At 35.6% G+C, this 53,716-nt stretch overlaps 2 protein-coding genes across 5 annotated transcripts; both read left to right on the forward strand.

The window, feature by feature from the left end:
* Window positions 1-1,104: 1,104 nt before the first annotated feature.
* Window positions 1,105-32,786, forward strand: LOC149805872 (uncharacterized). The gene is made up of 8 exons (XM_089950607.1): window positions 1,105-1,393; window positions 21,317-21,809; window positions 22,369-22,504; window positions 22,880-23,152; window positions 23,486-23,667; window positions 25,520-25,541; window positions 29,351-29,403; window positions 30,624-32,786. The coding sequence occupies exons 2-8, from the start codon at window positions 21,336-21,338 to the stop codon at window positions 30,738-30,740; spliced, it is 1,257 nt and encodes a 418-aa protein (XP_089806733.1). The 5' UTR covers window positions 1,105-1,393; window positions 21,317-21,335; the 3' UTR covers window positions 30,741-32,786.
* Window positions 30,645-51,857, forward strand: LOC149805873 (phosphoinositide 3-kinase adapter protein 1-like). Of its 4 annotated transcripts, none has more exons than XM_089950603.1 (13): window positions 30,645-30,783; window positions 39,674-40,170; window positions 40,757-40,892; window positions 41,431-41,703; window positions 41,994-42,175; window positions 44,801-44,822; window positions 45,545-45,586; window positions 46,413-46,462; window positions 46,841-46,925; window positions 47,132-47,175; window positions 47,810-47,836; window positions 48,248-48,283; window positions 49,194-51,857. In XM_089950603.1, the coding sequence occupies exons 1-13, from the start codon at window positions 30,768-30,770 to the stop codon at window positions 49,326-49,328; spliced, it is 1,545 nt and encodes a 514-aa protein (XP_089806729.1). In that variant the 5' UTR covers window positions 30,645-30,767; the 3' UTR covers window positions 49,329-51,857. The 4 variants fall into 4 exon arrangements, with proteins under 4 accessions (XP_089806729.1, XP_089806731.1, XP_089806730.1 ...); XM_089950604.1 differs by lacking the exon at window positions 30,645-30,783 and adding an exon at window positions 36,152-36,361; XM_089950605.1 differs by lacking the exon at window positions 45,545-45,586.
* The last annotated feature ends 1,859 nt before the right edge of the window (window positions 51,858-53,716 follow it).

Below are 53,716 nucleotides of genomic sequence, written 5' to 3' on the forward strand. Positions count from 1 at the left end.
GAACGATCTGGATTATATCATTGTGAATCAAATAAGACTAATGACAAATCAACTCATCCAAGGCTATTGGCACATCATCACATTCAACGCTGGAATTCATTCGGAGCACTCTATACTTTAGGACTTGTGATAGAATATTTAGGATTATTTGGGATTTCATTCACAATACTGTTAGTAACTTTTAAATTTTCACTTTATATTCAAGACAAATAAATTGTTTGTTGAACTTTATAAAAATTGTTGTATTTGCTTTCATTCTGTGATTTAATATTGGATCAAAGAATCGTAACACTTGGTTTGGGGTTTGTGAAACATAAGAAAATAGAACAAATGAATCAGTTTTTACATTTTCAATCGTCACAAGAAGGTGAACTTGGTACGAAATATTTGCTAGACGGACTTTTAATTTATTTTCACAACATCAACGCAGATATAGAATTTTCATGACACTAAATTTAAACACGTGTGTTTATCACATGAATACACCTGCTTTTTCTTCAAAATAAAAATCAAATGACACGGCGTTTAAGGACACTGTTATCGATGCATACCGCGTTCACCCTCCCCATGAACTTTATTGAAGATTATAAATTAAGTGTATTACAAGCGATAAATATAATAAATGTAGAGAATCTGAACAATGATTTCCATTGAATTTAATAATCGTTTTGGTATTTAAAGAGACAGAGCTGTCGAAATGTAGAAAACGAATGTCAGAACGTCGGCTTATTATACTGGTCTAACTGTATGACTTGGTCCTATTAAATGTCCTATTCATTGTTTACCTTCGTGAGGTCTCAAGGACTTACATATGAAAGCCAATTATATGGTATTTGCTTTGTCGTGCTTTCGATATAGTCATCAAGTAAACACTATAACCTGTCTTCATTATTGATAATCCTACATTTAGACACCTTTTCTAGCGAAATGTCTGGATCACCTCCACCCCCGCGCAACTTACTCCTACATTTCCACCAATGATGTGTTTTACGAAGGAATGCGTAAGAATAACTTATAACAGAAATGCATGCAGGAATAAAATATACAAAAAATTTCCATGCCCAATGAGTCTTGAAACAAAACAATGTGAGTTATGAAGACTGTACGTCCGCTACCAAACGCTTTCCCATAAACTAACAACATTTTAGAGAGGTAAGGTCGTCCTGGTTGAACAATGCCATCCTTGTAAAGGTGCCGGTCATATAACAACAACAACAACAGAGCTATACATTTTTAGCAGCATGTTAAAACGTATCTCATGTTTCACCACCTATATTATCCTTCGACTGCTGTAACAACGAAAGTATTCCAACTTGACTCTACTATTCAGTTTACTTGTCTAATGCAAGAAATAGTAACCTAGATTTGGACACGGATCGCACTATAAGCCAAGGTAAGTATCAGTCGTTTCTTATTCCTGCCTCCGCGTTATTTAGCTTTTTAATTATCATGAAGACTAAAATCACAAGAGTTTTTAACTATTTGTACATGTTTGAATGCACGTAAAGTCATATGAGAATAATTGCTATTTACTCAGATTATAAGAGCATATTAAAGTGTATAGCATATATCTGCCACCTATGCATGTTTCTTCATCTGTTCCAATACCAATTGCTTATTGAGGAGTATGCCAGTTCTATTTATTTTGACGAAAGAGACGAGATTATATCAGTTCTATTTATTTTGACGAAAGAGACGAGAATATATCAGTTCCAGGGCCGGCGCTACCATATAGGCAAATTAGGCAGCCGCCTAGGGCGCCGGTTTCAGGGGGGCGCATTTTTAATTTTTGTTGTTGTTGTTTATAAATTTGGAAATTGATATTTTCGGGGGGGGGGGCCAGAATCTAAACTTGCCTAGGGCGCCAGATAGTCTGGCCGTGTCTGGCGCCGGCCGTGATCAGTTCTATATATATTGACGAAAGAGACGAGATTATATCATGCTTACAAGCACATGAAGCTCGTCTCGAATAACAACAATTCATGCCTACCTCTAGTCGATGTATGTGATGCTAGAGGATATCTTGCTTTCATATTCGTTATCTGAGGCAAGAGAGTGGACCCATATTCAGGAGGTTAGATATAATTTGTCTTATTTAGAACAAATGCTAATTATTGAAAACTACATTACAATTACTGTAAACTAGCTAAAACTACTAATTATCCGAATGATGTTGTTGTTCTAGGGTTTAATGCCATTTTTCAGCACAGTATAGGCTATACATGGCGGCCAGTATAACTGGTGGAGGAAGAACCCTGGAAAACCCAGGGAAGAACCACCGACCCACGAGAAGCTACTGGCAGGCTTTCCCACGTACCCACGCTAGCCGAGCCTTGGACTCGAACCCACGCAGACAGAGGTGAGATGGCAGTGATCCGAAACGGTGAGCGCTTTAGACCACTCGGCCACTCGGGGCCCCATAATTATCCGAATGAGAAAATACAGTAAGATAATAATGATATGAGAAAAATTAGCAATAATCACAGCACCAGCATTAACAGCAACTTAATAATAATAATAATAATAATAATAATAATAATAATAATTATTATTATTATTATTATTATTATTATTATTATTATTATTATAGAATAGCAGAGTGAGTATATAGAATTAGTGATGATGTTGAATATGATGACTATCATTTTATATCCATTAGATGTTTTAGAAAAAAAAGTTTACTTCGTGTAAGTATATGATAGCTGTAATATTCGAAACAATGTCTCAAAGATAGCATCGTGTCATGTGTGCTGCTCAGTGAAGCCTGCACGTGTGTAAATAATGCCAAAGCGTCAATCTTCTAGGGCATTACAATCTCTCTCAAAGTCACGTAATAGTATTTAAAAGACACCACTTTGATATTTTTTATGTCAGTGTACTATGAAACATATGCAAGCCGTTGACATGTATTGATTTTAAAGTAGAATATCAGTTACAAGGAAGAAGGGTCTACTACTAGTTCTGTTCGGTCTTTACTTAGTCTTAATGCGAACATATTTACCTGGCGTTGTCAATTTCTTACTTCCCGAATGAAGGGGGAAAAATTGTTCAGTCCTCGTCTGGTTTCTAGGTCAGCCCATTGTCGGTAAAAACTGTGTCATGTGCATTCGTATTTGGAATGTCTAGTTTAAATATCTTTAATAAAAATTAATCGAACAAAATAAAAATGTGTAATTCTTGTATGCATCTGTTCAAAGGAACATGACTCCCAAAGTTACAGAAATGTAAGGAATTATTTAGAGCTTATCGAAGACATAGAACGAGCTTCATATATGTTATCTGAAGAAAACAAAAAAAATAGACTTGATCAGGCCAATATGGCGACCGTGTTAGTAAAGAAACTCCCGTGTGTTTAGAAGCGTGAACAAGATGAAGTGTTAGACACACACACACACACACGGCGTAGAGCAGGTTAGAAATATATAAACTGAGGAAATTAAATGGCTAAGTTTTGTGCATTTTTATGTCCTTGATGCTTTCGTTTCTAAAATTATTAGGGAGTACAAACTAACGGGAGGGAAAGCGATTACTATAACAAAGAGATGAAATGTTCATTTTTTTCCGGGTTTTTTTCCCCTCTAAATATGAAGGATGTATATAGAAGGAGACAAATGATCGTTTTCGACATCAGTAAGATAATGTTCTTCGATATGGAATTTTTTAGGTGTCGAGTTGTCTTAAGTAAAAATAAATAGTATGAGATCCATTGTAGATGTTCTTGACTTGCCATGACTACTGCTCGAAAAACCTTTTCTTTACGACAACCAAACACACATCAGTTTGTATCAGATGACGAGCCTTTTCCTCTTAACCTAATTTTCATACGTTTCTGAGACAACTAAAATAAATCTGATAGAAATTGAAAAAATTATTAAGTTGAAAAATATGATTCAACATCTCATTCTTTAAAAATTAAATGGCCAGGAAAAATGTAGAAAGTGGGTAAAAACCTGACAACAGAATCTGCATACAAGTCTAGGCCATGAAGTCCAACCGCATCTAGACTGTTTTTCTTTGTTTGTTGGTATGATGGTGCCAAGATTAATAAAGCAGTCTTCATGGTTAAAATTAAAATGCCAAATGTATTATAATTTGAAGGGATTTGTGTCAGTAAAGGATCATAGTCAGTTGAGACTGTTTAGCTGTGGAATCTAATGTCAGCTACTGATACACATTGACATGATCATCTTTGTTCAGCGAGCGCTTCGAAGTGGCACCTCGATGGTCAGTAAGCGATATGCAAAGGACAATAATCCCATATGTCCGGACTACGACATCATACAATCTAGCACGCAGATTGCCTCTCTAATGCCATGGATGGGCCATAATACGGAGCTTACCCACACTGAGCCAATTGACTTAAGTTGCATAGCCCAGATGTGCCCAAGGGCTACTCTCTTGAGGTGGATTTGGACAATCCAGAAGACCTGCAAGACCGTCACGATGACTACCCTTCAGCACCTGAATCTATGACTATTCCAAACGATTGGCTATCTCCCTACTAGCACGGTCTGGTGGACAAACTGGGAGGTCGAGGTCGTTATACCGTATGCACAAAGCTTGTACACAATCTGCTGATGAAGGAGCGACACGTCAATCACTACCGAGACCTACAACTTCACACTAGCCTTGGCATGCGGGTCAATAAGATTTACCAGATAGCTGGAGTTTAACCAGAATCCGTGGATGACACCCAACATCCAAAATATTCTGACCTGCAGGCTAAAACTACGAATGGTTTTGACAACGAATACTTCAAGCTGTTCAATATTTCCGTCTTCGGCAAGCCATTGCAAATCTGTGGGAGCTCATCCGCTTCGACCTGGTCTGGCCCGAGGGCCAAAGGGACATGCTGCGACGCCTGATCGCTGATCCAGCCTTTCAAACCGGTAAAATCTTTTAGGATAACCTGGTGGAGGTACATTCCTCCAAGCCAGACCCGATCTTAATAGTCTCATCTTCATTGGTCAATCTCTTCTCGATCTAACGAAATATTAAATGCTACTGTTTCCACATAAAGGAACGTTACACTTCCATGACTCAGCTCTTCTGCATATATAACGACAGACTTCTGCTGAAAGTGGAGTCGGGAGACATGGTTGAGAAGGCAACTTCTACGATACGACTGAGTCCTTAAAGACCATTCCCTCCATAGTGACGTTAACAAGATGTTGGCATGAAAATATAAGGATGTATAAAACGGAGTCCCTTCGCTGAGTTTGTGAGCCTACGTACGAATATATACTGTATCCTAAGAGTAAAGAGGGTCAAGTCGCAGAGGCTCAAGGGCGTTGTCAGATCAACGATCAAGACTTATCTACGGCATCAGCTAAACTTCGAGAACCTCACACAGTGAATGTGTTTACCCACACCACTGCAGACATACATAGCAATTAACCACCATATAGAGGTATATAGCAGGAACAATAACAAGACTGTTTTCACTGGACACGGAAAAAAATGGATCGCTCGCGTTGGAATTACAATCCGGGCATATAGCCACGTCCAAAATATTGCTGAAAGCCAAGAAAATCTTTGATGAGTTTAAAATCTTCCTAGACAACAGCTTTTATGAAGCCATTCAGCAGACGTTGCACCATCGTAGGAGGGAGGCTCTTATTCTTGATCCTCGTGCGGGTGTAAGTCCGCTATAACTGCAGCACACATAGTAGGGTTTTTCTGTCCATCCAAGCCATGTATTCCGGAAAGATCCCCTTATCTCATAGGTATCAAATCTCCGCTATCTGCTCGTTTGACAGGTGCTTTGAAGACAAAGCGTAAAGTTTGAGACATACAGTTTGACTCAGCACGCTTCGCGCTTGTTGAGAATACACTTGGAAGGTATACTGGTATCGTATTGCATGATCTGCAGGCGATGTCCGATGGAGACTACTGGCTTTGTGCCAGGAAACCTGGTCATCTCTTCATTCAGGTAAGACATCACGGTCAGCATTCACAAAGCCAATTCCACGCTGTGTGCCGTCATAACTTTCTTTAAAGAAAACACTTTCTGGCAAACTAGTGGCCTAACAGGTGCTTGGCCAAGGTTCGGTTAAATTGGGCCTTCAAACCCTGTGCCCGATGAATGAAAGCCTCTCCGCGTTACACGCGTAAGCCATACCGGTCCAGAAGTTGCAACGCGGCGTCCAAATACTCCCGCCTGGGGTCGACCTGCAGCTCTTTATGCCATGTTAGGGCGTCGGCAGTCTCGACAGTATCCTTGCTGAATAACGGATCAGTTTCCTTGTAGCGGCTGTCTACGTCTACCACGGTCCACGCGTACTTATCTGCACGCCTGTGAACTGTATCGTGCGGAAAAGCAATACGTCGACCCAGTAATCCTCGTTGAGAATCGACACGTTGAAACTGATTAGGGCAATTCGGCGCGACGCGGATCGGTAGATCTGTCACACAACCTGATTCTCATCCACAATGTCCAGTAACATTAGGGACTATCACAGACGAGTTCAACACGTTCCCCCATCTCTAAAACATATTAGGCCCATATTTTGGTGTCTGCACGACCATTAAGCGCCAACCTGGCCTTCATCCCGTTTCAAACGAGTATGTGCTCGCCAACGGCGACCATTAGGTCATGGTTTAGGTCCACGTCCGCCTCATGCTAGCTGCTCAAGTCGTTTCTGCGAGAGTACGATAGGTGATTCCTGTAGGAGTCGGTGTTCACAAGATTTGTGGACGCCTCACCTAGATTGTGGATGTTGGAGGCGTCCAGCCAGATGTCTCTCTGGGCTCTGGGCCCGCAGTAGTTGTAGTTCAGCATGTGCATTTCTACGTACTACGTATTATAGGGAGGCAGCCTTGGAAGCTTACTAAGGATAGCTGAGGTGTCGCAGACGCGCTTTCGGCCTGTAGTCCACCCAAGAACATGGCCTTCTTCGCATCGCACGCAACATTTCTTCTTATATTTAAGTCTCCATCACAGTAACGCTTTTACGTGTATTCATCAGTTTCTACGATAATAACCGCAGTTATTCGAATATATATACAGCTATTTATAGAACTCAAAAACGATGTCGCAATTTTTCAAAGAGGAAAATTTGACATTTTGTAAGGCCATATATTTTGCGTGAACTTTATGGGCCGGAAATTGTGTGCTTACATGGAGATTAATTTCCTGAAGTGCTTTTTTTAAAAATATGATGTTGTACTTTTCAAACGGGTCGATTGGAATAATTCCGTACTGTACGCCGAGCTACTGATCTTGGTTACGGCAAAAAAAAGACTTTTTTTTAGAACCAATGATGTCACATACATTCGGGCTGCAAAAACTAAACCAAAATCTCCGATTCATCCGTATGCAAAGCACTGTGTCAAAGAACATGTTCTACAGGCTCTACATCGTGATATAAATTACACCATATCAAGAAAAACTCAACATTAACAGTCCACGTTGCTCATTTATGTTTTATATACACTGAACTCAAAGTTCATCAAAGTTTGCGATTAAGATTTTATTTCCTACTGCTATCATAAATCGCAACCAAACTAAATTGCACTATAATCAGAGAATAAAGGAGTCATAATTCTGTTAGTTTTCTGAAATTTTGCCATCATTATCACTTTCTTATCGTAAATTTATATCTTCAAATTCTAAACGAAACATATCAAAGAAATAATCTATCAAAGTAATGACATTAAGCTCCCAGTCGGATTAGGATGATGTACATTTTTTTAGGGTATATATATATATATATATATATATATATATATATATATATATATATATATATATATATATATATATATATATATATATATACCACTCCAAGGCTATCACTACCACCAACTTACTCCTTTAACATATTTATATGGAACAGTTGTTTTTACTTTCGCCTCCTAGAATTGTTAATGACATAACTGAAGTCACTTACTTTCTTTTCAACTGTTCAAGGACTTAAGTACTTCGCCTGAAGAGGATTTTTCGGTACGGGCAAGAGAGCCAGAACTCTATCACCAGGCTTAAAACTCCGTTCCTTTATACCAATGTCGTTATACCGTAGTTTAACTTTTGCCTGAGTAGAGTGAAAATTAGTTCTTACTGCTTCATATGCTTTTAACAATTAATATTTGAAATTAGAAACATAGCCAAGAAGATTAATTTCTAAATCTTCAGTTGAAAGAAGTTTCTCTTTGAATAACTTCAATGGACCACACACAATATGTCCAAATATTGGTTCAAACGGACTGAATCCTAATGATTCTTGAAAAGATTCACAAACAGCAACCAAAAGCAAATGAACACCTTCATCCCAATCTTTTCCGGTCTACATTTTAACACAAAGACCCTGTAATGGTGCAAATTTCTGTCGATCTGTAAAGAGCACATTAATTTGGGCAAGAAAACAGTTAATTAGAATTATGGGGACAGTGTTTAATCGCTATACTGCAAATGATTTTTAATGTCTGTGTCGTGAGAAGAACTGATTCTTAATTAAGCCTTCGTTTATTTAACCGTTAAACAGTCTGGGAGGAAAGGGTTAACTTCGATCTTTGTATCGAACATGTCAGAGTCGAAATTGTCCAGGATAAGTTGTTTGGAGATTTAGAAGTCAGGCTGACCATAATTTTGGCGTCTAGTTATAAAATGCGGCAGATATATTTAATCCTGATTGGTTACGCTAAATGGCGGTGTGGGGTCCCACACGAAATGTCTTGGATTTAATCTGCTCCATCGAAAAATTTAGTCAGTCTACGTTTTCCTACAAGAAGAAAAAAATATAGGATACTCCGAGATTTAATTTAGAAGAAATTCTCTCGTAAAACATTTATCCGAGGGAACGAATGTCTAGAAAGTCGAAGAACACAATTCTGGCGGTCGAAGCGAGCAAAGCTTGAAAGCACAAGGTATCTGCGTCAATCTCATGTAATTCGTTGATACCAATATAATGATTTGCTTGAATTTATTTGCTTATATTTGCATGAACTTATTTGTTTTTATTTGAAGAACAATTTTCTTGATATGAGTATAGCTGTGTTTTTAGTTTATCTATCTGAATTCGTACAATGATCTTCGTTATGTAAGTTTAGCGAATTGTTTGAATTTGTCGTCTTGATTATTATAAGGAATCAGGTATTTTAAGAATTTCACGCATTGCTTTAGCTGATATGAGTTACGACAATCCGTGTGAATTCTCCGATCTTAGATGATTTCACGTATATAAAGACTTGAGTGCGTATTGACTGAAATTAACCTTGTTAAGCCATGAAGTAAAATTTCATGTATGCTAAAGACTTGAATGTGTGTATTTGCTGAAAATAACATAGTTAAACCATATAATGAATTCCATTCATTCATTTGTGTAATTGAGACGAGAATGGAACTGTTAAGTCTCGTGTGATGTTAATGTGAGTCAGTGATGACTCAGCAGTTAGGAAGTACATTAATCTTATGAAACTATGTTTGTTTATGAACTGCAATGTTTGGCTTGACCAGATAGCCATTGTTATATGTTTGAATTACGATAGGTTGATATCTGACATAACGAGAGAGGAGTAATGATCTATTATTCCCAGTAGGATATCTGACAGAAGATTTAGATCGCTTCTCTGTTTATTTTGAAAGGGGAAATAGCTCCACTGACGTATCCACGTACCTACTTACCCAAGTAGATACGTATCTACGTACTTTCGTATCCACCAAGCCACACAAACTTGAGGGCCGAAAGAGGCGAGACAACAGAGACTTTGGAGAAGAAAAACGCGAAAGGACCAAGAAGAACAGCCACAGTAAAGTTGGAGTGAACCAGAATTAAGCAGATTATAAAGTTGTACAAGGCAATGACTTCGAGTGTTCACTCGATTTTACGATGGACCAATTCTATCTTTTAAAACAGATCGGTTGTTTTCATAAGTACATTTGTGTTTGAAATTCGGTGAACGATTTATTTCAAAAGAGAAGTGTGTCTTCCTAATGTAATGTATTATCACAGTTGTTTATGTAATTGATCAGATTGTTGTATTTCATGTACGGGGATTCGTGTCACTCTGTTCTATATATCTGCTCAGATCTCTATTTATTCCATCCATAAGTTTCACACTTTATAATTTATTATATTAATATTTACTCGATTTGGGGAACAACACCGAGGGCGATCACCCTTTAGATAACGATGACTAAATAAAGCGGACACCTTGTAAGAAGGTACAATTCGCCAATCAACCCCACCAACCCAACACCAGCCAGCCCCCACAAACCCCATTTTGAAAAAATAACAAACAGGTACTTCTGTGCATTGAATTCGCTACAGACCCTCTGAAACACGCATGACATCCTAGTATCTTTTTCCTTTTCGACAATGAGTGATTGCCGTTTGTCACACCGATTAGAATAAAAAAATTAATAGTTAAACGAGGATCATTGTGATCAATACCTTTTGATAGATCCATACCAGGAAGAAAAGTGACCTCATCAAAAGGCTGATCAATAAATGTGTCAGCTAAAGAATAATTTTCTGATCAACATCATTCTCAAGAGCTTTCTTTGCCATAACTCTAGGAACTGCACAAATTGGGTATAAATCATTGATTTATTTTTCAGTTGAACCGATTTTCTGATCCAAACAAGGCTTGTCATTTACAAGTGGGTTAACCATAACTTTATCTCCAGCTACGTAATTGCCTAGTAATAAAAGAATACCCTCGTTCGGTACAGACATCACTGTTTCGACTGTCACGGGTCCTGAGACAGAGTATTATGACAAAATTTACACAATGAAGAGGAATATTAACAAAGTCTCACTACTCCCTTAATAAGATTTCCTTCATTAGAAGACACCGAGTAGCTCCTGCGTCTCTTAAAATTGTAATAGGAATAGATTTGGCAGACACACCCATAAGTAATATAGAACATTTAGAAATGAATGGTTCTTAATAAAATTAGGCTAAGGTTTCTTTGACCCAACAAATGTATTGCTCTCAATATATGTCTGTGTCCTTGGTCTCTTAGTAATAAGAAAATTTGGAATAGGTCTGTCTAATCCTGTTGGTTTTCTTAATTTGTAGCAATCAGAAACAATGTGCCCTTTTTTCTTGCAATAGATGTAGGTAGGAAGATATAAGGATTTTTATCAGTCCTATCAGAAACTTGATTTCTAAAAGTTGTGCCAGTTTGAGATTTGGAAGTGCTTTTATGAGACTACATTGTCTTTTATACCAAGTAACTGTTGTGAAGAAGACTTATTGACATGAGGATAAGTACACTTTGTAATGATAGAGTTCAATGCTCTCTTGGCCATTTAAAATTGTCAGCACTTTTTTCCAAATGACGAAAATGTTTGTATCCTTCTATTTCTTTAAAAGGGGATACCAACCTTTTTCCTGGAAACAATCGAAACCTGAATTGTATGCAAAATGGGTGCTTTCCACATGCCAGCTGTAATTCTTTTAATCTAAATTGAAACTCCCTTTCTTCCTTTTCTCTTTCTCTAAGTATCTGTATTTCCCTCTATGTTCTTCTCTTTGCACATGCATTTGCATTTGCTTATCTTCTCTTTCTCATTTTCTATTTTTCTTTTCTCTTTCTGCAGATGCTATTCTCTCTCATCTTTCCGTACCTGCATGTGTCTCCCTCATTCCACTTTCTTAAGCTGACGCTTTCTTGACTCTATTTCCATCTTGTTTTAATTCCACTTTTGTTACTTTCATTGCAGAGCAGATATAGATTAATTAATCAAACCCAAAGTTCTTTTATCCAAACAATTCTTTCCACTAAACATTGTACCAAAATGTTTTTTATTTCTTTCTTCGTTAAAGACGTTTTTGTCTCAGAAAAATCATATTGTATGGCAAGCTAGAGCAATGTATCCCTTTTCAAGGACTGTAACTCTTCCTGGGTAGGATTTAAAATAAAGTTCTCCACTTTAGATGACATTGTGAAGCTTGCTAGCTTCATTTAAATTTCTCAAATATGTGAAATAACACCTTAAAGTTAGCAAATGCCCCCACCCCTTGGCCAGCCCCAACCCCAACCAACGCCAGTGTGGTAATGAGTAGAAAGTTGATTTTTATTTTCAAATAAGACACTATTATCTCTAATCTAACTATACTTGTTTTGAGGACAAATGTTTGTAAATTGATTTTGTATCGCTGTCCGTCATTCTATCACTTTCCTTTGAAAACGCAGCAAATTTTTGTCAACTTTGTAATTCACTTATAGGATGTACATTTACAGCTCTGTCAACTTGTTATCTGGCTTATAGGGTGTATATTTACGGATCTCTTAACTTGGCATTTGACTTATAGGGTGTAGTTTTACACATTTGTCATCCTGCTATTTTGTCTTATAGGTGTATATTTAAGGGTCTGTCAACTTGGTATTTGACTTATTGCGTGTAGATTTACAGGAAGTGTTCACTGCGAGTCCGATGCCTTCCCACAGGGTTTCAGCAGCAGAGTAATGGAAGTAGTAGGGTTAGGGGGTCAGTGGCATCGAGGGTTCAAGTACTATGGCATACAAGCAAGGATATGAGATTTTAAGTTTTAGTTGTAAAGATAGACATATACTTACAAAACATGCAGTACATTATGTGTAACGGCAGTGAATTTGAGTAGTATTTCCATTTTCCAGCGATCTGGGTGGCCATGAATAGGGCCGTTGGATTTCTGCCACCAATCCTCGCCCTTAGTGGCAACACCTCCCGGGTTGTGCACCACAGGCCCACGTTGTTGCCCCATCTATTAGCTCCATACCAAAATGTTTTGGTAGAAACAATGAGACTAAAACTTGATTCATTGGCCTCCATCTTCCAACCCTTGTTTATGGTATCATATGTGGTTCTGGTTGTTGCTGCTGTTGCCGTGGTAGTTACTTATCAGGAATCCCATCTATATCCCCCTTTCCTCATCTTTTCTTGGATACTCATACAACTGGCATTCCGGCGCTAAAATTGACTCTCCCTGTTCAGGCGCTCCTTTTCCCTCTTTTCTTCCGCCCAGGCAGAATTAATTTGGTGATTTCGTCATCAATAACACTATCATATCTATTGCAAACTACTTGGTGACTTTTAGCGAGGCCACATCCCTCTTTACATGTCTCTTTGAGAGTAGGACTCCATTCCCTTCACCCTATCCAGGAGTTGCTCTATCCATTCCATCAAACCGACGGCTATCATTAATGTCCTCATATTTCAATGCTCTCTTGCCATTCTTCTTTCTTCTCCAGTGGATTAAAGATGAATAGTAAGCCTGTTCGTTTGTTCCATTCAATTATCGACGCTTTCGCCCAGTAGGACATGTGCTTCTATTTAGTTCCAGTACCGCTGGATATTTAGTTACTTGTACGGGTGGGAATTACTGTCACACTCCCGTATGCTTTAATGCATACACCGTATGCTTTTTATTTTTTTCCGACTCCGGGGCCATAATTAAGCCCCACGGGACATTACATGAGTGGGAACTGTAGCGCACATACTCATCTTACCACATTCTGCACTGCCTAATCAAATACCATGTCCGGACCTGGAAAAGATAGACCAGGGTCTGAGGAGCCAGATGGGCGCCACGCATAGTGTCCGTTTATCCATTTGTAATTTTTTCACCACCTTGTCCAAAATATAAATTGTGTCGTCCTGACGAAATTTTGAAATTAGACTCTCTGTGCCAATGAACATTATTATTGTGTGAATCAAAATGTGAGATTCGCCAGTGGGTTTTACTAAAACATAGTTATTTACATGGCTTATATCTTAAGTTTTAATTTGATTCAGTTATTATTATTACAGGGCCTGATGTTTTTGTGTTTAACCACCTGATATCTCTTTATTTATTGGACCAGGTTTCATAATAATTTACCAGTCCTGCCATGTTTAAGTGACAATATCCTATCCTATTTAGTCCGCATTGTGCGAGGGACCTAATGCTTTGGCTTATTGACCACCTTATGATTATTAATTTGGGTCCCTCTGTAATTAATGTCCCTGTTTTAAAGTGCCACCTTGTGTGGCTGGCCATATCAGTCTTGGGCTTAGACTGATTTATAATGCTTATTTGGGGATTTGTACTATATAGTGCTTATGATTAATCCATCGTGTTGTAGATGGTATACCAAGTCCTAATAGTTGTATAATGTCCAAATGTTTATGATACCCATTAGCGGTCAGTGGGAATTTGGTGTGTATTGTTCTGTCCTAGTCTATTTTCTACCTTATTACTTGATATTTAATATTATTAGTCATACTTATGTGCTATCTCCTAGTTCGTCACTACATGCATTGCTTGAGTTGGTGAGTGTCTTATTGCCTTGTTTACTGGTACTGAATAATATGAGGCATCTTACCATTGGCATTATTAAGTCGAGTGCCAAGAATCGCAGCATGGCACGGGGGGGGGGGGGGGTCAGGTCCATCTGTCTCGATCGTTATAGGGTCCGCCGTATGTGCACCGGCATAACACCACACCCTATGCGGCTGGTCTCCAGCTGTTCCTATAATTCTTGATTCATTTGTCCCGGCCAAGGCCCCTGCGCTGCATTCATAATTTAACCCTAGTCTATTATATTCTACCTTATTGCTTAATATTGTTGATAGACCCACCAATGGTAGCATATTTGTTATTAATAGGTGCGAGGAGTCAATACTTACCTTTAATGGATACGTATAAATGGAAAATACTAGTGGGAGGTGAAAATTCAGAATTTCACTTTTTCCTTTCTTTCCTATATCCAAGAGGAAACAAATGATGTCAAGATAAGGTAGCGTTGGGTTCTTGTTAGATGGTAACAAAAATTCCGGATATGTACTCGCGTCAGCTATTTTGTTTGTTTTTCCCAGAGCTTTTTCCTTTTGTGTTGCGTAGTACAAACATTCATTGAAGACATGGTTTAAGTCTTCTAATTTTGGACATTGGGGACAGTTAGTACCCCGTATGGCATTTATTTCAAGAAACCTCCCGAAACTGCCTACCAGAAGTGTCTTTCCTGTTTTTAAACAGTTGACGATTCTCATGTCTTGGCTGTTTAGGAATTATGTGTTAACTATATTGCGATTCTCATGATTTTGAATCATGTATAGGGTTCTCACCTTTCTGCTGGTGCTCCAAAAACTGTCATTTTGGCATAAATTTTTCTCCTGATTTGGCTGTATATTTCCTGTATACTGTATTTTATATCGGTTAGTCTTATTTCTTGTAACATAAATTTGGCCTACTTGTCTGCCTTTTCGTTTCCTAGAATGTCGATGTGGGTTGGGATCCACATGAATTCTACTACTTGCTGATTATCGTCAAGTTTTTTAAGTATCAGGTTTACTTATGTTAGAAAATTTGTTCTGATATGCGAGTCATTTGATTCAAGTGATTTTAGAAACTTAGCGAGTCACTGCGTATGACTGATTTTTCCGGTATGTTAACGACTATTCATTTAAGGTCGTCCATAATCGCCCAGAATTCAGCAGTATAGATTGAATAGTCGTTTGGTAGTCTCTTTCCAGGTACAACGTTCCTCTCTTTGATAAAGATTGCTCCCGCTGTTCTATTGGGTTCTTTTGATTTCGCTCCATCTGTGCATATTCTTGTAAATCCATAGTATGTATCTTCTATTTCTTTCATAATTTCCAATTTTAAAATCTGTGGTTCATCTGAATTTTCCACCATGTAGTTGCTCTAAAATTTATTGAGGGTGCTTTGGATTGCCACGATGTTGGATCAAGGTAAGCTATTTCTACTGCTTGGATATTGTCCAATCCTAATTCTTTTATAATGTTATTGATCCTTCTTCCTCCAGTTATTTGAGGCATCAGACGACGGCTAAAAGGGATTTTGCATCTTTCAATGATCTTCTTTGTTGTGTGCGCTCTTCCTTGCGTGGATATTCTTGTCGAGTATTTTATTGGTGGCCCCTCTCTACGTAGTTGCAGTAATGGTTCGCCTGCTAGGATTTGCAGTTTTTCTAAGAATGTATTTTTTAGTTTCAATGTGCAGGTTTTTATTAAGACTGGTGAATGTAGCGCTTTATATTCTTTAAGCACGGACGTGTAGGAAAACATCCGAAACGATATTGGTCAACCTTTGAACAGAACAACAGCCACGTATACTTTACGATGAGTGGATGTAAAAGCCATCACCATTACCTCTGGACACTGATCCAACATAAAAGATGATTTTATATTTCCAAGGACAGCTACCGAAGAGTTTTCTGATTATGCCAACCGTCATCAATGCGGCCCTTAGCGGAGCCATATCTCAAAATGATTTCGCGAACGTGTTCACGATAGAAGTCACTCGAGATGGCCAAACGTTGTACACCAGACCTTTTAAACCTAACTTTGCCAAGAAAAATTACTTGAGATCTTACTTGACACTGTCTGAAGTATAATGACAGTTAGGTACCAAAAGAAGCCAAAAGTATTTCGTACGAAGATTATAAAGTGAGGAGATACGTGGTGGGGATTTGATTTTACCCAGAACAAACAGTGGTGATGAATATCTCTACTCTGTACAATCAGGCCAACTTAGCTTTAAGATCATTTTACAGTGGCTCTGGAGAATACAGTGTACACCATCTGTATGCAGAAAACCATATAAATCAATTGTAGTCAATTCAGTGTCGTTGAAAGTGTCCAAAGTGTCACGTTTCCCTATCCTGGAGGCATCTATATGTGTTCTTGACTTCTGTTCTATACGTCTAGCGTTTCTCCAGGTAAGCTTGGTTGCTGCTGACTACTTTTGCAATAGAGGTACAAACCCAATTCACTGAACAACAAATGCATGAGAAATTGTTGAAGTGAGCCACTCCGGCATCGACGCATATGTTACAGTTACTCATTTTGAACTGTCGTTGAGATCCATGAGATCTTCGGATTTGTCCTTTGAGTTTAAATGCGATGGGTGCACAGGTGGTCCAAATCGACAAGGGATGAAATTCTACCCAATGGGTTTCTTGCATATTCTTCATCGTCGACTTGGACCATTCGCAACAACCTCGGTGCTTCAATATCCAATTAATAATCAGTAAAATGCACTTCTCTGGCAGCTTCTGTTCTTCTTTTCATCTTTATCTTAACATGTCTATCAGATATGAAGTGTTTTGACGTCTCCTTGTGCGTCGTCATTGCTGTGGCGTATAGCAAATATTACTGCCATGGCCAGACGTTTGAAGCGAGGTCCAAAAGATCTTTTCCAGTGAAGCAAGACATTTTTCCTGCTTCACGAAGGTTTCTTTATGACTTTGTTTCTTTGTCGATGAGTTTTGGAGAAATTCTTTCCTTGCGTCAAAACCACATCTTTTAAAGCTTGCAATCCTCGAATGACCATCGGTTTCAAGATGAGTGCTATCTTACGAAGAACTTTTCTGTAACATATCTTCTAAAATATGTCCTCGTTGTCGAGCGAATCCTTGAAACACAGGATACATATATTATAATTCAGTGGAAAATCGTTTTAGACAGCATAATATTAAGACTATATGTTAAACTAAGTAACAAAAAAGAGCGAAAACGAACAAGGTTTGTAAAATTGAAAACATAATTTATTTTCCTAAAGTGAAAAATTAACAATAACTTAAAGCATGGTAAATTAAAACTCAATTAGTCCTAAACGTTCGATCAGTTCCAGAGGAATCGAGTAATCCAAATGAGTTCCCGTGGTATTCCGATATAACTTTCACTATTGAACTGATGTACCAATAGTACTAACGAATCACGAATATATAATCAAAAAATGTCTTTAAATGAATTCATAGTTTCTGAAACATCTGTAATGTCCAAGTACGGTTTACTGACAGGAAAATAATAAGGACGCACATATTCTCCGTGAATATGATACGTGTTTCCTCCTTCATCCTAAGCAGCTATGGCAGGATCGACTTTGAAGAGAACGACTCTAGGCAACGGTGGTACTCATTTCTACGATTTGCGTGCTCGACGACAGCAGACTAAACAAATTTAGTTCCTTGTTAAAATCAATACGAAAGCAAAAAGACTTATAGAACCGATAATTGTTGTGAAAGTCTTTCATAAAAACGAGAGGGGTGTATCAACCCAGAATAGCAAACAAACCGTCGAAAATGTAATAGACATCGTTATGCAGTGATAAACATCGATTTTAAGACCATGGCAACAGGCATAGTATTCAATCTGTACACTTCGGAAACGTTTCTCGAGATCTTTGCCAAAATGATCGCTGAACATAGCTGAAATCCCATCGACGAGATGACCGTGATTGAATAATATCCTTCAAGAATTATCATGTTATAGTTTGTAAATCAAAGATTAGTTGAAGATACCTTGTGTATTCGTCATAGTCAGGATCGTTTTTGTCCAACTGTTCTTGAACTTGTTCGTTAAGGAAATCGACGATGAACGTGTTTTGACTTTCGTTGAAATTGATGATTTGAGTGGGAATAATGATTTCTACTAAGGCTACTTGCCAATGATATTCTTCATCCAATTGTACACCCAATTGACGTAATTTGACTGTGAAACACCATGACATGAGATATTATTGCTAAACACATGAAAATAACTGTCCTTAGGTAATGTTAAATACAATTGGTTATTCGTATATATGGTTCGATGTTTCTAGCCTTCGAGGAGTCACAAAATAAAAACTAATTTCCATATGTTCCAGAGGACCGCTGTTATTGTGATAGTGGTGTTGTCCTAACTGGTGATGGTGGCAATGTTACCATTGTTCTTGCTACTGTCGGTGTATTTTAACACCTAGGTTGAAGATAAACAATAAAACTTCTAATTAAAATAGTTCGGAGTTATTTTCTCCTTGTTGCAAACTCAAAGGTTCCGACGGCTGCTCCGATGATACAACACACCACAAAGGTGTGGCAGCAAAGGAAGATTTGATATTTAGGGACACGTCTTCCACATCACACCCAGTTCTTGAAGAGAGTAACGCTGAGAAGGAGAACTAGCTGGTGTGTTTATAACGGTATGTTGGTAACATCTATTTCTTTTCAGTCGATGAATTGTGAATCTGCAATCCATTATCAGCACTAGGTGGTAACCGTTTCAAACGAACTTTTACTTTTTGAAGTCGATGTTTTTCCACTTTACTTGTTCTTCGAGCGAGAATGATTTAGATATGGTACTCGTTTTCTTATTCATTAATCAATGATTATAAAGCAGGCAAGTGCTCGTTTTCTTATTCATTAACCAATAATTGAAACGTAGGCAAGTACTTGTTGTCGTATTCATTAATCAATGATTGTAACTCAGGCAAGTACTCGTTTTCTTATTCATTAATCAATGATAGTAACGCAGGCAAGTAAAAGGTTCCTTTTAACAATTCTCTGTTCATATTCTGATATGTATGGACAGGAGGATCATGTCCATGCACGTGTCCAGTGACATGAAGCAATTATGTCATTCAGTTGGGTAAATGACCTTTGGCAAAAGTCTGTTTTTGTTTTTTTCCAATTGCGAACTCTAAGGATTAACACTTCGTTTCCAGGTGTCACTTCTTGTACACATCAAATGCTACGATGATACGATTGATTGTAAGCTTTGGCTAGATGTGGTAACATTTCGATGTATTTGAGAGTACGTTGATGTGTAAATATTTCCACATACATTCCCTCAAAGTTCTCTGAACACGATCAGCGACATTAGCTTGTTTCGGTATATTCAGTGGTGACACAATAAATGTCTCTTTTTAGTTCTTTTGACACGCTTGAGTAAGAAATGCTGTGTCATCGTAGAGGATGTCGGCCATTTTGTTGTAAAACCAACTTTGAATCTCCTACTAAAGAGCCACTAGGTTTCAAATTGATCTGAGTTTTGGTTTGAATATCAATTGCCGGATCTGCCACTTGTGAAAAGTTACTTTATGGGGCTTTTTTTTAGGAATAACAACGTTTTGTCTGATGTGGTATGTGAATTATACTTGGTGTAACTGGCGTGCTATTAAAGTAAACCATCGTGACACTTCTTTAAGACTAGCTTTTCAAATGCAAACAAACTTGTGAATTTTCTTTCACGACTGACGCCACACAGTGCACGAAAAAATTTGGCAGCAGGATGAGTCTGAACGGAAATCATGTTGAATATTACTAAAATGAAAATAAAACGTGAATGCGATTGTTATAGCTTTTAGACATGAGTAAACGGCAATTCTGGTGTGTAAATGAAAGCACTTCCTTCTTGGTGGCAATCGTGAAACAAATTTGTACGAAATGGCAAATTTATCATAAGTGTTAGGATTTAAATCGATAGATAAATATGCATGTGTTGTTTGAATAGCATCGTCATACGCATAATTGAGCCATGGTGTACCAATCTGTTTGGCACTTGAGATTTGTTTCTTTGACGTTTAAACAACACTACATAATAGACACTGGGATTGGTGGTTTTCGCTTTATATTGTTGGAAAAAAAAATTGAGCAATGTAATTAATATTTGCCCTTTGATGATGTCCTTTTGGCGTAAACCAACGTTTAATTTCTTCTTTGTCTTCTCCTAGCATGTCATCAAGATGGCAAGATGTGTTTGACTAAAGTCAGACCCTATACCATCCTCTACGCAAGAAATGCCTTCTACAGACAAATTGGATTCTCTTTGACTTTCTTTTAGTAAAGTGCAGGACGACTGCCACCATTTGCAACACCACATAATAGGATGTGGATGATGTTCAAACAGTTTTGATTTGTGTTCGATGAAAAACGTTCGACAAGTTCAATTTTGCTTGAAAGTCTTGATCTAGCAACCAGAGATTTATTACTATTTCGCAAAAAATGGAAGGTATATTACAGTTTGTAAAATGTTCGGATTCGCGTACATATAATGGCTTATATGATCCATATCCGTTGCATGTTCATAAGTCAGACTTGTTCGAGTTCCGATGGGTTTCATTAATTTATACTTTGTCAGCACTTTAAGTATGCTTTCAAAGAGATCGTAATTCACAATCTTCAGTGGTTTCAATAATATCACTGGTCGAACGTGAACACGTGTAATTTTGATCGTCTGACCAAGCAGTTTTGATTGGGTGATGAAAATACCATTGATACGTCCTTCTTGTTTCTTTTTACATAAGGTAAAGTTGAATTAAAAATCATTCCCATTTCCTTTTATTTGTTAAAAATGAGTATAAAATGACAAACATGCAGTATTGCTCAGAGAATGATATTTCATAAGTGCTGTGTTACTTTTGGTTTGTTGAACGAGACTAAGAAAGAGTTAAAATCACAAAGTAAAAGTTAAGCTTTTATCAAACGGATTCGAATCCAGAACACAAGTTTCTTTTATTTGTATTTGATATACGAATACGTTAATGTTCCATAATGTATTTATGCGTTTAAGTTTTATATAGCAAGGATACTAAATATCAGTGTTATTGTAGACTTGTATTACAGATTTTCTATCGTATCGACGATGTCAGGAGACATTCTTCACAGAATATTCTATCAGTTTGATGGAGAGGCTTGTGCCTACATGATCAAAGACTTCTTTTCCGGAAGGAAATATAACGTGCAGTTCGATCTTCACGAACTGCAAAATGCAAATATCACAAACGTTTCCAACGTAGGTGTCTCTATATTACTTCTTACAACTCAATCTTTTCATTTTATCTTGTCTCAAAAACATCTGGACCTCAATCCAATATTCCCCAATCCTGAATTGTCGATAGTTCTCTTCTTTCGCGTGGAGAAGACCAATACTGAAGTTAGAATGCTCTTAACATCCCGGATAAGGAATTTTCAGAAATGGACAATCCTGGAGTATCTGGCTGGCAGCTCCTTGAATACTCTCGACAAAGACGTTATGAAGCTCGTAGAAAAGTCAGAAGGATGCCCACCAGCTCCTTCCCTGCAAGAAGTTCGGGTCTGGACAAGCGAGGGAGTGAGAGTATGATGTATTATATATTTGCTAGTTGTAGTAAATTTAACCATTAACAGCCAAATGCACTGGAAAATAAACAACGCAGAATATTGCAAGATTTTTAGTTTATAATTAAGATCTCTTTTAAATAGCTTTATGAGTGACAATTCCAATCAATGCATCTTTCACACGAATTAAGAGATTCCTCCGTTTCGTGTGCCTTTCTATGATAGTGCAATTTTTATTATATTCATTTTGAAACCATTTTGATATTCCTAAACGCTACCATTTACTAATTTTAGAATATAAAGCAAATGTTATGTATACCAAGAACAATTTAAAACTATTAGTAACCACTACAATTTATTTTGCCTCTTACTGCTTCAGTATTTAGAAAATGGAGTTTTCTTGTCCATTGAATCGTTCAGTTCCTTTTCAGATAACATGCGAAATTATCCACCATTAATTTTTTAATGTGTTATTAATCTTTTTCTTTTATGGTAATTTAGACTTAAGGTAAAATTTTATAATAAAAGAAATTATACATTTCTGTCAAACAAAAAAGTGAAAAGTGATTTTCTTCCAGTCACACGAAGATATGTTCCTAATGTTTACCAAACCGATTGCTCCTGATTCAGAAGTCAAGGTCATTCAGGAGTGGGACGGTTTGAAACGAACGGCAGAACGCTTGAACTCTATGACATACAGTTTCAATGTTGGAGGTACATTAAAATAGGAATAGTGTTCATACTCTCAGTAAAATTGAGCATCACGGTAAATATATTACTTTGAAGAGTTGGCAAAATGTTCTAATCTCGTAGACCCTTCAGGTGCTTTTACATTTTCATTAATAGAGAAATAATCTCGTAAACTTTGTGCAGTAAAGATATTCAGTTACGTTAAAGATTTTACATCTTAAAACTCAACAGATTATGTTTATAAAGAGGAAGTAATCCTTACTTTTAAATTGGTCATTATTATCCAACCACAATATAATTAAAATAAATATATTCAACTCCAGAAAACGAATTCATTTTATTAATAACAATTTCAATAAAAAGACACCTATTGTATTTGTACATGGTCAACGTTTCTAGATGTAGAACCTGGTGTAAGAAAGATTGAAGTGTTCGTCAACAATACTAGCTTTGGAGGAATCGTGCTGCACGTTCCGTGCGTGGAAGCGACGATGGAGGAGATCTCTAAACTTCTACACAATGTCATCAGCCCCGTCGAGCTTCTCTGTCAGTGTCTTTATATTGTGCCTGCCACTCGAGAGGATCTGGACCGAAAGTTACTGAATTTGTTGACTAATAACACCAGATCAGCCAGTCATATCTTTCAAGATCTTGACTGGGACAGATTTGGAGGTAATATGTCATTCTGATAAGATTGTGAGTAAATTGCCACTAAACAGTTATTAAACTTTGCTGAGATGAAATGCTGTGAAATATATCCACCAGGGAGAAGAATAAATATTTATCCACTTAAAATATCAAGAGCATTCGTAGTAAAGAAATAGAGTATAAGGAAAGATACGCCATAAAAAGATACGATTAAATTCAAAAGGCCAACCAAGCTCGTGGTTATTATCATTATATATTACTACATACTATTTACATGTCAAGGAACTCGTATTTGACACCGTTCCTACTTCTTCTTCCACCGTTATTATTACTATTATTATTATTATTATTATTTAGAATCCATATCAAATTATGAGCTTCCAACACTTCTGCATTTTGGTGCCAAGTATGGGCTAAAACTCTTCTGCATGGAACTTCTAAGTCTCCCTGGCGGTAAACACGCCCAAAAGATGAAAAACAAAGATGGAATGCTTCCCTACCAGATAGCACAGAAGGAAGGATTTGACCACGTGGCCTTGGTATGATCATTACAGTCTCAGCGCTGCTTGTTAATATTGTTATACTGACAAAATAGAGGAAAATTTTCGTTATATATTCCTCACATAATGTAAATAAATTGTTTGGTTTATTTTCAAGGTAGCTTTGACTACCTGTGTACTTTAAAGCTCTCATGTGTTTTACATGTTGCCTTTATGGAAACCAAAGACACTGTCATTAAACCAGTATCTTATAGGCGATGATAAAGTGGAAAATTACTTGACATTACTCAGTTAAACTCCTCTAAAGAGTAGATTCATGAAAAACACATTCTCAGATAGCTGCTGATAACCTGCGCACTGCGTGAATGTTTGATGTAAACATACTGTTTTGCATAAATCAGAGTGCTTATTGTCTTTTCAGTTCCTTTTGTTGTTTTCTTTTCTAACATGATGTTGAGTGTGTTATGTCATTGTATAAAGCTGTGCAATGGAGAGAAACTATTTGTTATACCACAAGATTGAAAACAGTATATTTAATATTACATAATTTAAAGATGGTTAAACTTTTAAGTTCAAATTAAATTTTTTAATGTAAGAAGTGCAAGAGTACATCCATCGGACCATCCAACTGACAATCCAACTATCAGACTGAATATCCAACTGACCATCCAACTGACCATCCAACTGAATATCCATCTGACCATCCAATTGAATATCCAACTGACTATCCAACTGACCATCGAACTGACTATCCAATTGACCATCCATCTGATCATCCAACTGAATATTCACCTGACCATCCGTCTGACCATTCAACTGACTATCCATCTTATTATCCATCTGACCATCTAACTGACTATCCATTTGGCTATCAATCTGACCATCCAACTGACCATCCAACTGACTATCCATCTGACCATCCATCTGACTATCTATTTGACCATCCAACTGACTAGCCATCTGACCATCCATCTGACCATTCAAGTGGCTATCCAACTGACTATCCAACTGAATATCCACCTGACCATCCATCTGACCATTCAACTGACTATTCATCTGACTATCCATCTGACCATCCAACTGACCATACAACTGACTATGCAACTGACCATCCGACTGAATATCCAACTGACCATCCAAATGACTATCCAACTGACTACCCAACTGACCATCCAACTGACTATCCATCTAATTATCCGTCTGACTATCCAACTGACCATCCAACTGACTAGCCATCTGACCATCCATCTGACTATCCAACTGAAAATACACATGACCATCCATCTGACCATTCAACTGACTACCCAACTGACTATCCAACTGAATATACACCTGACCATCCATCTGACCATCCAACTGAATATCCACCTGACCATCCATCTGACCATTCAACTGACTACCCAAGTGACCATCCAACTGAATATCCACCATCCATCTGACCATTCAACTGCCTATCCAACTGACTAACCATCTGATCATCCATCTAACCGTCCAACTGACTATCCAAACGACCATTTAACTGACTATCCAACTGACTATCGTCTGACGATCAAACTAACAATCCATCTGACCATCCAACTGACTATCCATCGGACCATCCAACTGAGTGTCCATCTGACCAACCAACGGACTATACAACTAACTATCCAAAAGCTTGATCAGATGTAGCATCTTTCCGTATGGAAAGTAAGATTAATGATAAAACTTCATTCATCTTTCAGCTCAAATTTCCATCATAAGAGAGTAAATGTATTTAATTGGAACCAAACAATTTCTAAAACTCACTCAAAGTGATTTTGAGAATAACCATGACCAATGTTATCTGTGATGACTTTTAACGTCATAAAAATGAGGATTATTATGTTGTTCTAGTTTTGTTTTTATTTTTTAGGAGCTTCAAACTGGCAAGAAGGGTAAGTTCATATATTGCTTAATTTCGTTTAATCATGGTTCGAAACCGTTAGCGATAAATGTCTATACTAATAACAATACTCTGCTAATAATATTAATAGGTTACTGCCTTTGTATATGGGAAAATATGAACGAGGTTTCTCGGATGGATGTTGCTTAATCCAGGTCCAGCGGAAATGAGTAGCATCGACAAAATAGAAGAAGAAAAAAATCCAAATCCATTCATTCCAGACCAGATAGAAAACCTGTTGCAATGAGCATTCATTCACAATACGACTTCTAAATTTCTATTTTAAGTAGACCAAAAGCGACGACTGTTTCGAAAGCGACTAAGTTCAAAGTTCGGTGTGCGGAGTTATGTGCGCTAAAAGTGGTTGTTGTGTACTGAAGAATCTGCACTTGTGTATTTATTTTGGAATACGGCATAAATTCAGTTGCTTTGTTTCACGCAGTATATTTTTTTGTACATCTAAGCCTTAGGTAAAATAAGAAAATGATTATATAATAAAACGTTTACTGTATTTGTATGGGAAAACATGAACTCGTTTTGTCGGACGGATACCTCACTCCACAAGGTCGGGCAGTATCCATCCAAAAATACTCGTTCATATTTTCCCATACAAATGCTGTGACCTATACTTTCTCCTAAATAACTTTCAAATTATCAGAATGGTATTTTTTAATTCTGCGCCTCTCAGATTTATTGTGGACATTGCGAATATCACGTTCATTCATTTGCTTGTTCAAAAGATTCATTTGCGACTCAGTAAACTCGTCCACATTGTTTCCTTTATCATCTCTACTTTCAAATAGACGAAACAGCTGTTTTGGTTCATTCACAAACAAATCTAATAAATTTAACCCTAAAGTCTACTCCATGAGTACATGAATTGTTTACCAACCAGTTCCCAATACACTATTCTATTTTTAGACACTCATGTCGTGCATATCAAGGTATCGTACAATACTGCACGATTCTGATAATGCAAACTTAACGGAGAAAAAAAGGAGTATGTAATAACTGAACATATTTCATATTTGAAGGTACATTATCGACAAACGCAACAACAAATAATAATAATAATAATAATAATAATAATAATAATAATCATAATAATAAATTTTGACAGCAGACACTGATGAGTTTTCCCGATGTTTTTGTGTTTATTTTATTACTTGTCAGAAAGACAGCCACAGTCTGATACAAAAGTGAATGATAAGTGATCCTAAAAATGTTATAATGCAAGGCTTACTATTGTTTATAAGATGTGTCCCTCGCCATGTTTCGGTATTTTCGGCTTGGTACCTAGATCGCAAGATATCTTATGTTTTCTGATCTACACGTCTGGGAACCTGCTAAAGCCAACCGAACGAATCAATTACTCTGGCCTGCCAATAATTATCGCTATGGCGGGTCACATGAGAAAGCCTTTATCGATCACAGCCATCTCACCTCTGTCCGCGTTGGTTCGAATCTCGGGCTCAGCCAATATAGGTATGTGAGAAAGCTGCCAGTAGCTTCCTGTGATGTCGGAGGTTCTTACCAGGATTTCGCAGGTTCTTCCTCCACAAGGAATATTGGCCGCCATATATAGTATATCTTGCACTGCGTAATGGAATTAAACCCCAAAACAACAGTAGCAACAACACAATATTTAACTCAGTATTAACTGAGCACAACAAGAAAATTAAGATATGAGATTAAGATATGAGATATAAAGTATTTCTTGCTCTGCGCCTTTACCATTAAAACAAAACAATCCTTTCTGCATAATTCATTACAGAGAATTAGTACCTAATATTTGGTATGGTTTGTGTTTTCTGGACCCACACAGATGGAAACTTACTAATTCAAAGGAGAAATCGCAATTATCCGCTCTGCCGAAAGTATCTTACACAGGCTGAACATATGCAGAAAAATAATCGCCCCACCCTCGCCTTTAATCACAAAATGTTCCTTAACTAACTTCACCGTTGAACCGCCTACCTCAGTTACCTGGATGTCAAAAGGAACTTTGCACGAGAACTCAACGCCAGCACGAAGGCAGTCATGCAACAGAGCATGGACATTTTTTCCACAGCGTGCACCAACTTCGGACTCACCATCTCTACCAGCAAGACCAAGGTTCTCAATCAGCCAGCTCCTGGAGAAGATTACATGGAACCATCCATTACTGTCAATGGCCAAAAGCTCAAAAATGTAGACAGGTTCCCATACCTTGGCAGCACCCTCTCACAAGTAGTCCACATAGACGATGGGGTCAACACCAGGATTTTCAAAGCCAGCGTGGCATTTGGCAGACTCCGCTCAAATGTATGGGATAGGAGAGGCATCAAGCTTGCCACCAAACTCAAAGTCTACTCAGCGGTTATTATCCCCATCTTCCTCTATGCTTGCGAGATACGGACTGTGTATAGCCGCCATGTTAAAAAAGGGAACCACTTCCACATGAGTTTCCTGAGGAAACTACTGAAAATCAGATGGCAGGACAAGGTACCGAACACAGAGGTTCTCACTAAGGCCGGCATGACAAGCATCCACGCCATGCTGTGCTAGGCACAACTCCGATGGGCTGGTCATGTTGTCCGCATACCTGTAGAACGCCTACCTAAGAAGGTCTTCTACGGAGAGCTACACCAAGGCAAGAGATCTCACGCGGGAGAGTGTTGCTGCTAATCGATCTGCTTGGCGCAGTCAGGTCAATGCTGGTGCGGAAGCCTTTGAGCAGAAAAGACTGGTGAACGCAGCTGAGAAACGTGATCTGCGCAAATCCAGGAACAGCAGTACCGCAACTCCCGGTCAGCAACCTATACATCCATGTCCCCACTTCAACAGACTTTTCCGGGCCCGGATCGGACTGATCAGTCATCTCCGGACCCACCCCCAGTGAATCGATGACATTAAATGGTCCTCATCGACACCGATGGACGAACATCATCATCATCAAGGGTGATAAATATATACTCACCTTGAGCATTATCAAGCTGTACGTGTTTCTGTGTTTTATGAACTGTTTTAATACAGGAGTAAACTCGTCTGTAAGGTCTTCATTCAATACAAATATCTTTGCTATTTAAAATGTTACGACACAATTTTTAAAATAAATAGACCATTTAAAACACTCCGCACTGTTGCAGAGCCCATACATGTTGTTCTTCAATCGTCTTCTCTTGTTGTGGAAGCAAATGGTGCGAGACGTAAAATATATATTTTTTTTAAAGAACTACTGGTCTAATGATGTCGTCTAGACAAGCAAATGTGTATAAGATATCTACGCCATGATTGTCTTTCTGTCTTTTTGCTTTTTGTCATCAGGCTATTTTAGGGTTTTATATTCAAAGAATTGGAAAGCTTAGAAAAATAAAGGGTTTGGTCCGTAAAACGTTTTATAAATTCCCAATGAATCATCTATCGACTTTCTTTATAATAACCTTTTGACCCTGTTTTCCTTGTAATATTTGTTTTCTCTTTTAATACCATATGTGTGTCTGTTTGCCTATACCCAGTATGTCGTTAAAGAATGTACTGATGTGACCTTTTTATTATCCCTTTTCAAGGTCTTAAAATATACAAAGGTGTGCATACTATGCATGAAGGAAATTTTCTTTTCCTGCATAAATAATAATATAATTCATCGTGTGGTACAAGAAACGTAACAGCGGTTTTGTACCACAAGATGAAATATATCCGGTATTTAAGCAAAATATGGAAATATCATCTGTCTATATTTAAGCGTGATGTATAACAGCAGAAAATTATACAGCCTAGGGTTATATTCAACAGAATTTCATATGTCGATTTTTCTTCCAGCGAGCTGTACCAGTTCTCTTAGAAGTAGTTCTGATAGCGGACTAGGCGGTGAGGTAGGTACTACATACAAATAACATGAAGTACGTGCAGTTTGAACGCAGTTAAGGCTGATTGGTGCCAAATATATAAAATAGATTGATCCAATTAAAACCTACAACATATAAACTCCATTATATTAATACATTTTCTGGCTATATCTTCCAAATTTGTCATTGATTTTGATACAGATTTAACATCGTCCCTCTCAAATTACTGTGTTAGGATAGTGTGCATGAAGCATACATACATACATTATGTTTGTACTAGGATAGTGTGTACATGGTAAATGTACAGAAAATATAGTGGTTTTTTTTTGTTATTGTTATTTCATTTCTATTAACATAGAAATTCAAAGCCTACGGACACTCCTGAGAAACTGAAATATTTCTACACTCATTGTAGGGCACCATGAATAGAATATTTCCATAATTAATTAAACTACATTTTAATTTTGACATGGTAATTTTAACCATTTGCACATGTAAGATCAAATATTCGATGTTTTCAAACCTTATTTTCTTATTGCAATAACTGATTTTGAAAGTCCTTATTTTTTTTTTCTTCTCATTGGACCTTCAAACTTTTTAATAGGAGTCTGATCTGGTGGGTGTAACATGCATTTGTAGCATATTTTCTTTCTCAAGCATCACGTGACATTCAAATTAAACAACCAACAACTGTTTTCACAAACCTAATATGAATTCAAAATATGTAAGATATAGCAATGGGTTGACAAAAAGCTTGCTCACTACTTGTTTTCTCTCTAAAATTGTGTTGATACAAGCCATCCAACTCTCGAAGACTGTATTAATGGCTATATATCTGTAAATAGCTTATTTGTTATGTTGGTTTCAGAGGCACTTTTAACACATTATTTAGTATGTCATATCGAGTAAATGGGAGCTAAGTTCATTTCCGATGGACACACTAGGGCGACTGGCCCAAGCTGCTGGGATGGGTAGTCTTCGAACCTACGACCCTTGGATTACTAGAATGACATTCTACCAACTAAGCTACCGCAGTTCCCCCTAAAAAAGATAGAAGATGTATACATAAGCATTTCTTATCGAGGAAATTACGTTCTCTCACGTATGGATGTTTCATTATTACTAATCATGATATCATTAAACTGTTCATAAAATAATTTATAAAATAAAAACAAATAATCGTATCAACAACACACTTTTAGGTTTCATAGACTGTATTCTAGTATTCTGTTTTTATCACTGACTAGATTACCCCAGTAACTGATACCAGGGGAAACGAAAGGCGACAACTAAGCATACTTTCTACAAGAGGACAGAACTCTCCACCTGAAACATCTCGGCTCACTGAGTCGACAAGACTGTGAAAAACGAACGACACTATAACATGTTAGATGGCCAGGACAGAAAGTAAAGAACCGCAATATTCATCAATCTTGAAAAATTTAACCACAAAAATAAATGCGTATTGTCCACGTACGATAGATCAATACCAAAATAATGGTGAATGTCTAATGCGTCTGGTTGTATCGTTAGTAGCGATTTCTTGAGTCTGAATTCAACTTATTATGTAACATATTGTTGCAGGATGTTAACCCCTAAACCTGTTTCACTTCTTTGCTATTAATATGCTACACATATTTGCTCTCCCGTGAGTAATTTTTTAATTATGTGTACAATATAAAGTATCATCTACAATATTTGCCAATATCATTATAAAATCAAATCCGTTGTGCATAGAAGCACCTATATTCTTCTGCATCTGGAAACTTTAGAGGCTAAATTCCAAGCAGTCTACAGGCCTTCTGATCATCAAAACAGCTGCCATCGTTCCAAAATCCCCTGAAAAAAAGTTTTTAAACCCGAAACTATGATTTCAAGTATTAAGTGCGCCTAGCCTCAGCAGTATAAGGTTCGTTTTACTTCTAATATCCGAAGTGTACATGGTTTGAGAAAGTTTTAAATATTACTTTTAAAAAGTAATTTCTTTGATTCTCTATATTAGAAGAACATATCGTCTCAAAAACTGTTTTACTCTTTTCCTTGCGAAGGTAGAAATTGCGTGTACGCAACCAATCACAATATATTATTTCTTATATGAACACGCTGAAGCTTTTGTGTTCTTTGAAAGCTCCCCCAAAAATGTAACATTAGAAGAACGGTAAGAATGAGTACTAATGGTATGAAAGCAATTTTTTGTATCTTTATAAGTCATATTAACGTTTCTAAATTAAAAAGGCATCCATGTTTTATATAATGGTAATACGAAATGTATTACACTAGGGCATGTCATAGTTTTCAATCCTGTATTGAGAATCCAATCGATAATACATGTTTAGAAATCGTTCGACAGAACGAGAGTAAATTAGCTCTAGGTCTCGAGTAATTCATTTAACAGCTTTGATTTAGTTCAATAGCCAATTTCATGCAGACTTAGGTGAACTTCGTAATTTGATCGGAATTTTGATCACGTGGCGGGTGGTCAGCTGACCGTAATAGGTGGTGGGTAAAATATGGCAGACGCTTCAGCATCTGCATCAACTTCTTTAACTACTTCAACATCGTTTATCGAGTTGAAAAATGCATATTCAACAGCGATGCTGCCGCAGATATTGACGAAATTTAATATTGGAACCATCCTGTCTTATTTTCTGGAAACCAGGGCGGATTTCAAACCCATACAAGAGAGTAGCTTTGAGCTGTTTACATCTGGACATGTACATGTAAGTAAGGAAATGGTGTCGAAGAAAACAAATTTAATCCTGACAATCAAAGAGCAAATTGTTCAAACTATTTCTCTGCATCCGAAACGTCACTATAATAAAATGCGTTTCATATGAGTTTATCATATTTGTTTTTGAAAGTCTGTGGATAATTTACATATAAATTTCAATCATTTAATTAATTTTATTTCTGAAATATTTCTAAATAATAACGGACGACATTTTGTTTTGTACATGTGCCCACCAGCGTTTGATTGGCTGGATATAAAGTAACTGGGAAGGTTATTCGTATAATTAGGGAGCAACTCTGTCAAATTCGGTATGAAATGGGCTATGTCTCGATTAATTCATATAACAGCGTTGATTTAGTTCAATGTCTCGATTAATTCATATATTATGCTTCTTTACTCAGTAACACTGCCAGCAATAAATGTCCAGTTTATTTAGATACTTTGCAGATGCATATATCTTAATTTGTTCTTTTAATAGTTTCCTTTTAAACGCTGTGTTTTCTTGCCAGAAAAAAAAAATCTGTGGAAATAAGCTTCTTGTCAATTAGCAATGAAAGGTTTTGAAACTGACACTTTTTTAACTATATTTCATCCTTAGTTTTGTCTTTTTGAATTATCATACTACTTTGTACTATTTGTACATTTTATAATCTAACACATTAAAGTTATTATTAAATTATTTATTCTTTCTATTGTCTGCAATAAATCAGGTTTTGCTAATTCCTCCGACCTAAATGATTTTCATCTTCATTGCTTATATCGGGCTATTACGAAATACCGCAGAAGAAACCTCTGCTAATAAGCTAAGTTGCTGAGCCCCATTAAACTGTCTTAACGGGAAGTTGTAACATTAGGGTTCTACCTTTGGCACTTGTCATGAAGAGAAATGTATGTATTTATGTGTGCCCGATACATACATACATACATACATACATACATACATACATACATTCTTATGTTACGTGTTTAGGCTCTAATAAACAGTAACAAAAGAAAGAGTGAAAGCAAGCTGTGAAAAATTTAACAAATAATTTGTTTCCCTGGAAAAACACTAAAAATGAACAAATAAGAACTTACGGTTTTAAGAATCAAATCCAAAAATAATCCAAGAATAATCCACGAAGTTTATAAGTCCTAGTAATGAAATGTTCTAAGGAATTCAAGCTCGAGTCCCGGCGAAAAATCCAAAATGGAAGGTGATGACGTATGCTATATCCTTTAAAGTACAGATGTGTGTACAGTTCTTTGCTGATTCACAAACAATATTCTGGCGTTTGTATTTCCAAATAAAATTTATTTAAAGAAATGTCTTTGTCTAAGAATTCTGTATGAGCACTCAAATATTTCCAGGAGAAAGAATTAATCTTTTAGATACCAAATAATTTGAATAAAAATTAAAATATAACTCCAAACTGGTCAAAAACACACACTTTCCAGTGTACAAGACCAACTCAGAAATATCTCTCTAAACACCACTATTATATCTAACTAATGCGCAATTTCGGAAAACCCAGATTTGCGAAATACATGCTGTTTACAATCTAAAGTCACATACTCCCAGTATGACCTTGATAAAAACCAATCAGTTTACTCCGAGAATAAAATAAAAATAGAAAGTTGTTTACTTGTCTCAGTGATTTCTGAATCAAGGTCAGAAACTAAGTCATAAATAGAAACAGTGTTTCTATTATTAGGTGTTTATGAAAAGAGTCAGGTCAAACTGAATTTTCTGAAAAGTATCAAATTCCTAGTATACAAAATTACATTGCTTTGAAATGTATGTATGTATGTATGTATGTATGTATGTATGTATGTATGTATGTATGTATGTATGTCTATTGACCAGTTCTTAATATAGGTTAGATTTCGCCAAGAATAACATAAATCGGTATATTTCATTCAATTCTTAAAATTTGTTAACATCTTGCGATTTTTTCAAAACGGCTGTTATATAGACACTACATCTCTGAAAGGCTCGTACATGACATTGAGATTTTAAAAAATCCAGATAAACATGAAACCGTGCGCTAGGAAATCAGATTTTGTGATGCAAAAATGAATTTATAGACTGTTATAGAGGTATAAGAGTAGTGTATATATGGGAGAACTACTCGAATGAGATTCAATTTTCTAAGTTTAATTTTTCAACTCAATGACGTTTAATGTTTATGAGAGGTGATAAATATCATATAAAGTTTCGATTTCTTGAGGAAATTTTAAAGTTAATTTTAAAGTTATTATGAAAGTGAACATAAAATTTATTTTAAATGCTTTTAATGGGTCAATTCGATTATTTCTAAATGTTTTTGATGGCAAGAAAAAGCAATATGGTAACAAATATATTGATGGGTATTTACAGGTACCCCGGAGATTGATAAAAAAAGCACTATTAACTTCATTACCATGCTCTTTGGTATTAACGTTAAATTCTAGCATTTAGAAAGTTATTTTCATTACCTTATTACTTTTTATTATTAATCTCCCCATACCTTGAGTTAACATTCATATTTTAATTATCAACTTACTTTGTATTAAAATTATGCTGAAACATTTGTAATTAACCTTTTTTAATTGTTATTATCATTATCAATTTCATTAACCTGTCACATTTGTTAGCATTAATTAATCTTTCTAATCAACTCTATTATTTTCATTACCATGTCAATTTTATTAACATCAACATGGAATTTTTTAATTAAATTTATTATTTTCAATTCCTTGTTACTTTTATTATCATCATTAATTTCATTACTTGTCACTTTTTATTAATTTTATTGTTTTTGTTACATTTCTTCATTGTTGTTTTTAACCTATATACTTTTAAATTAACATTATTTTCATTACCTTATTACTTTTTATCACCCATCAAAAATATTCGAACATCATCAATAAGACCCATGAAATCCTTGAAAACATTACATTCATTTCGAAATAACTTTAAAATTAATTTACAAATTTCCAATACAAATCAAATTTGTATATATAGCAAAGGTTTAACTACACTTTTGACAATTATGAAAACATATACTTCGCTAAACATGAAACGGACAATAGGATTTAGAGGCATTTTGGATTATATTGATGTGAGGACTGTTAGCACATCAACACTATTCCATGTTATTGGTACAGCAGCACATTCAAGATTGTAATTCATTCGGAACACCACTGGAATTCATTCTGAATACTCCATACTTTTGGAGAGAATTTATCGGACTATTTTAGATTTATTTCACAATGCTGTAAAGTTCTTGTTAAATTTTCACTTTGTATTCTTGGGAAATAAATTAAATGTTGAATTTGACTAAATTTATTGGTTTCACACTTTTCTATTACTTAGTTGTATTGTGATATAGGAAGACTGGAATGAAAATAATACAGGTAGATTAGTATTTAAAATAGCAGGATACACTGCATCCAATATCTGAACTGAGCCTATGCAAAGACAGTTATGGTATAATTTTAGCTTATGAAAGAAAACCAAGAATTTCCCGTAGATTCTGTCTAGCTAGCTCTGTTCTTGCATGATCCACAAACCTCGTTCAGTCATTAGAGCAAAAACATAGGTCACTGTGACTTACTTTTCCTCGAGCTGAGAATTATTTCTAAGTATAAATTTACCATTAAAGTTGTATAACTTCATATGCAACAGTGTTAGAAAAGCAATAACTGAATGTAATTAATGGAGAATGAAAAACTGATGACAGTGATATCATTTTACTTGTGACGATAACCTTCCCTAACAATAAATACCCTCGTCAAATTTCTTAACTATAATACAAGGGTCACAGAGAAAATGGTTGCATGCAAAAGTGATACCTGACTCTTTCCTACATAATGCAATCAGACATCAACTGTAATCAATCTCCCTGAAAGCGTAGAAGTTATTTTACAATGCGTGATGAAAAATGAAGATCAGTTTTTTATTTGTCATTCTATCTATGCGGTAAGAAGGCCGCATCTTCGTTGACAAAGCTTGCCTATGAACTGAAAATAATTCCGAGCAGTAACGTCTTCCTGATTTGAAGAATGTGAGGCCATCAAGACTAGAAATAGCATTACAAGCAGGGAGTGACAAGCTTCTGATCACATGTTCATTGTAGGTATGCGAAGACTTACCTCAGGTTTCACGGACTATATAATCCTCTCGCAGACTCCATTAAAAGTGTCTTAAGCTTAGATTTACTATTTTGGATTTCTCGTCATATACAAGGAATAGGAATATCGAGTGGAAGACAGATCGCATTATTAGGCAAGGTAAACATAGCCATCAATTCAGAATCGTTATTTTTGCCCTCGGTTCATTTGAAATGAAGATTATGTATCGGGAATTGTCAGATTTAGAATAAGATTATCCTGTAGCTGAGAAATAAGATGCCACGAGCTTTGAACATGTTTTAACATATTTTGTTACTTAAAAATTACATCAATGGCGCGTGTACATTTCTGAAAGCAATGAATTTAACATGTTTAGGGACAATCACATTTGTTTAGATAAAAAAGCCAAACATCCCCCATGCTGACTGAATGGTGTATCATGCCCGATTTACGAATAAGTAATTAGTCTTCAAGGCTATCGTTAATTCGAATAGACTTAACGGGGTGGGTGGGTGTGATATCGCCAAATGTCACGCACATTATGTAAAAAGTGAAAAGTTAAAATATTTTAACTTAAACAACTGTCGTTTAAACGTGCAGGTGCAATCTGATTTGCTGAAATATATTAATATCATCTAAAATAGGCAATTTGAAATTGTATTTCACGCGCAATGGACCACAGCATTGAGACAGTATTGAGCTGTTGCATTGTAATTATCGTGTGACATGGAGACTATGCAAGATGCAAATGTGCGTTACATTTTTCATATACATCGGTCCTTGCGTACAATGCATGTGGCAAATAGCACGATGCCATGTGATGGCGGGTGCCATATTTTTTTTCTTCCATTCAATACGGTCCTACTACTGGCGGTCATAAAACACGTATACCCATGATCAGCCTTTCCGTATTGAAGGTACAGCTGCGGTCGAACGAAAGACTTGTGAGTAGAAAATATGAAAATACTCCACACTGTTAAATTTGGGGATCATCATAATGTTTGTGACTTTCTGTCATTATTTTTACCAAAATACATGGACAGCCGTGTCTTTGTCTTCATAATAAAATGCTGTTTCTGGACAGTATAGACCTCCCTAAATTTTGTAGGAACTACTGTCAGTGTTGTTCAGGACTGACGAAAATCCATTTGCTTGCAAACGGTAGGTATAGAAAAACAGCCCATTGCCACTAAATGGATTATTCATACGTGTCAGCGACATCTACCTACATTTCAACACATATAGACTCCATATTGTTGTACAATGCATCAAAGTCTGTGGACAAAAATCTATTGATTATATTTAATTATAAGCTATTATTTAAAATATTCACTGTTTAAATGTTGCAAGATGCTTAATTCAAAGTAATGTGACATAACTGTTACTATAAGTATTAGCCATTTCCTCATGCTCAGAATTCCATCCCCCACCCACCGGTACTAAATTTTGTAATGCCAACAGCCCTTAAATACAATACTGAGGTACTCATTCAACGCGACAGTTATCTAAACACGGAAAAGAAGACGACAAAATCCAGGTACATATAAGGAAGTCATCTGCTAAATTTCAAACCATACTTATTAGTCCACGCATCAAATATAATGCAGTTACTTTAAAGGTTCATAAAAGGGTCACTATTGCCTTAACTGGAAAAATGATATAATGTAGCAACAACAACAATAAGAAGCACATTTCATGAATTAAATAGCCAACTCTTTTCATTAAAATTATGGGACTGAAATTTTTCCACATCGTATGAATGATATCTCGTGTCCAGCTCTTTGTGACGTTGTATGTGTCTGAATTTCACAAGACTTCCGATGTTTCACAGTGTAATATTTTTCCGCACCAAAGAAAAAACTCATTTACCTCAAAACACAAGTTTTATGTTTTAAATATAGTATGAAAACATACAATGTTCTCTCCCATGTTCCACGTGGCCTATATTCTTCTTAAGCTGTTGCCTTCGACAAATTTCAAGTAGACTATTAAGTCAGGGCGGCAAACCTACAATCGAGTCACTTCCGGGTCTTTACTGCGTCTTGCCGCAATGTTGTTGGTTCTTTGTGTCAGTTTCTCATTACCTGAGTGGTGAAAACATTGTGTTGAAACACATTTATAAAAAAAACACCTTGCAAACGTCTTACGCTAGACACACATTTATATATTGTTTTTAACTGTTACGCGCAAAAAGAAGCGATCTAATGTGAAAACAAAAAGAGTTTGAGATCGTACCGAAAGTACTAGCATGGTTGTTCATTTATTATACTTCGTACACAATTGATTTGCATGCGTCTAAAAGGGTGACATACTTTACCTTTCGTTTATCATACTTTAACTGCTGTGCCTTGGTGTGCGTGTGTGTGTGTGTGTGTGTGTGTGTGTGATTTGGATTTTTAACGTAGCTTTAACAATTTTTCAGTCATATCGCTACAATGGCTGCAGTGTGGCAGTTTGTAGTGATGCCTAGCACTGGGGCGTCATGCCGCAGACATGTAGCATGATGTTCCACCCAGTCAGATAAGCCTGACCGACCAGTCCTAACACTAACCTCTTAAGGCTGAGCGCCTAGCGAGGTAGCTATTCGTTCCATTTATATAAGTCTTTGGTATGACCCGGCCGGGGTTTGAACCAGCGACCTCCTGCATCCGAGGCAGACGTTCTAACCACTATGCCACCGGAGCGGTTGCCGTGATGTAAATGTCAGATCCGTTTATGGTGATGTTTCGCTAATGGAAAACTAAGCCTTCCCAATATATCACATTTGAATGAGACAATAAACTTACCGTGTCATTCATGCTCATCAATGAGTATAATAATTACTATTTATTGTTATGTAAAAGAAAATGAGCCTAATATATTGTGTATCAATACATGGTGATAGTTAAACAGCACACACGAGACATTATTTCTCACATAAGATAAATAAATTATCTCAAATCTTTGAAAAACATAGTAGTTACATACAGCTGATGTTCTTTCGATTTTTCTTACACATTACATCGGGAGTCTGCGATAATGTTATTCTTACTATAAGGCCCGGGATATCCATAAGAACTCGTGCATATTTCGTAAAAGAACTCGTGCATATTTCATATTTCACAATGAACTCGTGCATATTTCATAAAAGAACTCGTGCATATTTCACAATATCAAAAGAGAAGGATACCCGAATAATTTTATTTACAATATTAGGAATCAAATATATGTTGGGATAAGGGACAATTCAGTAGGCTTATTTTTATCCCAGAAGGTAAAATTAAACTAAACATTAGCCACACAACTTCTTTACTTGGGTAATAGTAACCGAAAGTTAAAATAAAAAGTGTAATCAAACGCTTCTTGTATCAAGACAAAACGTCTTTCTCGCTGTGTTATCTTACATAAGAAGTTTTTCATAGTTTTCTTTGTATCATGAAAGTTGCAGTGGTAAACTTCACAATGAAATTTTACCCCACACTTGTATTACAGATTTGCACTCGTACATAGCGATGTCAGGGGATCTTGTCCACAACATCTTCTATCAACAGGATGGAGAGGAATTTGCCCATCGAACTAAAGACATCTTTGCGGGGAAGAGATATAAAGTAGAGTTCAATCTCCATAAACTGCAAAGTGCAAATGCAACAAAGATACCCAATTCAGGTGTGTCCATGCTGCTACTTACACCAGAGTTGTGTGATTTGATTCGGTCTGGAAGACATCCTGACTTAAATGTGTTGTTTCACAATCCAGATTTTTCCATCGCCATTATATTTTGTGTGGAAATGACATTGGCTGAAATTGCTACGCTTTTGTCATCCAGGATTATGGACTTTGACAAATGGACAATAATTGAATTTAAGACTGAAAGCGGCTTCACTCCAATCATCATAGATATTATGGATATTATAGAAAAGCTAGAAAAGAAATGTAAATCAGATCCCATTCTGCAAAAATTTCGAGTCTGGACGCGCGATGGTGTGAAGGTAGCATATGATTTATATTTAGCATAGGACTGTCTGACGGAACAGACAATTAGATTTTTTAATATGTCTTACAAAGATAACGCATGTAGTTTATAAATATTGTAAACTTATGATTATCATATATCTGAAACATTGCAAAATATGGCCTATTTTTATCAATATTTTGTCTTCAGATAGATACAGTTTAAATCTAATTGTATCGTTTTATGCACCTCAATTATTCTGAATTCGTATATTCAATACCAGCTGATATCCATGAATCTATTACAGTTCCTGATAGCACATTGAAGCACAACTATTTCACAATTTTAACTTTATTTTGTTAACTTCAGCTTTAAGAAAACTATTGGTAACATCTGTCATTTTCGGGTTTCCTACTACATGAGCCAAATATTGCGTATTGTTGTTGAATTTTACTTTTCAATTGTTTTATGGTAACGGCAGAACAATTGTCATCATTCCAGTCTGAATAAGAATGATGTTTCTTTTTCTGATACATAGCTTAACTGCACTTGGGCAGAATTTTTTAATCATATAGTCGATAAATGTTTCTTAGAAAATTTATTAGCATAATTTTATCCCACAGTCACATCAGCAAGTCATCCTAATCTTCACCAAGCCGGTTGATGATGACGTAAAAGTCAAGGTCATTCAGAAGTGGGACGATCGGAAAACAACGGCAGAACGCTTGAATCCTATGACCTACATCTTCTCTATTGGGGGTACTTTAGTTTAAAAGTACAACTTAGTGTAGATTCATTGACTGAAATTAATTGCTGAGTTTTTAGAGAGATGGCCAGTTTCTGAACTTTTGAATCCGTTCCTTACTTTTCATCTTTCCATACTGTAAAAACACTTGAACATCCTAATCGTACATATAAATGATTCAGTTAAATGAAAAGTTTCAAGTCGTAAAGGTCAGCAGAGATTAATATACTGAAATTGAAATGAATTAAACTTTCAAACTTCTCACAATTATCCACAACCATGTGGATTTGAAAATGAAAAATTGTGAATGCATTTACTTTCGTGGTATAAATTTTCAAGGTTTTCCTTAAATGACATTGCTGTCAGTTTTTTTTTAAAAAAGAATCAATAGGGAAAGATAATCTTCGTGTTTCCACATAAAGAGCATTGATCTTTTGTCTTTAAATTCATCGTTTGCAGTTCGCACGAAATTCACGGAAATGAATCATCCACGAAAAACGTGAATTCACAGTATCCTACTTTTTAACCCCCATCCACATTACATGTTTTTAGCTGTAGAACCTGGTGATAAAAATATTGAGGTGTTTGTCAATGAGACCTCTTACGGAAGAGCTGTGCTGCACGTTCTTCACATTGAACCCAAGATGGAACAAATTGCTGAGTTTCTTCGTAACGTCATCAGCCCCATCGAACTTCTATGTCAGTGTCTTCATATTGTACCCGCCACCCGAGAGAATCTGGATAGAAAACTGATGGATTTGTTATCTGAAAATACCAGCTCAGTCAGCCATATCACTGAAGAATTTAACTGGGAGAGATACGGAGGTAATGTTTGATTCTGATTTTCCGAGCGAATAGCTACTAAAAAGCCTTTATATTATAAAATAAATGTGGCATACACTATTATATCTATACATCCGCTTAAAAAAGCAAACATATATATTTTGGTACTAAAATTGTAAAAATAGTCATAAAGAAGAAAACAGTTTTTTCCTAGAGACGGAAAATTCTCTCTGTAACTGTAATTTTACGCTCTTGACGTCTTGTCTATTTATTTATATCGCCTAAATCAGAACCCGTTGGCTATTATTATTATTATTATTATTATTATTTAGATTCAAAATCAAAGCTTGAGCTGCCAACTCTTTTACATTTTGGTGCCAAGTATGGGCTGCGACTCTTCTGTTTGGAGCTTCTGAAACTTCCAGGCGGTAAACACGCACTGAAGATAAAAAATAAATATGGATATCTACCGCATCAGATAGCACAAAAGGAAGGATTTGACCATCTTGAATTGGTATAGTCTTAATATTTCCAACCAACATTTCTTATTTTGTCTTTGGAATGACACCATTATATTTTCGTCACACAATGAATTTATGGTGTCTCTGTGTTAGACTTTTGGGTACCATTACCATTCGTGTATTGCGTATCTCAACAGTCGCTCTGTGTCATTCATACGACACTGATTTTATTCAAAACATATTTGTGACATACAATAATGCGAAATGTTTATTGAACACGATAATCAGGTTTAAAACAAATATATTTACACCATTAGGCTGAGCCCTTCATCGAAGACTCAGGACACGCATATTTTAATTTCCGTAAATAAACTTTGCTTACCACTTTGTAAAACTAGCATACCATGTTTCATTTCATTGATCATTTATCACTGTAACAGTAATAAATACAATTATAAATTCCCAATTATATTATGTCATAATATGGTGCACTCGTAATGAGGCAATATATTTTTCTTTCAACACATTTATCATATAATATCAAAGAAAAGTCGATGCATAGTAGTGGGTCTCAGCTTAAAACAAACATAGCGTATAAAAGTAGATAAACAGTTGTAGATTTCAACCTAAAAGCTTTAAACAGAGTGTACAAAAGTATATACCGATTTGTAGGACTAAGCCTTAAAAAAGCATAGTGTACAAAACGTACATACTTTGTAGCATGTCTCAGTCTGAAAAAGCATGGTGTATACAAGTAGATACATAGCGGTACGTCTCTGCCTAAACACGCATAGTGTACACAATAAATACGTGGCGATAGATCTCAATCTGAAACATGCATAGTGTATACAGTAGATACGTAGCAGTAGATCTCAATCTGAAACATGCATAGTGTATACAGTAGATCAGTAGATACGTAGCGATAAATCTCTGCCTAAACAAGCATAGTGAATACAAGTAGATATATAGCGGTAGGTCTCAATCTGAAACAGGCATAGTCTATACAGTAGATACGTAGCGGTAGGTCTCAATCTGAAACAGGCATAGTGTATACAAGTTGATACATAGCGGTAGGTCTCTGCCTAAACACACATAGTGTACAAAGTAAATACTTATTAACAGGTCTCAGCCTTAAATAAGCACAGAGTATAAATGTAGATACTTATTAGTCTGATGCATATTTAATTTATATTGGTTATTTGACCTGTGTCCATGATTGAGGATAGAGGTTTAGCCCACCTGATGTTTGTCATTTTTTAAGATGTTTACTTGGATTTAAGTTGAAAACCTGGGTTTTCGTGTAGGAAATTATATAGTCTCCTAGGTCAAGTGAAAAATGTATGTAACATATTTGGTAAACAATTATTCATTCCTATTGTAATATCAGTCTTTGGGAATCTATGATCAATGTGTACAGCTGTGTTCGGTTATAATTAGAAAGGAATTATTAGTTTAAACTGTTCATTGAAATAACAAAAGTGTCCATTGACGTTTTGTACTAAAACACTACTTTGGGGTTATTGAGGACTAGTTCAAAGTATTCTGCATTACATTATTCTGATACATCAAGACATTCAAGACTATTAGAATTCATTTGGAGCACTGTATACGTTTTGATTTGCGATAGAATATTTAGGATTATTTAGGATTTAATTTACAATACTGCATGCGTCTTTTACATTTTCACTTTGTATTTTACGGAAATAAATAATTTGTTGATTTTACTAAACTTGCCGGTTTCGCTTCTTTTCCGTTACATAGTTTAAGAGTCGTAATATTATTAGATGTGTAATCCTTAATAACTGAAAAGATTAAACAATTCAAGTCAATGCAGAAATTAGTTTATGCGATAGTTTGTTTTGTATTCATAAATCTTAGGCTATCATTACTATGCAATATGCTGATGATGTACAGTATATAATCATATAATAAGGCAATAACAACAGTACACAGACATACCAGGACTAGGGAAAAATGTCTGTCTTACCCCATATGAAAATCTCAAGCCGTCTTGATTCTCTAATTTATCATTGACTATCTTCTAATTGAATTCTGCGATTCTGAAGAGTATGTAATTGTATATGTTTACAGAAGGTTTGTTTTTAATTTTTGCTTTTGTTGTTGTTCGGTTTCTTTCGTTTTTGTTTTGTTTTAATTTTTAATTTTAATTTTTTATTAAATTTCGATGCACTAATTTATAAATAAATTTACATGGTGAATATACTAACACTAGCATGAATACATTCGTAGAAAATGGAAAAGTGGAATCAAAAATGATTTACATTTTTAGTTTAGAGTTTCTTTGCTTAGAGGACTTTCTCTTTCAAGTATTTTTCCATGTTTTGATGTTATAGCAAAGTAACTGATCCAATATTCTGGAAATATTTTAATTAAAGACAAACTGAAACTGAAGCCCAAAACCATCAAGTTATGTTTGATTCTATGTGTCACTTATCATCATTTAAATTCAGAATCCTATTAGAAAAATGAATGTAAATAAAATCATAATAACGTATCTTAACAAACATTCCAAAATGTAAAGGAATTATATTTAACTTTTACCTCATCCTAAGATTCGTCTGCAAAAATGTTTGCATAATGCTAGGCGTGGATAACTATCCCACATCGATGATAACTATCCCACAGAATACTAGGATATAATTTTTTTTTTTTTAAAGATTCTTTGGAGTAGTGATAAAGGTAAGTTAATATATTGCTGAATACTTCAGCAAAGATTGTTAATAACGAATGCTAACTGCTTATATAAAAATATAAATATACAAATGCTAGCATTAATGCTAGTGATGATTAAAGCAATGATGATAATGATGATGATAATGATGATAATAATAATAATAATAATAATAATATGAATATGAATATGTGTGTGCTTACTGATTTTGGACTTTTAACGTAGCTTTAACAATGTTTCAGTCAAATCGCTACCATGTCAGCAGTTTATAGTTATGTCTAGCACTGCCGCAGACTTGAAGCACGATCTCCCACCCAATCACATTATCCTGACAACAGGCTGACCAGTCCTAACACTAACCTCTTAATGCTGAGCGCCTAGCGAGGCAGCTGTTAGTACCATTTTAAAAAGCATTTAGTAAATAATAATAATAATAATAATAATAATAGTCAGACTTTCTTGTACTTCTCCACAATGCAATATAAATTTGGGACATCATCTGAGAGCACCTCTCCTTGGAGACACCCCCTTTCTATAATAAAAAAATAGATTATTTCTCAATAGAGATTTCACTGCATATTTACAGTTTCCTTGTCTATTGTCAGTTATTTCATAATCCTATCTTTCAGAATGTGTCAAGTTCGATGAATAACTTTTCACTTAAAATGACATGACAAAATATGAAAATAAATTGCCATTCTGAGTGTTAAACTTTTCCACTCTTTTTTAGAGGAAATTTATGTTAAGCCGAAGCCGCCATCAGGACTAAAAGGTGAATGTATGGGACATTAAACGTAACTTTTATTTTTCGTGAAGAAAAAAAAAACCATGTAGAATAATATTTAAATGCGATAGAAAAGTATCAGTGTAGATTTCATGGTGAAGTACAGTTATATTGTAATTTTTAAGGCTAAGCCATTAAAACTGTTTAACTTCCTTGTTAATCTTCTTCCGTATACTCAATTTAGAATCTATTTCTTCTTTTTAGTAACTTTTCCCTAGTTTTACGTCACTATGTGAGAATGTTCCCACATACGACATGTATTTAGTAACTTTTCCTTAGTTTTACGTCACTATGTGATAATGTTCCCATATTCGACATGTATTGTGTAACTTTTCCCTAGTTTTACGTCACTATGTGAGAATGTTCCCACATACGACATGTATTTAGTAACTTTTCCTTAGTTTTACGTCACTATGTGAGAATGTTCCCACATACGACATGTACTTAGTAACTTTTCCCTAGTTTTACGTCACTGTGTGAGAATGTTCCCACATACGACATGTATTGTGTCGGTAGCTGTATCATGAATATCCAAGAATTTACATTTTATTTTTAAATTGCAATATTCTATACCAGATTAATGGGGGTTGCAGACTGATCCTTGAACTTGAATTCTGTTGTGAAATGGAAGGTTTACCGATAGTTTGTTAAAATAGTATGGAGCCAATCCATTACAAAGTTCTATTGTTTTCTTGGGATTCAGTGGTTTCCATTCATTGTAACCCTCATTTCTATATATAAATTTAAATATTTCCTAACAACTTGATTTCTTTTAGCCACCCAGATACTCGTTTAAGATTAACATTTTTTTCAGGCCAGGATAATATTCACAGATCTGAAACTCTACCAGCCAGACGACAAGGGGTGAGCCTTCCGACACAAGACAAAGAGCAAAACCAACATAATCACGAATCATGTGTGGTTGCAGAATGTCAGAACTTATTTTGATTGTAACGAAGATCAATAATAAATGCAAAATTTACCATGAAATTGAGCTTTATTTTAAATTGTATTATTTTGTGTATCATTGCTCCGAAACTGACTTTTTACTAAAATCGTCGAAAAGTAATAAAGTAATGCTAATTGGTATATATATATATATATATATATATATATATATATATATAGAGAGAGAGAGAGAGAGAGAGAGAGAGAGAGAGAGAGAGAGAGAGAGATGGGACTTGATCGCCATACCAATCTAATGAATCACATAATATTTGAACAAATAATGATTTCTTTCAGACACATGTCCTGGGTATTTCAATGAAGGAGCCAAGATCAACGTCTAGTATTGTACAACTTGATCCACCACTTTCAAGAACTACCGGTACGTTCATGGTCAAATTTTATGATCAGTTATTAAGTTAAAGATAAGAAATAGTTTAAACAGAAATTGTTTCTGTATATGGCACGCAACATTATAGTAAAATGAACCAAAATAAACTTAAAAAAGTATGTTCACGCAAAAATTATGAATATAATGCATAAGAACGCATTCTGAAAAATGCTATATAATGATATATTTTTCTCCAGTGGACCGTGCCAGAGTTTACTCGGACAGCTTAATTCTACAGAAGGTAGGTAGGCCTTCTACTTACAGCTAACGTAAAGTCCGTGCAATTATTTTTAAGCAGGAAGCAGCTTGTGCTTGGTCGATGGTTAAATAATGTCAAAACAAAATAAAAATATAAAATCATCAAATTACGAACTATAGTATTTTACAGAAGAACTACCCGTACAAGACCTACCATACTTCATTGCAATACATACATTTTCTTCAGAAAGCTAGAATTTGTATCGATTTTGATGCAAATTTAACATCGGCTCTAATATAGTACATAGAACTTAAATTTGTGTGCGTAAAGGAATTATGGTGTTATATAGGTTAGTGCGTATATAGTATTCATTGTGCACAAGATATTGTTAATATATGTGGGTATTGTAAACAAAGTACAATCTACTTGTTACTACATATTTGAAAGCAAACAAATAAATAAAAAGTCCGAAATTTAAGATAATCTGAAGTAATTCTTCACTTTATTGCAATCGGTAATTAAGGATCAAATCTTTCATTGCTTTTTTTATTGCTCTGTAATACAAACGTTCTAGTCATTTGGATCTGTGACGCCACATATCCGACATATTAAGAACTTTTTCCGGTTGTGTAAGTATTCATGTTAAGATTTATCAACTAACTTTTGCTTTTTTCAGACGTCACATATTTCAGAGGAACGTGAGGTTGGTCTTTTGGAATTATAATACATTTTGATTTATCAAATCTCAATGAAATTAAAAAATAAACTTTTTCTGTATGCATTACATAGATTGTAAATATGTGTGACATTTTGACGCATTCATGAAGGGGTATATGATTATTAGGTTTACGAATGTAAATATTCGGCATGAACCATGCCACCAATGGAAACTTGATGTAGGGATAACCAATAAAATACTATAGCCAAAAACATAAGCATTTTGAAGAAAAGCAAAGGAATTGGATTCGATGATAGCAGTACGTACGTGAACATTAAAAGCTATGTTTATGTCTATAAAACGACATAAGAATGAAAATATATGGGTTTTTATTGCTTTAGAGATTTAGATGTTGAATCACACTCCATCTTAATTTGAAAATGCTTTCTTATTTAGATAACACCAGAACCCCCGCAACGCCTACATCGCAAGGTAAGAACTTTGTACATAGATCTACGTGTCGTTATTTTTCTACATGTTTTTCGTAAACTTCATGCATACATATTGAAAATGTAAACGTAAATATTTTGTTTTATGGAGTGATAAACTGCTTCCTTCGTTTTCTATATTAAAATTTCATTAGCCCTATTGAAGACTCGGTGATAGACTGATTGTCACTGAGTCTAAGATATAACTTTAAAGCTTACATATTCCAAAGAAGGTGAATGAATTTGACAAAGGCGATGTTTCTATGTTTCTATATTTTAATTATACATAGACGATATTTCTATATATTAATTCGACATAGGTGATGTTTCATTATTTTAATTCGATATGGGCGATATATATATATATATATATATATATATATATATATATATATATATATATATATATATATATATATATATATATATATATATATATATATATATATATATATATTTATGGATGGTTAGATTGCATCAGAATACCGCTTTTGATTTTCGAGACATTTAACACCGGAAAGTAGACAACCTGACAGATTATTTAACACCGGAAAGTAGACAAAACCTGGCAGATTATTTAATACCGGAAATTAGACAAAACCTGACTGATCATTTAACACCGGAAAGTAGACAAAACCTGACTGATCATTTAACACCGGAAAGTAGACAAAACCTGGCAGATTATTTAACACCGTAAAGTAGACAAAACCTGGCAGATTATTTAACACCGTAAAGTAGACAAAACCTGACAGAAAATTCTCTTCCTCGTTTCACTTTTACATGCAATCATAGCTCTTTTGTTTCCCTAAAGTAAGACATATGAACCGACGTATCAAAATAGTTAACACATAACATAATTTTGTATGATGTGTAAGAGATACATATGCTGTTATTATATTTTTATCACTCACTAGATGACGAAAGTGACTTCTGTCCGAGATGAAGGACAAGAAACAAGTATGCCTTCAGGGATGCTTACTCGTTCTCTACCCGAGATCGGAAGAATTAAAAAGAAAGAACGCCCCTATGATACCATAGAAGATCTGTAGCAAAAGAAGTTTTGGAATTCCAACATTTATCAATCATTTAGCTATGTTAATACCGAATAAACTCCACAATACTACATGACTCACCCTATCACACACACACACACACACACGCGCGCGCGCGCGCGCGACGAGTCAACGTGGAATACGCATACACAGAATATTACGTCAGTAGATCAATATCAGCCTGAAGTAATCTGTTATCGATAATTTATATCAACTAATCAAGTTTTAATTCCAAATCACTGAAAATGTCCAAATATAAATTGCCTGCTAAACAAATATATTCTCCATCTGTAATCGCTTACATTGTTATATTGTTTGTGGAAGCTCACCAACATTTGTCTAAATTTTATGCAATTTTAATTTTTGTTGCCCATGTTTATAAGCCATACACCGCTATTATTTTCTAGTTTTATATTCAATATTTAGTAAATTACCCTATAATTCCTAACAACATCATCATCAGACTTTGAAACATAAAGGTACATATATTATCCTACATCAGAGCTACCTCAGACATCACATGGATTGGTAATATCTTCTGTAACAAAGACGCCACTTTATCCCAAATGCAATGGAAACTGTTTATTTGTTGTTGTGTAAAACCTAAAAGATTTACAGCGGATATAAAGCATCCAAAGCATTATTTAGCGACGTTTTACGTCGACAAGCTTGCTTGTAGCAAGTACGAGAACATTTTGACGACTGTACTAAAACATATTTTGCAAGCTGAAATCCTCTACATCCGATGAATTCTCTATATCCTCACAAAAGTATAAACGATAGATAGTCTGCTGGTCGGTTTCTAATTTCGCTTCCAGCGTTTATTAGGCTATATCATGTATATTAAATGGGAACTTTCACAAGGACACAGAGTCAGTCCACCTGGGCTGGCCATATGTGAGTATCGAACCTGCGACCCTATGATTACGAGTCCAACTGAGCTGCCTGGGCTCCCTTACAAAGATAGAATGTTTACATTGAAAAATAATTCAAGACAGCATTCGAAACAATATTGGTGCGTTTCTTTCCTATAAATGCATTTTTACAAATCTAGGTTGTTATGTTAGACACAAAGTAAATGTATTCCAGAAGTATGCAAACACCACCACCACAACCACCCTGAGTCCATTTTAAGTAGAGTCCATTTATTTAAAAATAATATATTCTTTGTTCTTTAGAGGTTTTAGTAAGATGATTGATAAACTATCACGAAAAATGGTTTTTATTTTTGCATTACGACAGTGGCGTGAACTTCTCCCACATATCTCTGGTAGCCTTTACGTTACGCAAAAACATATATTCATTTTTTCTTTATGAAGAATTTAACTTAGTTTAAATAACAACCAAGCGATATATTAGAATGACCTTAGAAAGTCATAAAAAAATGAAGGAATGGAATTGATGTTTGGAACTATTTTATTAACTTTAAAATACAGACGTGACCTCCTAGTTGGTCGGCGAAGGGATAATATCCAAAATTGGACAGTATATCGCCAGATAGGAGAGTCGCTTATTTCGCGCCTATGGCGCAGAGTGGTACACGTTGGTTGCTAGATTTGGGTAGTATTATGTATATTTAATCTGTATTGTTTGTATGTTAGCTTATTTCTATTTTTTATATTTCATTATATGCTATTGTAATGTAACATTGTATGTTGGACTTAACATTGTCCTAAATCAGTTTATTTTCCACTTGACCCGAATTACTGATTTTGTTTAAATATTATTATGTAAAAAAAATAATACAAGGCTCAAATATTCTCTATTAGTATGGGTTTAATATCAGGATCATTATTAACTGAAATAAACATGTTTATTTGGATCTGGAGCTAGGTTATTGGAATTCACCTACAATTTTCCTGGAGTACCTAACCTAACCCATGTTGCATATTATAATTTTTGCAACAGACTGCTAATTATAGCTAAGATTTTATTTCGTAAGCATTACAAACCATCCAGAAAGATATTTTCCATTAGTTAATTTTTGGGTTTTTGTTGTTGTTGTTGTTTTCTTTTATATAGAAAATGTTAATTGTGTCCTGAGGTCAAGTGGAAGACTATATAATATTGTTACTAGAACGATTATTCATTCGTGCCATTCAGCACAATCAGTTTGTATTATTGTCCTGTCCAGTAGTTTATTTGGGCTGAATATTATTTCTTCAAATTATTCAAATCAAGTGATTCTTCTCTGGAAATACAAAAGTGCTCTGATAACATTCTTGTAAATAAAGACTTGGATTTATAGTGAAATACAAACAAAAGGGTATATTTTCAGACTGTATTAGTGTGATCCAATAAAAGAATGTTGGCATGCCAGCATTATGCAGGTCATCACAAACACACCAATACTTTCAGCTTTGGACTTTTTCTGAGTTCCACAAAAGTTTATTAAGAACTTTAAATTATTAAGACTTGTGTCTGTAATTGTAGGATTATTTGGGATTTAATTCGCAATACCGTAAGTTAAATTTTACATTTTCACTTTGTATTCTTGGGAAATAAAGACTATGTTGAAAATACAAAGCTTGTTGCTTTTCACTTTTTCTGTTACTTATTTGAAGAACATAGACTCGAAACAGTAGTTATGTGACCAGGAATGCAAAAATGGCGAGTACCGAGTCAAACTTCATTAAGGATCTGGTTTTGTCTTGTCCGTCAGCAGATTAATGATATTAAATTCGCAATTTCTGAGAAAATAAATCATGCTTCTATTGATTCAATGCAGGTATGGAGTAGTTAAGGACGACAACATGATTACCCCCAACCACCATGTTAGTTTAAGCAAATATGAAAACAACTTTGTTGAGGAAACCGTGTCGATTTCATTATTGATTACCTGTCAAAAACCTACCATTGAATCATCATCGTCGTCATACAAAATAGGGTTGGCTGAGATACCTCCCTTTTTATCTACTACTGCGGTTTTTACCTGAAATCGCTATCGATTTATATTTATATTTTACACACTGTACCTAATATTCACATAACATTACTATACCTAACAAACAGGGGTTTTCCAATTCACGTCTGACTGTTAAATGCCTATGCGCTATTAAAAACTCACTGGGATTTGCAGGTAATAAAAAAATATTAATTTACACAGCCACATTTGGAGATATTTGTAGAGTCTCAGCTTTTGCTATTATATAACTGTCATCATCATGACGGAACAAGTACTGATTAATCTTACTGCTGAAAGGAGAGCCAGGTTCTAGCATTTTGATAAAATTTCCATGTGTGACTATTGATTTATCAACATAAAACTTTTTCAGTTCGTCATCAGCTGTGATCTTTCTGTATTTATTCTGAGATATTGGATTGTTGTTTTGTTGTTGTTTTTTCTAGGGTTTAACGCCATTTTTCAGCACAAATAGGCTATACATGGCGGCCAGTATAACTGGTGGAGGAAGAACCCTGGAAAACCCAAGGAAGAACCACCGACCCACGAGAAGCTACTGGCAGGCTTTCCCACTTACCCACGCTAGCCAAGCCTTGGGCTCGAACCCACGCAGACAAAGATGAGATGGCAGTGATCCGGAACGGTGAGCGCTTTAGACCACTCGGCCACTCGGGGCCCCGATATTGGATTGTAAAGATTATCAATAGTATCAGAAAGTGAGTCTGCAACCCAGGTAAGCTTAATAAAATGGTCTGAATTTTCTGTGCGAACCAAAGATAACTTTATCTTATTTCTGTTTTTGAAATACGTGCTGTTATTTTCATTATCAATCATGATCGTTATATGCTTACCTCGGAAAAGAATTCTTTTCATCTTTAATGTGGTATCTTCTACTGTAATATGTTCCATTAGTTTTCATATTTCACACAAAATTTACTGCGTATAGTTTTTCGTATTTCGCAACTTCATTCGGTATCATATCAACAAGCAAAATAATATTTGACTCGCAGCTAATGTTTCAGTTTTAGCATTTTACAAGACGCATTTTTGTTCTCGTATTTTGACCGATCTTTTTATTTATCGTTGATAACACAATGCCTACTCCTGGTATTATCAACAATAATGGATTTAATGTTCCTTCTACTGAAATAATTCCACTCGCTGTTAGTATGATAGGAATGTAGTTTAGCGCGCTTATTATTTTATTGTAAAATTACCTAGATAGTCTGACACAGAAAAGTGTTTTTTACTGTAAAAGATTGTATGGCAATATTTATAGTATTTAATCAGCTCGTCTTTGTCGTTGTCTTGGAGACCAGATGATATATGGTTGAAGTCGATTACTTGTTTCGTCATTATGAAATATTTTCAGCGGAAGCTTTATCGATTAGAGCACTAAATTTAATATTGACACGATCGGCAAGAAATTCTCTGTACTTATCATACACTTCAGATGATATATCCTCATATCTGATATCTTTTA

Source organism: Sinohyriopsis cumingii, chromosome 2 (genome assembly GCF_028554795.1).
Source record: "Sinohyriopsis cumingii isolate HCF-2022 chromosome 2, ASM2855479v2, whole genome shotgun sequence".
Classification (NCBI taxonomy): Eukaryota; Metazoa; Mollusca; class Bivalvia; order Unionida; family Unionidae; genus Sinohyriopsis; species Sinohyriopsis cumingii.

Bases quoted from the DNA above. Each gene is read 5' to 3' on its own strand.
- LOC149805872 (XM_089950607.1), top strand. From the start codon at position 21,336: ATGTCAGGAGACATTCTTCACAGAATATTCTATCAGTTTGATGGAGAG. The intron at 25,542-29,350 runs GTAAGTTCATAT...TTTTTCTTCCAG, and splicing joins GCTTCAAACTGGCAAGAAGG to CGAGCTGTACCAGTTCTCTT. The intron at 29,404-30,623 runs GTAGGTACTACA...ATCACTGACTAG, and splicing joins ATAGCGGACTAGGCGGTGAG to ATTACCCCAGTAACTGATAC.
- LOC149805873 (XM_089950603.1), top strand. The intron at 42,176-44,800 runs GTATAGTCTTAA...TTTTTTTTAAAG, and splicing joins GATTTGACCATCTTGAATTG to ATTCTTTGGAGTAGTGATAA. The intron at 46,463-46,840 runs GTGAGCCTTCCG...GATTTCTTTCAG, and splicing joins TACCAGCCAGACGACAAGGG to ACACATGTCCTGGGTATTTC.